Source organism: Panthera onca, chromosome A3 (genome assembly GCF_046562875.1).
Source record: "Panthera onca isolate mPanOnc1 chromosome A3, mPanOnc1 haplotype 2, whole genome shotgun sequence".
Lineage (NCBI taxonomy): Eukaryota > Metazoa > Chordata > Mammalia > Carnivora > Felidae > Panthera > Panthera onca.
This window is the reverse complement of record NC_138341.1, coordinates 8,492,984-8,564,107: the sequence shown is the minus strand read 5'-3', so window position 1 is coordinate 8,564,107 and position 71,124 is coordinate 8,492,984. Positions and strand designations below refer to the sequence as shown.

Genomic DNA, 71,124 nt, shown 5'->3' with positions numbered 1-71,124 from the left:
GGACTGTGCGTGTTCTTGTTTGGCTGGCTACCACGCAGAAGTCGGTGTGGCAATCCAGAGACGTCAGGAAGGATGTGAAGCCAGCCTTCCCTGGGCCACGTGCAGGGCAGAGGGGAGGCCGCCTGTGTGGCAGCTGAAGAGCCGGTAGGGTATGGCTGTGCTAGCAAACGAGCTCCGGGAAACACTCCAGGGTCACACTCCTGTGTCCCAGATGCATGGGGTGGGGAGGGGCGGCTGTGGGGCAAGGCCAGCCCTGGTTGAAAGGACTGAGGTTTCTCCCCAGAAAGAATCAGAAATTCCAGCTGCCGAGGGTCCCTGGAGAAGGAAGATCTAGTGATGGAAAGTGGGCACGAAGAGCCTGGTACGGGGCACTGGGGCCACGGTGGGCACAGGGCTGGAGACCTCCTACACTAGGAAAGTGGGCTAGAAGCTGGCTAGAAGCCTCTGGAAACAATGACATCCACTATGCAGTTTGGTGCCTTCCAGGTTAGAAATGCCTCCAGGGATCGTTTCTTCCACACGTTATTGTAAAGCAACACAACCCAGGTTTAGATGACTTACAGAACTAGGGAGAGACCAGAATCCCCACTTGAAGTAATTCAGGAGAGCACGAAACAGACATTTTCTCCTCCACCCCAAGGCCAGTACGGCAACAGCAGCCACAGTTCCCAAATTCCGTGGTCTGGGGATCCCCGCCTAGTGGAGGGGCAGAACAGGTTTGGTGTGGACCTCGGGGGGCCGCGGGGCGGGGTGTGGGGGAGGGAGGTGGGGGAGGGACTCTGAGAAGCAGGAGGTGCCCCGGGACTCCTGTATCAGCCATAATAATACCCATTTCCCGGAACAGCAAGGTCCGGACGAGTTCTTGGAAACAGTAACAACAGCAAGAAGTGAAACGATGCAGGTTCACTTTAATTGTTTCTTTTTTTTTTTTAATTTTTTTTTTTTTAACGTTTATTTATTTTTGAGACAGAGAGAGACAGAGCATGAACGGGGGAGGGTCAGAGAGAGAGGGAGACACAGAATCCGAAACAGGCTCCAGGCTCCGAGCTGTCAGCACAGAGCCCAATGCGGGGCTCGAACCCATGAACTGTGAGATCATGACCCGAGCCAAAGCTGGATGCCCAACCAACTGAGCCACCCAGGCGCTCCTTCCCTATTTTCTTTTTTCTTTAAATTTTTTTAATATTTATTTATTTTTGAGACAGAGAGAGACAGAGCATGAACGGGGGAGGGTCAGAGAGAGAGGGAGACACAGAATCCGAAACAGGCTCCAGGCTCTGAGCTGTCAGCACAGAGCCCGACGCGGCGCTGGAACTCACGGACCGCAAGATCATGACCTGAGCTGAAGTCGGACGCTTAACCGACCGAGCCACCCAGGCACCCCAATTGTTTCTTGCCTTCAAACGTAATGCACCTGATCTCGTGGCCAGACCAGAGTAGACAGTCCCTGCAGGAACGCTGTCGTCGCTACTATTTATTCTCCCTGTTTCGTTGTTGCTGGTGCGAGAGACCCTCCGCGAAGAAATGTCAGTGCTTCTCCTATTACCTGCTCAGCAAAACTAGTCACGTGGTGTTTTAATTCCTTGGTTACGTGGGTTATTAACTATCGTGTAATTCTATATCAAAATCAGTGTATTTAAACGCAGAAGGCGACATCAATACTTTGTACTTAAGAGGGCGCCTGCTGTGGGCGCAACTCTGATCCTGCAAGTGAGTTCTTGGCCACAGCACAACCATAGTGCGTCCAGAGTGTCGGGAAAGGGCTGCACACCTCGGGGATGGTTGGAGAGGAGGCAGGAGCCCTGGACTCGAACCTGCTGCACATACTCTATTCTGGAGCCAGTTATGTAACCTTCCCCAGGCCTCCACGACCTCATCCGTGAAACAGGGTTGATGAAGTCCCGCCCTTAGGCTTTCTGCCGGAAGTGCAAGCAGCAGGTATAAAGAGCTCAGCGCTGTGCCGGGCACCTGGCAACAACCAGATGCCCAGGAGGCGGCGGTGGCAGCAGCAGCCACAGCAGGGCTGGCCTCATCCTGGTTCCACCTGCTCTGTCTCCATTTGCCCATCGGAGACCCAACAGCTGCCCGAAGGGGACGTGGTCACAGTCACCGACTCTAACCACCTCATTTGTATAGGAGAACGAGACCCCATGCCTGGATGGCTCAGTCGGTTAAGTGTCTGCCTTCGGCTCCGGCCACGATCTCATGGTTCACGGGTTCAGCTCTGCGCTGAACTGCGGAGCCTGCTTCCGATCCTCTCTCCCCTTCTCTCTCTGCCCCTCCCCTGTTCTCTTGCTCTCTCTCTCTTTAAAAAAAAGAAAGAAAGAAAAAAGAAAAGAAAATTGAGACCCCAGAGGACTCCATCATCGTTGACACTAGATAAACTGAAGATACTCAACATTCAATTTTAGAAAAAACAAAACAAAACACCTTGACCTTCAGATGTGTGCTGGTACAACTCCCTCCATCGAGAATGTGTGTTTCTCTTCACCTGTCCCAAGTGCTAACTTAAAGTGCTAACTCAGGGGGCACCCAGGCGTCTCCATCAGTTAAGCATCAGACTTTGGTTCAGGTCATGATCTCAAGTTTCATGGGTTCAAGCACAGAGCCTGCTTGGGATTGGGATCCTCTCTCTCTCTCTCTCTCTCTCTCTCTCTTTCTCTCTCTCCGCCCCTTCCCTGCTCACACTTTATCTCCCTCTCAAAATAAATAAACTTTAAAAAATAAAAACAAAACAAAAAAAAAGTGCTAACTCAGATGACCTTCCTCCATGAAACTCTCCAAGACATTTCCAGCCAAAAGCGCTCCTCACTCCTGCATTCCCACGATACCTTTGTGGTATTTTACCTCCTTCTACTGCAAGACCAGGCCTTATTCTTTTTTTCCTGGCCACCAGGTATCCCAATGCTTAAGCATAACAAGCTTTTAATAAATGAAGGGAGGAGAGAGGAGGGCTTCATCTCCCGTGGACAAAGCCACCCCCAATTCCTAACCACTTGCAAAGGCGTCTGGTCTGGTGAAAACATAATACACCAGCGAAACCCTTAGTGTTGTCCATTTGCCACCGTGGGTTTCCCATCACTCAATTAACAAAATACCATTGATCGGGAAGGGTGTGCGGAAAGGACTGCCCAGGCGGTCAATCATGGGAAGAGAAGCTTTGATTCACAGGCCTGGGCAGCGGCTACCTGCACTGGCCTTACTGATGAGAAAGCGTGGCTGGTGACCCTTGGGCCACTGGCACAGGTTCAACGCCGGAAAAAGCTTCTGCGCACAGCGTGGCCACTCCCCCCCTCTGCTCGCTCTGTGTTAACCACCTGCTTATGTGTCCCGCCCCCATCCCAAACCATGCTTCTCAACGATAGCAAACCCCACCGTCTACACCCAAGCAAGACTGAAGGAGGAATGCACTGGCTGATGCGCTGCAGCAGGAAACACTACCGCTGGGCCAGAGGACGGCATCGCTGAGTGGGACCCCAACCTCCCAGTCTCACCCTCATCTTCCAGGTGACAGAATTCCCACCCAGAGAGGCCCAGGAAGTCGGCGACTAAATCCCACCTAACCCCAAATTCCCAACTGTGCCAAACTAAGGAATCAAATATGGAAAAAAATCCACAGCAACACGTGTTCATGTTACATTTTCAGAAAACATCTTCTTGCATGTACAGGTACCCAGTGCACATGCTCACACCTCCGGGGAACATTTTTATTTACTTCTAAACCCACCCCAGCAAACCCAGGCTTGGGAGACAGTGGGGCCATTACATGTGAGCCCACAAGCCTCTCCTGCTCGGCCTTTTCAGGACGAAATGCATTTAGTCCACCAAGTGACCCCAAAGGTGAGGACACAGGTATGTATCTTGCAATCAGGCATCCACTCGATAGCCTTGAGAAGACATCTGTGCCCAAAGATCAAGCCGCTGTAACTCTTCTGAGAGCAGGACTCAGGACGTGAATGGTGTGTGGCCTCATTTGTCTCTCTCTGCTCGTGCAAGGGAATCCCGGCCTGCCCCTCCTGGGGCGCTGCACAGATGCCTCCCCTCCCCCAACCCCCAGTCCCCCACCCACAACAGAGGGAGGGAAGAGGGGAGGAAACGGGCGTTCTCTCTCACCCGAGGGGCTGGCAGAGTGGATGGAGAGTCAGAAAGTCTGAAGTCAATTCCAGCATCTATGAAAGGCAGGAAGGCAAAGGAAGGAGCAGCCCGTGGCTTTTCTCCGGATGCGTGTGTCACGTATCAGGTGCTTGCCAGCACCTGGGTCACGGAAGTGTGCAGAGCTGGGGAGTGAAAAGCAGACCCTTCCTCCTCGGCCAGCAAGGACTTAGGCTTGCCCGCCTCAGTGCTTTACCTTAATACCCTTTCCCCTGCTTCTGTAGTCTGAACAATAAGCTTCAAACAGAGGAGACAAAAGAGATCAGAGAATGTCTGCAAACACAGGGAGGGTTTCTTAGAAGACTAGGACTCTTGGGAATGCAAGCTGGTGCAGCCACTCTGGAGAACAGGATGGAGGGTCCTCAAAAAACTAAAAATGGAACCGCCCTACGACCCAGCAATTGCACTGCTAGGCATTTATCCAAGGGATACAGGGGTGCCGTTTCGAAGGGACACATGCACCCCCGTGTTTATAGCAGCACGATCCACAATAGCCAAAGTCTGGAAAGAGCCCAAATGTCCCTCATGGATGAATACACACACACACACACACACACACACACACACACACACACACACACACACAAAATGGAGTATTACTCAGCAGTCAAAAAGAATGAAATGCTGCCCTTTGCAACCACGTGGATGGAACTGGAGGGTGTTATGCTAAGTGAAATTAGTCAGAGAAAGACAAAAATCATACGACTTCACTCATGTGAGGACTTTAAGAGACAAAACAGATGAACATAAGGGAAGGGAAACAAAAATAATATAAAAACAGGGAGGGGGACAAAACAGAAGAGACTCGTAAATATGGAGAACAAACGGAGGGTTACTGGAGGGGGTGTGGGAGGGGGGATGGGCTACATGGGGGAGGGGCACTAAGGAATCTAACCCTGAAATCACTGTTGCACAATATGCTAATTCGGATGTAAAATCTTAAAAAGTAAAAAATAAAATTAAAAAAACAAAAGGAGACGAGGACTCTGCCAGACTTCCAAATGGGGAGCGCGTGGATAAGCAAGAGAAGGGAGGTCACCCCATGAACGGTCCTCAGTGCCCCAAATTCCTGCAATGCTACGAATCTGGCATTTGAGGAAAGACACGAAGGAAACACCAGTCATGGCTAAGGCCCAGAAAAGCTTATACTGACTCCTACCAATGTATAAATCTTGACTGGGGGGGGACCCAGGAAGGCCACCTGCCAGCCAGCTTAGAAAACCACCGGCTGGACAGTCAAAGGCCGGGAAGGAAGCTTCACAGGGAGCCTCAGGTTTTCAGAGGCAGCTTGGGAGGCAGACCACTAACCCGACCACCCACCCCACTCCCACCTACCCTCTTCAACCCCGACAGCAGCTTCCCATTGCTTTGCAGTGAGATTCTCTCACCCTTTAACAAACCCTGAGAGGTCCGCCTGGGCAGGCCCCCACCTGGCCGCACCCCTCTGCCTCCTGCAGGCACTTGCCACACGGGCCGTGCCCTTGGATGCTCACAGTTTCCCAGGTCAGGGCAAACCGCCCTCCCCCACAGCCTCACGGTTACTGCCAACTATCTTCGGATCACGTCCCAGTCTAGATCAGGCTGTGCTGCTCTCCTGGAACTTTCTTCCCACCTAAGGACATTCCTCCTTGCCCATTCAGGGGTCATCTGATAGTCTCTGTCCCCCACTCAACGGCACTCCTGTGCACACAGGGGCCATGTGTGTTTGGCTCACCAGTCTGTCCCTGGTACCTGACACACTACGGCTGCTAAACAAATATTTGTCATAACAATAAATAAACGTGATGCCTTCACATTAAAAAGGATGAGATCTTGCCGTCTGTGACAACATGGACGGACCTAGAGGGTCTCTTATGCTAAGTGAAGTAAGTCAGACAGAGAAAGACAATTACCGTTCAATTTCACTCATATGTGGTTCCTAAAACACAGGGGCGCCTGGGTGGCTCAGACAGTTAAGCGTCCAACTTCAGCTCAGGTCACGATCTCACGCACGGTTCGTGAGTTCAAGCCCCACGTCAGGCTCTGTGCCGACAGCTCAGAGCCTGGAGCCTGCTTCGGATTCTGTCTCCTTCTCTCTCTGCCCTCCCCTCTTGTGCTCTCTCTGTCTCCCAAAAATGAATAAATGTTAAACATATTTCTTTTAAAACAAGTGAATTAAATAAACAAAAAAGCAGAATCAGACCTTTAAACACTGAGAACAGACCGATAATTGCCAGGAGCCCAAGATAGCAAAATGAATGCAGGAGACAGTAGGCACAGGCTTCCAGTTACGGAAAAGGAAGTCATGGGGACGAAAGGATATTGGGAACACAGTCAACAGCACTGTAATGGAATCGCACGGTCCTAAAGTAGCTTGTTGGATCACTCTGTTGTACAACCTGAAACTAATGTCCCGTTCCGTGTCAACTGTACTCCAGCAAAAATTAGAAACAAATAAAAGTAAAGAGTGAGGGGCCCCTGGGTGCCTCAGTCGGCTAAGAGTCCTACTTGATTTCTGCTCAGATCATGATCTCACAGCCGTGGGACAGAGCCCCACGTCAGAGCCCCACCGTGGAGCCTGCTTGGGATTCTCTCTCTCCGTCTGTCCCTCCCCCTCCCCCCCCCAAAAAAAAAAACATTTAAAAAAAAGGTTAAGGGGCGCCTGGGTGGCTCAGTCGGTTGAGCGGCCGACTTCGGCTCAGGTCATGATTTCGCGGTCCGTGAGTTCGAGCCCAGTGTCGGGCTCTGTGCTGACAGCTCAGAGCCTGGAGCCTGTTTCCAATTCTGTGTCTCCCTCTCTCTGACCCTCCCCCATTCATGCTCTGTCTCTCTCTGTCTCAAAAATAAATAAACGTTAAAAAAACAATTTTAAAAAAAGGTTAAAAAGTGATCCCTTTAATGCCAGCCTGTCACTTTCTCATTGTAGGACCGTAAGCAAATCACTCTGTCTCCCTGCACCACCCCTGAAGGTCTGCCAACACCGAACGTAATCATCTTCCCTGATTGCATAGCTATTAAGGCATACTTTCCTATTACTTTTCTTCCAGTATCTGTGTGCAAGCAAGTGCGAACATTGTCGCCATTTGTTATCATTTATTGATTTGTTACTACCAGATTTCAAGGACAGGATCAATATTCTGGCGCTTTGTCTATTATTGATCACCCTCTTGATGTGGGTGTACCTTTCTCTAAACGTGTGAAAAATAATAGAGACTTGGAAATGTTTTCGATGAGTCATCTCAAAAATAACACCAAATCAAAATTAAAAGCTAGAAGGAAATGTTATGGTTATTCCGGTGAAATATATCAAGATCCAAAGAGAATTTCCAGATAATGGACAGCAGCAGCTGCTAAACCGACTCACATTTCCTGGCTTTCTGGTGACTCTCTGTTTCCGCCACATCAGGAACCTGCCACCAGCTTTCAGGTGCTCTTTCCCCCAAAGTCACCCGAAATGCCACTATCCTTTTTTTTTTTTTTTTTAAGTTCTGTTTTCCCCACAAAAACTGGCCACTAGAATTTCTAAGGAAACCCATGGAAAGGTAAATGATGTCTTTCAGACATCTTAAAACCATAAGGGTATCTGGACTGGGGAGGTCATCTCTGACCTAGGGCACACGAGGAACCCGTATCCAAAGCAGGGGTGCTAAGGCAGGGAGGGAATCATCTCCTGCGCCCACACGACCATCCTCTGAAAACCGGTCCTCGTCGCCAATCAACGTCTGCCGTAGCCCCTTCTCTTCCGTCACTGGCAATGAAGTAGGACAGCCCGGGGGCACCAACACAGCCTTGACTCCGGACAGGCTTCGGGGTGAACGCCAGCCGCACCCCTCCCCCTGCATGACCCCATCAGCGTGGCTTTCGCAGCCTCCGTCCCTCAACTATGAGACAGAGACGATACAACTTGCCTCACGGGCTTGTTACAATAATTATGCACTCACTCGGCCTCCTATGTGCCTTCACTAGATGAAGATAACAACGTAGGTGGAGGAGAGACGGAGTATCTGGTCCGAGGTGTGTGGTCGGTAAATATTTTCCTAAGTGTAATCGTTGCCTTTATTCAAGGAGCACATAAATGAACTGAGCAAGGCTCCGCGCTGTCCTAGTTCTGTGCACGTAAACAGAAATCCGGGCTCTAACAAGTTAAAAATCAGGTCGGCGCAAACAGAAATAAAAAGGGGACCCTAGGAGTAGGATTCCTGAAGATAAAAAGCAGCGAGGACCTGGCAAGAAGTAGGCACTTACGCGTCTGCACTTGGACACATCTCAAGATTATCTTCCTAAAAAGCGTATTGTAAAATAGAACCTAAAACCACCTTCCATCTAGAGGGAACCGGGTCATAGGAATACAGAGATAAACAGGAAACGTCTTAAAATGCTGGACACCCCATCATGGAAAGAATCCCGCTCCCCAAGAACTGAGATGCCCACCACCCCCCCAAGGCACATCCTTTTGGCCCTCGTCACCCCTGCGGCAATTTACTCAAAGATGCTCAGGACGCAAATGAATAAACGCGAAGTCGGTAGGGCGCACCCCTGATTAAACAGGGTCCCTTCATGAAAAACCTGAACAAGCTCACTGGCCGATTCCAGGAGGCCGGGGCGCCCTGCTCGGTCCGGCAGGTGCCGGGATGAGGGAGCCCTGGTGCCCGCCCTCCAGGAGCTGGGCGAGCAGGGCGCGGAGGCACCCGTGACGTGTGACGGCAACACGGCACAAAGGCAGAGCTCGTCCCCGCAGGATCTGTGCCTCTCAGATGGGACCTCCGGCCCAGCCCAAGTCACATCACAGCTGAAGATGGGGAGTGAACTGGCAGCTTGCCCACTGTTCCTTCTTCTGGCATCTCGGGCTCACACAGAAATCCAACGGCAGCTTGCCAGAACTCTCTACACCTTCTCTTGTTTCTTAGCCAAAAGCCGGCCTAGGGAAATGTGCCGGGGACCTGCCTGCTGTCTCCCTTGGCCAGACTTCTCCCAGAGAGGGGCCCGGTGGGGGGCAGAAGTCTGACCAGCATCCACTCCCTGCCCTGAAGACATCAGGTGCCCTGGAGCGGCTCCACAAAACTCCCCCAAATCTCAGGGTTCCCTTTTCTCTGCGGCCAAAACCACTTTAATAAAGTAACAATATGTTACCTGAATGATACTTTTGAAACATTCCTGTTACCAAAGCAGATCATTTTTAGCTACAGCAAGAATTCTTTACTAACCAGAAAAGGCAACTGTACCATTTTAATTTTTTTAAAGCAATGTTTCTACAATGCAAAGAAATTGTGTAAAAAGGGATTATGATAGCACACAACTATCAAAATTTGTGGGGAAGGATATTTACAGTAATGACCTGCTTAAAGTGTCCTTGTACATCTACAGGAAAATCACATGTATAATATATGCTAGTCTGGGTAATATGTCTATCATATACATATACACTTAAAAAAACAAGAACTTATGGGGCACCTGGGTGGCTCAGTCAGTTAAGCGTCCAACTTCAGCTCAGGTCATTATCTCACGGTCCGTGAGTTCAAGCCCAGTGTTGGGCTCTGTGCTGACATCTCAGAGCCTGGAGCCTGCTTCGCATTCTGTATCTCCCTCTCTCTCTCTGCCCCTCCCCTGCTCACTCTCCCTCTCTCCCTCCCTCTCTCTCTCAAAAATAAATAATCATTTTTTAAAAATAAAAATAAACAGGGGTGCCTGGGTGGTTCGGTCAATTAAGTGACTGACTTCAGCTCAGGTCATGATCTCACGGTTCACGGGTTCGAGTTCCCCATGGGGCTCTGTGCTGACAGCTCAGAGTCTGGAGCCTGCTTCAGAGTCTGTGTCTCCCTCTCTGCCCTTCCCCCTGCTCTCTGTCTCTCTCTGTCTCTGTCTCAAAAATAAACATTAAAAAAATGTATTTTAATATTTTTTTAAAAACAAGAACTTATTTCTAGGTGGAGGAATTAGTTTTCTGTTTTGCACCTGTCTGTGTTTTATACGTTTTTCTGCAGTTAACTCATATAACATTTGAAATGTGAGAGAAAAGGTTTTCTAGTGTTTTCACTGGCTAAGTAGACAAATTTCCCTCAGAACAAAACACAGAGACCGAGGTAAATGGTCAAGGCAAATACGACTGACCAGCTCTTGCCTGGAATTAATAGCATGATGGAGACCCGGCTCTCCGGGGTTCCCTGTGGGGAGACCCGTTAGACACTCGGGGCAAAGGACAGAGGCAGATAGCAGTGTTTAGACACGAGACGTCCTCAGCCGTCATCCTGGACAGCTGAACAGTGGAAACAAAAGATCATTCTCGCAGTCCTGGATGCAGCCGGCCCCCCTGCGCCCACCTTCTGGCAGGGCCGCGTGCTCCCCGCCCCCCGCTGACCACGGCATCCCACATGGGCCACGTGGGCCTTGTGGTCAGCAATGTCACAACTCTCCACTTCCAGCCAATGAGAAAACAATTTTTTTTTCTCCCTCTTTTTCCAAACCAGCTCTGTGTCTTTATGGCCCAGCTGGAGACTGGAGTTTTTGAAAGAAACGAGCAAAAAAAAACAATAACTATTATAATCTTTCTTCCAAAATGAATACTTTTGTGTTTACAGGGATTATCTTGGGGCCTGGGGATTACAGATAAATGCTGTTTAACCGTGCTAGCTACCTCCTCTCCAATGAACACGTTTGTGTAACAGAAAACATTTTTAAACAGTGACAGCATTTTTTTAAATCTGTGCACTCACACTTCCAAAGCCGCACTTGAGTTCTGCTATGTTCTGCACACTGGGTTTCGAACAGCCAGCTGCTGGAAGCCCACAGGGGGAGGCCAGGAGACCTCACAGGAGCTGACAGCTGAAATCAGTCGGAGACCAGGCAGGCCTGCAGCTGACACAGAAGACAAAGTGGGAGCCTAACCCGGTCATGCCCATGCCTACCACAAGGCCAACTCCACCCCCAAGGTCAGCGTGCCCCAGATTGACCCAGGACACCCAGCGTCACCACCCCTCCCTGGAGAGGAAGGCCGCCCAGCTGCCCAAAACTCCCCAGGACATCAGCCTCCCGCCACCCGCCCAGATTCCCTGTGCCATGACTCACGCCCCCACCTAACTGCCAGGAAGTCCGGACCTACAGTGTTCCTGAGCTGAACTGTCCTTAGGGATCTCTTGAAGCCTAAAATTGTATCGGTATCTCAAATTTTTTGTGCAAACTTTAGGCCCTTTTGTGGCCCAAATAATTTGACTTGGTAATAAAAAGCACCAATTCTTGAAATCTTAAAAGAAATCAGTACGAAAGCAATTCAGCCGAAGACAGATAGCCTTCTCAACAAACAGTACTGGAACAATTGCATACCCGCAGGCGAAGAAATGAATCTTGCCCTAAACCTTCACACCTGATACAACTCAACGTGGAGCGCTGACTTACGTGTAAAACATAACGTATAAAACTGAAAGCAAAAGCCACAGCTGAACATCTTCACGATTTAGGGCAAGGCAAGGAGCGTTTAGATTTGACACCATAAGCACAATCCTTAAAATGATATACAGATAGGGGAGCCTGGGTGGCTCAGTCGGTTGAGCGCCCGGCTTCGGCTCAGGTCATGACCTCGCGGTTCATGGGTTTGAGCCCCACGTCGGGCTCTCTGCTGGCAGCTCGGAGCCTGAAACCTGCCACGGATTCTGTGTCTCCCTCTCTCTCTGTCCCTCCCGGCTCATGCTGTCTCTTAAAAAATAAATAAATGTTAAAAAAAAATTGTTTAATGACGTATTGATACACTGGATTTCATCAAAACTTAAAAGTTTGGGGGTGCCTGGGTGGCTCAGTCGGTTGAGTGTCCGACTTCCGTTCAGGTCGTGATCTCACAGTCTGTGAGTTTGAGCCCCGCGTCGGGCTCTGTGCTGACAGCTCGGAGCCTGGAGCCCGCTTCGGATTCTGTGTCTCCCTCTCTCTCTCTGCCCCTCCCCTGCTCATGCTCTGTCTCTCTCTGTCTCAAAAATAAATAAAAACATTAAAAAAATTTTTTTTTTAATTTACAAGTTTGGCTCTGCAAAAGACCCTATTAAGAAGATGAAAAAGGGGTGCCTGGGTGGCTCAGTCGGTTGAGCATCCGACTCTTGATTTCGGCTCGGGTCGTGATCCTGGGATCACCGGATGGAGCCCCACGTGGGGCTCAGAACCGAGCGTGGAGTCTGCTTGGGATTCTCTCTCTCTCTCCCTCTGCCCCTCTCCCCTTCTCCCTTTCTAACATAAAAATAAAGAAAGAAAGAAATTAAATAAAGAAGTTAAAATTCATGTTTACACAAAAATGTTACACTAATGTGCACAAATGTCAACACTGGCTTTAGTCATAACAGCCAAAAACTGGAAACAATTCAGATATCCTTTCACAGGTTAATGTCAAATAAATTGCTGTACATCCCTAGCCTGCAAGGTAACTCAACAATAAAAAGGAACGAACTACTGATACTCAAAACAGCCAAGCGAATTCCCAGGGAATCGTGCTAAGTGGGCACGGGGAGGGAGCCAACCTCAAGAGATCCCGATCTGGGGGCACCTGGGTGGCTCAGTCGGGTGAGCGACCGACTTCAGCTCAGGTCATCTCACGGTTTGTGGGTTTGAGCCCCACGTCGGGGTCTGTGGTAACAGCTCGGAGCCTGGAGCCTGCTTCGGATTCTGTGTCTCCCTCTCTCTCTGACCCTCCCCTGCTTATGCTCTGTCTCAGAAATAAATAAACATTAGAAAAAAATATTTAAGAGATCACGATCTGTATGATGACATTTATAAAACACTTGTGAATCAACAAAATTATAGAACGGGATAACAGACCCATGATTGCATTGTGGGGACCCAGGGATGGGGGGACAAGAGTGGACAGAGCAGGAGCTGTGTCCCTGAAAGAGAAACGTAAGGGCTCCTTGCAGGAATGGAACAATTCCTATCTTGACTGTATCACCACGGTGACAGCCGTACTATAGTTTTGCAAGATGTTACCACTGGGGGACACCTGGGTGGCTTAGTCGGTGAGGCATCTAACTTCAGCTCAGGTCATGATCTCTGCTGTCAGCACAGAGCCCGCTTCGGATCCTCTGTCCCCCTCGCTCTCTTTGTCCCTCCCCTGCTCATGCTCTCAAGCTCGCTCGCTCGCTCTCTTTCAAAAATAAACATTAAAAAAAGAGAGAGAGATTAACATTGGGAAACAATGAGTGGAGGGTACATGAGAGCTCTGTACTACTTCTTCCCACTACATGTGAATCTACAATTATCTCAAAATTACAATGTTAATTCAATCAGCATTTAAAAAACCAGCATTAAAAAATCTATATTCTTCTTGCTAGCAACTTCTACTGGCACCTGAGCTGTAGAGGATGCTTCGTCCAGACTCCTCCCTTTGTCAATCAGATATTCAAGCGCGGCCACAGGGCTGGAGGAGACGCAGGCAGGTGCGGTTCCTGGCCTTTGTCTCTGCGAGAGAGGCCCCTCTGGGAATCTGCAGGCTTCGCGCCACGGCGATTGGAAGGAGCAACCGAGGGCCAAGTCTGAGCCGGTTCCTTTTCAGCCATGCAAACGACCGCAGATAAATATAAACTGAGGGGGTTAAAATCCCCAGCGAGGCATCATCTTTGCTCCCTCCCATGGTGACCACATAATTGAAAGAAGATCCTCCTGGCGACCCCGGCCCCAACCTGAGAGCCGTCCTCCTCCCTGTGAATCGAGAGCACTGCACAGTGTGGCCAGCGCCTGATCTCAACAGAGCGAAAGCGGGAAGCGGACGCTTTCTGGAAGGAAACTGGATCCCTGAGAACAAGGACAAGGATGGACAGGGCTCTGCAGTCACACCCAGCCCCCGGGACGTGTGAAATCTCACCCCATCGCTTTCTGCCTATCACTTCCATCACCTCTCCCGGCCGGGCTTCCCTTGTCTGTGAAACGGGGCGACGCTGAGGACATCAGAGGGCTGCCGTGAGAATTCCGCGACAGGGTGCACAGGGCGCCTAGCACAGACCCCCCGAGGTGCTCCAGAAGGCCCTCCCTTCCCGGCTCGCCCAAATCCCACTGACTCGAGAAAAAAAGCACCTTATCCTACCTGGGACGCAAGAGAACAACGCACATGGGCCTAAGAGCTCAGACCCTGGGCCCAGGCTGCTTGCGTCCAAATTCTGTTTCTGCCACTTCCTGGATGTGGCCTCGCACACGCTACTTACCTTCTCTGTGCCTCACTTTCCCCCTCTGTAGAAGGAGAATGATGCCAATAGCACCTCCCTCCTAAGGCGGTTGTGAAATCTGAATGAACCGTATGGTGAAGTGCTCTGCAAAGTGCACGTATCCCCGATTTTTTAAGTGTCCTTTTGGGTAATATTTGGGTCAGAAGAAATACGATTATTTCCTTGGGACCGTTTTTTTTTTTTTTTTTCTATGTTTGTGAAAAATAATTCTGTGATTAGGTCGAACCATAGAAAGCTGCCAATATATCACACCATTTTTGACCCGCGAGAATAGCAATTCCACGTGGTTCTGCCTCTGCCTAGCAGGTAAATCTCTGGGCCTCAGTCTACCCATGTGTGAAACGCGCTTCCTCGTCCCTACACTCCCAGGCCGTGGCGAGGCCCGTGGACCGTGCGAAATGCTGGCACAAAGCGGGGGCTTAATACACAACAGCAGCCAGTTGCACGAAACCACCCACCTGCTTCCCAGTTGCGATGTTCAAAGAACGCAACGTACAAGCAACATCGCTAAAGAAAAAGAGGCGAGGTGAGCCGATGATGACGTTACCGGCCCGATTCCCATGCAGACCACTCAGTGTCACGCAGGGGGACCCTCTTCCCAAGGAGTCATAGAACGACCCAGTGCAATCACCACAGAAATGAGCGAGAGGTGTGGATGCTGAAAAATGAGCACCCCCCACCCCCCGCCCCCCCAGAAAGCACCTCTAACGCCAGACGCCTAAGACAGGCTGCGGGTGATAACAACGATAACGAGCACTTTCTACATAAGAGACCATGTTCTAAGCATCTGACACCCGGCATGCTGAGCTCTTACAACCAGCCTGTGAGCCATTTATTACCCACCCCGTTTTACAGAGGAGGACACAGACCTAGGGAAGATTAACTGGCTCCCCCAAGTGCAGCTGGGCTCCGGTTTGACACTGGGTCTGCATGACTCCAGATGACCAGCTCTTAACTACGCTCCCATTAACCTTCACCACCCAGATCACCCTCATTCACATAGAAGAAGGATCGTGATCGAAAAGCAAGGCCGACGAAGGAAGCCAGAAGCCAGCAGCTGTGTCCGGAATGGACTCCAGACTTCTGGAGCAAAGATCTCTTCCACTGACCTCTTGCCAGGGCGGTTCAAAAGCAGCCTCTACGGCAGAGCTTCTCGACCATTGGCACGGGTAAGACTCACTTGGAGGGCTTCTCAAAACAGGTTCCCGGGCCCCAGTGTCCGGAATTCTGACTCAGAAAATCTGGGGGGCGGGGAGTTCCCTAAAAACTTACATTTCTAACAATTGCCCAAGTGATGCTGGCGCAGCTGGCCCATGGACCACACTCCAGGATCCAGAAAATAACCCACAACCCCAAAAGTCTCATGGGTCTGTGTGACAGGAGGTCAGGGAAAAGGGTCTTGGTTGGGGGGTACGTGCAGGCCGACTGCCCCCATGAGTCGTCTTCGCAGTCTGGCTCTGTCCAGCCCCCACCCCCACTCTGGAGCCAGACAAAAACGGGTTTTCCGCCATTTGCTGCCCACGTAACCCTGAGTAGGGCCATTGGCTTTTCCAAGCCTCTTTACAATGGGAACAACACTCTTCCTCACCCAGTAAGGATTAAGTGAGGTGGCATATATAAAGTATTTACGCTTAGGACAAAGTCAACAACTGTTCATTTCTTCTCACTTTTTCCCAATCAGATTCGTTTTCCCTAAATCGCCAAACACGTCAGGCCAAATTCTACTTTTTTAGAATTTTCTATCATGTGTGTAGCCATCAGTAAGGAGAGCAACAATATTTCATATCTCTATAGTTTGCAAACTCCTCAGGGGGCAGGGCCCGCGGCTTACACATTGTGTGTCCCACACCACACCTAATATAATTACTTGGCATAGAGTAAGCATTCAGTATGGGTTTACAGATCAAGCAAACAGGTCGAATTTGCTGTCCAACTAACATTTTGAGAAGACAGTTTAACCTTCAGACATGTGAGCCTACAGGACTTCTGGCTTTCTGCTCAACCAAGGACCTCTCCTCTCTGCTAACTTCCAAGGGATGCTGTAAACAGTCAAGATTCAACACGAGAAGGCTTGTGATTTGAAGGTGAAGGTAAAATCGAGCCAGCCGCCTTGATACAGTCCAGCAGAGGTCCTCTCCTCGAGCTACAAAAGTCACAAGGTCTAATTCTGCAGGCAAAATCAACAAATATGTCTTAGTAAAAGAGGACCAAGGAAGTTTCTGGAATAATCCCCCACAACTGCCAGTGAGAAAATGCAGGTTCTCAGGAAGAAACGGGGGAGACGATAGAAAGGAAAGGGGCAGAACGTTTATCCTGAGATACAGGTGCTACTCCAGGGGCTCCTGGGTGGCTCAGTCAGTTAAGCGACCAACTCTTGACTTGGGCTCAGACCGTCATCTCACAAGTTGTAAGATCAAGCCCCGCGTTGGGCTCCATGCTGACAGTGCAGAGCCTGCCTGGGGGTCGGTCTCTCTCTCTCTCTCTCTCTCTCTCTCTCTCTCTCTCTCCCCCTCCCTCTCCACATAAATAGACTTTTAAAAAAAGTGCTACTCTAACCAGCCCAGGGGCCAAAAGAAGGGGGAATCGAATGGCAGACAAATGAGAAGTCCACGTAGAAATTAACCTGAAAGGGAGATGAAAACTTGGAAAGTTAACAAAATGGACACGCAGATTGTTTCTCCTGAGGCCAAGATTTGGCTTGTCTGTTGCACAGCTTTATAGTCAGACGGACGTGCGTTCAAACCCTGATACGGCATCTTCCTGCTACACGACCTTGTACAAGTCACTAAACCTCCCTGGACTTTGGCTTTCCTGCACACGAGGCGGGAATGTTAGCGCCTAGTCCGCACAGAGCGGTTGTGAGGGCTGAACGACCTAACAGCTACACGGCCCGACCTGGATCCTGGGCCCCGGCGGTCACGGAAGTGTTGTTTCCCGCGGACTTCGCCCCACTGGTAACCACGGAGAGGAACCGCCCCATCTGACAGCCTAGAATTCTGCAGGGACTACCGATCACTGCCCTGTGTCCAGCTAAGTAACTACCAGGTTCCAAGTTGCACTGCTGTCTCAGAGGAGCCAATTCCTACTACTTAAAATGAAAACTCTGCAATGCCTGCCACTTGGTAATGCAGCCAAACTCAGCGGGGCCCACAACCAACTTCGCAGGACTCTATTCCGTTATTGAAGTGCTTTCAACAGTCAGTGGCATTGTAACCATACTGCAAGGTGACGGAGGGCAGTGACACTTGTGGTGAACCCAGCGTGATATACAGAGACGCTGGATCACCAGGTTGTTCACCTGAAGCCAATGTAACATTACGTATCAACCACACTCAAGAGGAAAAAAAAAATTTAAGTTTTTATTTATTTATTTTGAGAGAGCCAGGGACAGCGCCAGCGGGGGGGAGCGGGGGGGGGGGGGGGCAGAGAGAGAGAGGGAGAGGATCCTAAGAAGGCTCCACGCTGTCAGCGCAGAGCCCGATGCAGGGCTCGAACCCATGAACGTGAGATCACGACCTGAGCTGAAATCAAGACTTGGACGCTCAACCCGCTGAGCCACCCAGGCGCCCCTCAGAAGAAAGTTTTTAAGGCTTTCAAGCAATTCAATGGGGTTTCGTTTTTAAAAATTTTTTTTTAATGTTTATTTTTGACAGAGAGAGAGAGAGAGAGAGAGACAGAGCATGAGTGGGGGAGGGGCAGAGGGCGAGGGAGACACAGAATCTGAAGCAGGCTCCAGGCTCCGGGCTGTCAGCACAGAGCCCGACGCGGGGCTCGAACTCACAGACCGCGAGATCATGACCTGAGCTGAGGTCGGATGCTGAACTGACTGAGCCACCCAGGCGCCCCAATGGGGTTTCGTTTTTAAATCTCTCTAGAGATGCCAGAATCGGTGGTCACCTATGTGTGCCCCAGCCTCACCCACCCTGAAGAGCACCCTTCCTCCTCGGGGTCCCCCAAACCAGTACCGGGTGCTCCCGTGTGGTCTTGCGAACCCATCTCCCAACTCCAGATCCAAAACTGAGCATGCTCACCTCAGGGGTAATCTCGGGGGGGTGTTACGGACTGAAGGGTCAGGTGCCCCCACCTTCACCACCAAAATGTACACGCTGAAGCCCTAACCTCCAGAGAACCAAAAGGAGCTAATTTAGGTTAAGTGGGGTCATAAGGGGATGTGGGTGGGTGGGGAGGCATCCGATCCTATTGGGTTAGTATCTTGATTAGAAGAGACATCAGAGGGCCCCCCTCCCCCTCCCATGTGCCCACAGCAGAACGGCCATGTGAGGACACAGCAAAAAAGGGGCCTTCTTACGATGAGCATGGGGTGTTACACGCAAGCGATGAATCACTAAACTCTACTCCTGAAACAACAACAAGAAAAGGAGGTAGCCTTCTGGCAGGCCGGAAAGAGAACTGTCACCTCTCCAAACCAGGCCGGTCAGAACCCTGATCTTGGAAGCTCAGCCTCCAGACCTGAGAAATAAATTTGTATTGTCGTTTAAGCCACTCGGTCTACAGTATTTTCCTGTGGCAGCCTGAGCGAATACAGTAGGGTACATGCAAGGAGGCAACACCAGATCTTTGTTATTATGTATTCCTTACTTTAAAAATTATAAGTACAGGGGCGCCTGGGTGGCTCAGTCGCTGAAGCGGCCGACTTCGGCTCAGGTCACGATCTCACGGTCCGTGGGTTCAAGCCCCGCGTCGGGCTCTGTGCTGACAGCTCAGAGCCTGGAGCCTGTTTCAGATTCTGTGTCTCCCTCTTTCTCTGACCCGCCCCTGTTCATGCTCTCTCTCTCTCTGTCTCAAAAATAAATAAATGTTAAAAAAAAAAAATTATAAATACATTGGGGGCACCTAGGTGGCTCAGTCCCTTAAGCGTCCGACGGCAGCTCAGGTCGTGATCTCACAGCTGGCGAGTTCGAGCCCCACATCGGACTCTGTGCTGTCAGCACGGAGCCTGCTTGGGGATCCTCTGTCTCCCTCTCTCTCTCTCTCTCTCTCTCTCTCTGCCCCTCCCCCACTTGTGCATTCGTGCGCGCTGTCTCTCACTCTCTCCAAAGTGAAAATAAGATTTTTTTTTTAAAGTTGTACACATAACTTTTTTTAAAAAATTACAAACACGTTACACCCTGGTAACAGGTTGACGCTGTCAGCCCCATGGGTGCGGGTGTCACATATGGCCGGAGAGGTACCCCCCAGCTCCGGGGAGTTGTCAGAACACCTGCACCTGTCCACCTGCTCTCCACTGACTGCAACACGTTACAGTTTATGTGTGGCCAGACTGCGGTCTTAGATAATAAAATCATTGCCATATTTTCCTTTTTTTTTTTTTTTAGGTTCATTTATTTATTTTAAGACAGACAGAGAGAGAGAGAGAGAGAGAGAGAGGGCACAGTGTGCACGTGTATGTGTGAGCAGAGGAGGAGCAGAGAGAGAGACAGAGTGAGAATCCCAAGCAGGCTCTGCTCGCCCAGCGTAGGGCCCGATGTGGAGCTTCATCTCGTGAAGCGTGAGATCACGACCTGAGCCGAGATCAAGAGTCGGGTGCTTAACCCAGTGAGCCGCCCAGGGGCCCCAAGAATCATGACCATATTTTCTATGGAGACAAAGAATGATAGTGACAACCACAGCACTGGGCTCACTGGCAATCTTACTGCTAGAATGTCAGCCCCGTGAGAGCAGGACTGTCTGTTTTGCTCACTGATGTACCTCCAGCACTCACAATGGGCTAGCAATGGGCACATAGTACATACTCAATAAATACGTACATATTAAATAAATGATGGCATTACGTTGCTAAAACATGCCTTACCTTTCCAGACCATCATGTCTGCGGATTTTTCAATTGTGGAAACAACTCTCTAAGCCTCTTTTAAATTTTTACAAATGAAGATTTGTACAGATTTGAACATTTACCCAATTTGCGTATAATACTTTTACATGGTCGATAGTACTAATTATTATTCAGCTAACTCTGGTGTCTGAGAGCAATCGAAAGAAAGGTAGTCATGAATCAATGGGATGCTCTCATATGCGTGAGTTCCTTTTGTCTTATTCTCTTGTATGGCCCTTCATACTTCTCCCCAGAGTCTGAAGACGTAGCTAAGCGTGTAAGAGACGCTTTTATTTGACAAATCCGAAACTGACCCTTTGGCTCAAACTCTCCTACATTTGGAGTCAAAACCTCAAAGCAGAACCCTTAATTGTTCCTGAATTGTTTCTATCGGTATTGGGCTTGGCTCTCTAACCAGAGTTCAGTAAGTTCCCTAAAGAACAAAAGCTCATTCGTTCATCAAATATTTACTGAGCACCTACTATGGGCCGTCCATTGTGCTGGGCACTGGGGCACAACAGTGAGCAAAGGAGACCTGATTCTGCACAGCACTTATCAAGAACCATGGGGAGATAATTACACACAAGTATGTGTGTAATTATAAATGTGGTGCCTCACACTAAGTGGTTTTCAACATTTTTTTTTTTTAAGTAGGCTCCACGCCCAACATGGGGCTTGAACTCACAACCGTGATATCAAGAGTCATATGGTCTACAGTCTGAGCCAGCCAGGCACCCCTCAACCATGTGTTTAATGCAAATTGCCTACACACACCCCAGTTCAGAAACACTTTATAATAATTCGTCTCCCAAATCTTTTTGAGTCAAGAACACGTAACCACCTGGGACGCCCGTGGCGGGGGGGGGGGGGGGGGGGGGGGGGGAGCTCAGTCTGTTGAGTATCGGACTTCAGCTCAGGTCATGATCTCACAGTCCTTGAGTTCAAGCCCCACATCGGGCTCTGTGCTGACAGATCAGAGCTTGGAGCCTGCTTCTGATTCTGTGTCCCCCTCTCTCTCTCTGCCCCTCCCCAACTCATTCTCTCTCTATCTCAAGAATAAACAAAAAAAAAAAAGATTCCTTCTCCCCCTCTCCCTCTGCCCCTCCCCTGCTTGTGTGTGCACTGTCTCTGGGGGTGGGGGGGGAGGGGGGAAAGGCACATGTAACTACCAATCAGATTTCCTGATCAGCAAAAGATTCTGCAGTCACTCCACAGTTAACAGCAGCCTGCACAAAGGGAAGAAGTCTGACATCGGATTGACTTACAGAGCCAGATGATAGGTAAATGCACAATTTCCAGCAGGTTTTTGTCTCTGTCTTTTTAAAAGAGCTTATAGACTCTCAGCTGACCTTCACAGATTCGCGGTTCATCAAAATCACCCAGAGGGTTTATTAAACCAGGTTGCTGGCCACCCCCCCCCCCCCCCCCAGGGTTTCTGAGTCCATCTAGGCAGGGGCCTGAGAGTCTGCACGTTGTACAAGTTCCCTGGCGACAGCGAAACTGCTGGTCCTGGGACTAACAATTTGAGAACTACCCCCTTAGACTAAAAGACAGACCTTATCGTGAACAAAGTTAAAGTTCAAGGACAAGATCTTCCACATTACCCAGGTCAGGCTGCTCAGGTGACAGACTAGAGCAGGAGCCCAGGGAGAACCGACCCTCTCAAGGTCAAAAACGAGCAAGTCAGACAGTTTCTCTAACTCTCGAGTCACCGGCCTTTGTGTCACACAGTCTCCTGGAAACACCCCCCCCCACCCCACCCCCCCCCACCCCCCCCACCCCCGCCTTCTGCTGAGCCCCCGAGGACATGCTCTTCTCATTGGAAAAACTCCTCATCAAAAACACAGGGGTATGATGGGCCATTATGTCTTAGACCTCAAAGACATCCAGCAGCCTTGCAGTGGGGGGAGTGGGGGGAGTGAAAACAACCACAACTGACCAAATGTTGACAACTGTCGAAGCTGGATGATGATCACAGAGAATGTTGTACTGGCCCCCCGCTTCCGTACATGTTCAAAGTTTTCCTATTAAACTAGGTGACGGATACCAGTTGGATCAAGACTTGTCACGGCACATCTCTGAGAGGCCTGGGGTCTCTCACGTGGCCCCTGAGACATACTTCCCTCCTCCCAAAATATTTTGACATGCCAAGCCTTGGCTGAGCACTAGAGTGATTCACACAAAATTAAGATGCACATTTCTGTCTTCCAGAAGCCCATCGTTCGGTGGAGTAAATAAAATGCATATTATTGGGGCGCCTGGGTGGCTCAGTCGGTTAAGCGGCCGACTTCGGCTCAGGTCATGATCTCGCGGTCCATGAGTTCGAGCCCCGCGTCGGGCTCTGTGCTGACAGCTCAGAGCCTGGAGCCTGTTCCAGATTCTGTGTCTCCCTCTCTCTGACCCTCCCCGTTCATGCTCTGTCTCTCTCTGTCTCAAAAATAAACATTAAAAAAAATTTTAAAAAAAAAACACATATTATTGTGTTACAGGTACTGATGAACGGCAGAGACAAGTAAGAGTGAACTAAGAGATTAACTGAACTGAGCAAGACTGCATCCTTTTCCAGAAAGGGAAAGGATATCCCAGAAATTACACTTTTTTTTTTTTGCCTAAGAGCAGTCGCATTTTGGAAATGTGTATGACCATCATCATATGTGTTCTATCAAAATGAAAAGACATCAAGTGGAAATAACAGGGAAAAACCAAGAATCTGTTAGACAAATAAATTAGAATTTTTTATACAATATAAAATTATTCAAAATGACAATATGAAAGAAATGATAGGCAATATCAACTTTTATTTTTATTTTTTTATGTTTATTTATTTTTGAGAGAGAGAGAGAGAGAAGAAGAAGAGAGAACGAGCAGGGGAGGGGCAGAGAGAGAGGGAGTCACAGAATTTGAAGCAGGCTCCAGGCTCCGAGCTGTCAGCACAGAGCCCGATGTGGGGCTCGAACCCACAAACCGTGAGATCATGACCTGAGCCGAAGTCGGATGCTTAACCGACTGAGTCACCCAGGGGCCCCAATACCCAGAACTTTTAAATGAAAAAAGATACAAGGTAACGTAACACATATACCATATAACATGTAATGTTGAGCAATGTTTAGAAACATATAAAATTTAGTTTTAATACCAGAAAAAATACACCAAAATGTTAACAGTAATTATATCTGAATCACAGATTTCTGCTTTTTTAACTCTTCTGTATATTCTTAAATTATATATCACAAATATACATTACTTCTATAATAGCCTTCCCCCTCCTGTATTTTTTTTTCCTCCTGTATTTTTTTTAATTAGCTTCAAAGTACAGCAATCTATCTGTATATCCAGAAACAGACCCAAAAAGCCAAGAGGGCCCATTAAGCAGTGGATGAGCTGAGAAGATTAACTGCCTGGAATCTTTTTGAAGAGATTAGAGGTCCATGAGCCCTCTGAAATGGCCAGGCCAGAGTTCCATGAGCTGCCCTTAGCCAGCTGTCATGGCCAGTTGCCCCCACGAAAGCCCTAGAAGCTTCCTTTCCCAGAATGAACCAGAACCCAGGAATCACGGCGGGGGGAGGGGGGGGGCTGGGAAAGCGTGATTATTAAAAGCAGGCTCCCTTTCCCCACTTGGTGCATGAACGGTCCGTGCCACAGTCTTTGTTGCAAGTCCTGGTCCCTCTAGATTCTGATAACCGCCTGGGCACGGTGCAGGGGGGTGGCACAGCGGGGCAGGGGAGCAGGGGCCCTGCCCTCTCTCTTTAAGCTGCAGTCTGTCTTCTCATTCTGATTGTTTAAACTTTTACTAGCCCTACTTTGAGATGGCCTCGGAACACTCTGAAATTGCTAAATACTTCAAATGCTGAATCCACAAAATGGACACAATGTTCTTAAAAAGGGGATTTCTAATGTCAAGCATAATAGTAGCTCCAGAATAAATACCTACAACACGATAGGGCGTTAATAAGTTGCTCACTAAATGAAAGACAGAGTGGTCACCTTCACGTTAAGCACAGAAACCTTTAGACAGGCTCTAAGAGATTATAAACTCCCCTGTTAACAATTCCAAGACAGGGGCACCTGGGTGACTCAGTCGGTTAAGCGTCCGACTTCGGCTCAGGTCATGATCTCACAGTCCATGGGTTCGCCCCGTGCTGACAGCTCAGAGCCTGGAGCCTGCTTCGGATTCTGTGTCTCCCTCTCTCTCTGCCCCTCCTCTCTTTCTCTCTCTCTCTCTCTCCCTCTCTCTCTCTCTTTCTCTCTCCCTCAAAAATAAATAAACATTGAAAACAATTTTTTTCAATTCCAAGACAAAAATATGCATATTTAAAGCATGGCTTCAAATTACCCACCCAGTAAGATTAAAGGTATTGGCCCAACTGCCTATTTTCACTAATTAAAAACACTTAAACCACAAACCAACCATTTAAACCATCTGCAATAATGAGAAAGTCCAGGATGGAAATTCAGCTTCCACCTGAGCTTCCTTCTTAAGCCATAAAGAACGCTTGTTCTAGAATGAACAGCAGCACCCCTCATCCACTCCTGTGGGGAATCAACACTGTCACAGACCACACTGCAAATTTTAAATGCACCAGATTTCAGCGTGCAAAGACTGGCAGAAATATTTCCTCACCTGGGTTTCACTTCACTGTTTCGCATTTTAAATTTGGTTTTCATTTCCTAAAAACAAACTTTTTGAAGCCAGTCAAAAACCTGTGCTCTGGAAGCAATGGGTTGGTTACAAGGAATTCGTCAAATCTGCCCGGAGATTGAAGACATTCTAAGAAAAGTAGTTAAAGGTGGGGCTCTGATTGGCCTTTAAAACTTCCAATAACATTTTCCTACAAAGTGCTGCAAACCGGGCGACTTTAACACAACATTTAAGTAAGACAAAGCTCAGAACCTCTCCAGATCTCCTAACACCTCGTGTTAAGCACAGAGATTAAAATGCTCTCCCTGGGAATCGACGTTTTCAAGTGAAATTTACACATTTACCGTTTCAAAGATACCCTAAGAACACCCCTCAAGCCCATAGCGACACTTACCTCTATAGCGAGAGTCTAGTCAAGAAAAGTTTCAGTTTACAAATTCACTAGTCCCTCCTTCCTGCTGGTCCTCACGACCGGGGATCAAAAAAGGGTTGACAGCAAAATGGCCCAGCATCCTTCCCAGTGAATGGCGGGTCGCCCTGGCCTCCACACCGGCCTGGCGCCCCGGCGGCCACACACACACACACACACACACACACACACACACACGCACACACGCACTTTCTCTGACTTCAGGAAACCAGCCTTTGTTCCCAAGACGCAAAAACCTGGGCTCCAGCGACTAGGCCCCCGCCTCCCCGCAACCGGCCTCTCCGAGCGTCCCAGGCCGGTCTGGGAACAAGCCCCATTTTCTCCCGTGTCCCAAGGGCTGGGGACACGTGGCTGCCACCTGGGGCTCCAGCTTTCTAAACACACACACGCCGACACCCACGCCCGCACGCCCCGAAAGGAGGGATCGCCGCCGTCATTGTCATCCGGCCGAGCTGTGCCCCGCGGAGCGCGCTCTCCAACTTCCACGATCTCACACGGGCGCACGCGCGCGCGCGCACACCAGGCGAGGGCGCCCAGGGCCCACGTGCCCTCGAGGGCGCCCCGCGACCCTCCCGCGACCCCCCACCACCCCACGCGGGCGCAGGCCGGGAAAGCGCCCGCGTCCGCCCGCGCCCTGCGCTCCCCGCCCCCGCGGCCCCGCTCCGGAGCCCGGCGCCCGGCCGGCGGGACGGCTCTCACCTCGGCCTTTGTCCTCCCGCCGACGCAGCCCCGCTCCGGTGCGACCGCCGCCGTCGGAGGGCCGGCCCAGCCTCCCCGCCGCGGTCCCACCCACAGCTGCCGGGCTCGGGGCCGGGCGGGGGGCGCTCGGCAAAGCCCGGAGCGGCGGAGCGCGGCCCGCGCCGGGGACGCGACCCCTGACCCCGGCCGCCGCCCCCCGCCCCCCCGCCCGAGTCCACTTCTCCGGGTCTTCGGGCCGACCGCGCGGCAGGGACGCGCGGTGGGCACGGCCGCCCCGGGACCCGGGCTGGGGAAGGGTCGCGCGCGGTGTGGGCGGCGTCCGGCGAGGGGTGTGGGCCACGCGGCAGGAGCCAGCCCCCGCGCCGGGAGTTCGGGCCCCCGCGGCACCCCGGCCCCCTCGTTCCCCACCCCCGCGCCCGGATCCCCGCGCCCAGCGAGGCCGGTGGGAGGGTCAGCCAACGGCTCTGCCCGGCGCCGGCGTCCACCTCGAGGAAATAAGCAGGTCCCCACCTGAAGCGCCCGGCACCCGGCCGGCCCCGCGCCCTGGAAAGGTCGCTTTCTTCTCGGTCCTCCCCGCGGGCCCCCTCCCCGCATTCCCGCGTGACCCAGACCTGGAGCCCCTCCGGCCACCGCGGACATCGCGGGGCGGGTGGGGGGATCTGGACACAAGTGGGAAGAACCCGCCGAGAACAGAGGTCATTTTGTCGCTTGGGACCCAGGCGCCCGGAGGAGACAAGGCAAGTGTGGGAGGCAGGGAGAGAGGAGTCTAGACCTCCAGGGACACCCCCCTCCCCCCACGTCGGCGCCTGGACTGAGCCCTGCAGAGGGTCCTGTCGACTGGGTCTCCCAGCAGGTACCATGCCCCCCCCTCCCCACCCGACTGCGCCCGTCTCCCGCAGCGCTGCCTGCCCGCTCTAACAGCCTGACTGGTGGACCCTGGTCCCCAGAAGCCCGAGTCAGCGAGAGGCCCACGAGGGGCTCCGCCTGAGGCCCGCAGAGCAAGAGGAAGATTCTGGACGTACAGGCTCCTGTAGGTGGCACCCAGGCACCTTTGCCCTGGCCCCCTCCCCACGCCCGGTCAGAAGAATGAGGGAATAAAGGAGGGAATGAGAAAGAAGGAACCTCAAATAAGACTTTGTAGATGTCGCTGGCGGCTGGTGCAGAGGCAGCCTGAGGGATGAGCACAGGGCTGGAGGTTTCTTTCCTCTTTTCAGCAAATGTCGTCGCCCCTGTGATTTCAGGAACCTGTGAGGTGCTGCACAGGAGCCGGAGGACCTGTCCTGGACCCTCCCTGCCCCTCACCTCCACGCGTCGCCAGCGAGGCCTTGGGCCTATGAGTCACTGTCCTCTAGGACTGGACAGTCACAGCCACCCAGCTGGGCAGTTAAGTGAGGAAATGACAGAATGAGGGGACAGCTCCCAGCAAATGCCAGCACACAAGCAGGGCCTCAGTAAAGACGCTGACTGAATCAATCGTGGCAGATCTGTAATCTGAATGGCAACACCATCATTTTCCTCATTGTGAAAAATTTCAAACACACGCTGGAGGGGCGACGTCATGAGCCCTCCCTGTGTGCCCAAGAACCAGCCAATCCTAACATCTTGCCATACTTGCTTCGGATGTTCGCGTACAAAATAAATAATATCACAATACAGTTAAAGCCCCTGGGCAGCCCTCCGTGATCCCAGTTCCTTCCTCCCCAGCCCCCTCTCCCAGTACTCTTCTACAACATGCCATCCACGTTTCTATACTATTAACTCCATATGCACGCGTTCGTGAACTATATGTAACACGTTTACCGGTTCTACAAACTTTCTGGGTATTATCGCACCCTATGTTTTGTTCCGTAATCCGGTGGGTTGATTTTATAATGTTTTGCTCAATGTTATGGTTGTAAGAGCCACCTGGTCATTCACGGAGCCCTACCTGATTCCTCTTAACTGCTAAATGGTATTCCATTGTATGGCTATGGCACAATTTATATACACGTTCTTCTGTTGATAGATATCAGCGCTGATTATGATATGGTTATAAACAAGACTGTAATGGGGCGCCTGGGTGGCTCAGTCAGTTAAGCGTCCAGCCTCGGCTCGGGTCATGATCTCACGGTTTGTGGGTTCGAGCCCCACATCGGGCTCTGTGCTGACAGCCTGGAGCCTGGAGCCTGCTTCGGATTCTGGGTCTCCCTCTCTCTCTGTGCCTCCCCCATTCATGCTCTGTCTCTGTCTCTCAAAAATAAACATTAAAAAATAAATAAAATAAATAAAGACTAAAAAACAAGACTGTAGTGAACATTCTTGGAATTGTATTTGTGTTTCTAGAGTATAGTCCATTTTCAACCCAGTAAAAACATGTACAGAATAACTGTGTTGAATTAACAGTAACCAATATGTTTGCTCTGTGGTTTAGGTACTGCAATTGCTAAACCAGCAATCACTGTAAGAAATGCCCTTACTTTTTTTTCCCCTTCCATTTTGACAGCTTACAGTTTATCAAGCAAATAAAATCCTACAGAACCGAGGTCAGCACACTTTTTTCTTAAAGGACCAGAAGTAAATATTTTATGCTTTGCCAGCCAAAAGGCAAAATCTGTGCTGTCTTTTATATAAGTACTTTAAAATATAACCTTTTAAAAATGTAAAAGAAAAATTATCTCACGGGCCATTAAAAATTTTTTAGGACCAGGGGCATCTGGGTGGTTCAGTCGGTTAAGCGTCCAACTTCAGCTCAGGTCATGATCTCGCAGTTCGTGAGTTGGAGCCCCGCGTCGGGCTCGGTGCTGACAACTCAGAGCCTGGAGCCTGCTTCAAATTCTGTGTCTCCCTCTCTCTCTGCCCCTCCCCAGCTTGCACTCTGTCTCTCTCTTTCTCTCTCTCTCTCAAAACTAAATAAACGTTAAATTTTTTTTTTTTCTAGGACCAAAACAAAAACAGGCAGCTGAGTGCATTTGGCCCATGGGCCATAGTTAGTTTGCCTATCTCTTGTTATAATAACATCATTCCTTTCTTTGAAATCCAACATTAAAAAGGAAGTCACTTTTAATAAAGACAAAAATAGGGGTGCCTGGGTGGCTCAGTCAGTTAAGTATCCGACTTCGGCTCAGGTCATGATCTCACAGTTTGTGAGTTCGAGCCTCACATCGGGCTGTGCTGACAGCTCAGAACCTGGAGCCTGCTTCGGATTCTGTGTCTCCCTCTCTCTCTCTCTCTCTCTCTCTCTCTCTCTCTCTGCCCCTCCCCCGCTCGTGCTCTATCTCTGTCTCTCAAAAATAAATAAATGCTAAAAAAAAAAATTTTTAATAAAGACAAAAACATAATTTGGCTCACCAGAAGGATCAAAGCGAATATGAGATCACTAGCTGGGAAAAATTCTTAGAAACATGTCCCATACCTTAGCTGAATGAATACAACGACTTTGGAGAAACCATTTAATCCTATCCTTAAAATCTACAACAAATTTTAGAAATGCATAGGCTCCTCCCAACTAAGAATTAATTAGACAAGACATGAGATCCGACGAAAAAGTTGAGTGTTGTTTTGCTGCTTAATGAATCATCTCTCCGTTCCTAGTTTATTGATTTAAACACTAGCACACAAATCCAAACGATTAGATTTGTTGCCTGAACCGAACCTGACCCACTTACTTTATGTGTCTTTATCGAACTTGAACAGAAAGTAATTTCAAGATATTTTCTCAAATGAGGAGAATCAACCTCATTTACCATGGGGTTGAGAAGAATGAGAGCAAACTAAAAATCTGTGGTGGCCAGCCTGAAACTCACAAAGGGGCTGTTAATCCCCAAGCCCATTCAGTAAGCAAGGTTCTCGCAGAGGCCATGGGGTCGGGAAGGCAATTAGACACGGCTTCTGGGCACATTTGTTTCCCTGCCCAGCATTGTCCTGAGGAATCATACGCATCCACTTCTCGCACACCTACACACACACACACACACACACACACACATTCTTCTATCCTTCGCACATACGCATCGTCCCACACGCAAGTGCGTGAGTCTATGCATGTGCTAACACGTGTACCCCTTACCCACACTGCTTTCTGAAATGCACACAGCACACGTGCTTCAGACATACCTATGGCTCTTTTTCACATACATTCACATCTCTCATACCTGTGCTCCTTCCCACAGACCACCAAATACTTCTCTCCCTTTCACACACACAGGCCCACCCACCCGCCTTGTCACACAGACAGTTCTCCCCTCGGGACACGCATTCTCCCCGTGCCCATATTCCTCCCGCTTCTAGCACAGGCAACTCTTTGCCCGCCTCGTGCTTTCCAGCTTACACCCATTTTCCCACAACTTCCCCCCCGATGCGTGTGTACTCTCTCACATGTTTTCATATCTACGTGTATTTGCTCATCTGGCCGCACGTACAGATGTATACACAGTCCCCTTCCTTTCCTGCTTTGGTACAAGTGGCATCGGCTTGCGATCACATTTAGCCCAACCGCCCAAGGGAAATGCCTCAGAGTGGAATTGGGATGGAGCCTTTGGAAGCCCCCATCTGTGCCTGTCAAGCCGCTTAGAATCATTTGTTAGCAGCCTGCCACGTGTTTCTACATAAAGAGCGCTTCTAAATTACTTAAAGTTTCGTCTCTGACAATAAATATTTCTGTAACCCGGTCTGTGTTCACTATCGCTTTCTGTGGAGAAAATGTTCCTCTGGCATAGTAACTGCTTTCAACTTGCTTAAATCCCCCCAATATGTGTGTGGCTAGGTGCATTGGTTCGTTTGCGTCGCCGTGAGAAAGTCCCACAGACCGGGTGGCTTCAACCACGGAAATGTATCATGTCACAGTTCCGGAGGCTAGCAGCCCACAGTTGAGGGGTCAGTCCGGGTGGCTTCGGCTGAAGACTGTGAAGGGGTATCTGTCCCCGTCCCACCATCTCTGGTTTGTGGATAGCTGTCTTCCCACCATGTGTCTGTCCAAATTTCCTTTCTCCTAAGGACACCAGTCATTGAATTAGGACCCACTGTAGGGACCTCATTTTAGTTTGATTACCTCTGTAAAGACCCTTTCTCCAAATAAGGAGGGTTGGGGGTTAAGACTTCAACTTACGAATATGGAAAGAAGCAGGAATAAGAAACGCAAGTCAACCATTAATGGTTCAAACCAGAGATGCCAAACTCTTCCTTGATCAGTCGTCCATCGGAACCCTAGATGTGGCCAGGGCTTCGTTTGGAACCTTAAACTCGGATCCAACTGCACCCACTCTCTTCTCCACTTCCATTTATTTATTTCTTTAATATTTATTTATTTTTGAGAGACACAGAGACAGAGCTGTAGTGGGGGCGGGGCAGAGAGAGAGAGAGGGAGACACAGAATCGGAAGCGGGCTCCAGGCTCCGAGTTGTCAGCACAGAGCCCGATGCGGGGCTCGAACTCACAGACTGTGAGATCATGAGCTGAGCCGAGGTCAGAAGCTTAACTGACTGAGCCACCCAGGTGCCCCCCTCACCTCCATTTTAGCGGGGATATCGAGCACCCAAAATTCAGATGCCCTTTTCGACGGACTCCCTGAGGTGAAACTGCTCCACCTGGTGGAGAGTCGAGACGCTACACTTCGGCAAATGACAGACCAGCTTGTAAGGTGACCGCTAGCAGGTTGCTATCAAATGCGTGGTGGATAAAGGAAAGAGTCAGATGAGCAAAACAAAGTTGGTGCAACTGATACATTTCACGCGGGCAGTGCATGGAAGGTGAACATTTAAGTAGAGCACATCTAACAATAAGACACTAGTAAGCAAACTAGATGGCGCTTACATAGAATTCAGGTGAAATGGAATGCAATAACTCAACTTGGATGAGACTTTCTTTTAAAACCCGGTTGCAACATAGGCACAGACTAAGAGTTTCACGCTGGACCTTCATAATCAGGAAATATGAAATTATATAAAAGTTTGCGATGCCCTGCTCCCATGTATGTATAGAAAGAAATCACTCTGTATAGAAATATCACTATGTATAGAAATGAATCACTCTGCCAATTGTGCAGCAAGGTTTAATAAGCCACCATCGTCATCGCTAATGGCATTTCCAGAACACAATTACATAGAGCTGAAGACAATATAAATGATACAAATAGTATCACTTGTAGATATTGGGACCCATCACACTTCTTCCTTCTCTTTTTCTCCAAAAAATACCTCTGGGCGTCTGGGTGCCTCAGGGGGTTGAGCATCCAACTTCGGCTTAAGTCATGATCTCGCAGTTTGTGGGTTCGAGCCCCACGCGGAGCTTTGCACCGATAGCACAGCGCCGGCTTCGGATTCTCTCTCCTCTCTCTGCCCCTCCCCCACTCATTCCCCACCCCCCAAGAATTTAAACCTTAAACATTAAACATTTTTTAAAAAAATAGAATACCTCTTGGGAGTTTATTCCTCTAAGAATGTAATGGTATAATGTACACCATGCACATTACAAATATGTATAAAACACCTGGATTGTTGTCATGTATCCCCAAATCCTATGTATAACTCATGCAACTGACATGTCAGACTTTTAGCCCCAATGATTTAGCATCAGCAAAGAAAAATTACTATTCTGGTGGTTGGTAGCTTCTTGATGTATAACTTCTTTCTATTCAGAAGAACAAGGAAGCCTTTGTTGAGAAATGTATGAATACAAAGTGAACAGTGCTATTTCTTAAGGGCCAAGTGAAAATTTTATCTGCTTTATCTTACTTTGCGTGCCCTTAGCTCTTGCTAGAGGGAGTGTAAATTGATTCAACTTCTTTGAAAGACCATTTGACAATAGGTAACAAAATCACCAGGGCGCCTGGGTGGCGTGGCGCAGGCAGTCGGTTAAGCATCCAGCTTCAGCTCAGGTCATGATCTTGCAGTTCATGAGTTCGAACCCCGCATCAGGCTCTGTGCTGACAGCTCAGAGCCTGGAGCCTGCTTCAGATTCTGTGTCTCCCTCTCTCTCTGCCCCTCTCCTGTTTGCACTCTGGTCCTCTCCCTCCCTCTCCCTCTCAAAAATAAACATTTAAAACAATCACCAATGCAACAATCACAATCACAATCACCAATCTCTGAGAGCCTAGTGGTTCACTCCTAGCCACTTACCTTTTGGATATACTCACACCTTGTGTGAAAGGAAGTATGCACAAGATTAACCCATACCGAGTGTTGTCCCTGGTAGGAAAATATTAGAAGTAGCCTAAGTGTCCAGCCTTGGGGAACAGCATGGGGGATTTATGGTACATACACAAAAAAGAGTGAGAAAAACTTTTATTACATTGAACAATCTGCAAGATATTTTTCTAGGTTGAAAAAGTTAATGGTATGATTATTAGTGTGCAAACAAGGGTCAGGGGAAAAAACATAGATAAAATATGTGTGCATAAAACATCCCTGCACGAATGCATAAAAAGCTGGTAGAAAGGCCTTTGCTGCTAAAGGACAGAGTGGGAGAAAGACTTTTTTCACTGTTTACTCTTTTGTACCTTTTCACTTTGGGGCCCTATAAATGTATCGCTTCAAAAAACTAATGTTTGGGGGGATGCTCAGTCGGTTAAGGGTCTGACTTGGGTTTAGGTCATGATCTCACAATTTGTGGGTTTGAACCCCACATCGGACTCTATGCTGACAGCTCAGAGCCTGGAACTACTTCAGATTCTGTGTCTCCTCTCTCTCCTTGCCCCCCCCCCCCCGCCCGCCCCGCTCATGGCTCTGTCTCTCTCTCTCTCTCTCTCTCTCAAAAATAAAAATAAACATTAAAAAAATAAAATTAAAAAAATTTTTTTTAATTAAAAATTTTTTTAAACTAATTTTTTAAGTTTATTTATTTTGAGGGGGAGGAAGGGCAGAGAGAGAGGGAGAGGGAGAGAGAGAGAGAGAGAGAGAGAGAGAGAGAGAGAACCCCAAGGAGGCTCCACACTGTCAGTGCAGAGCCCTACTCAGGGCTTGATCTCACAAACCATGAGAACATGACCTGAGCCAAAATCAAGAGTTGAATACTTAACTGACTGAGCCACCCAGGTGCCCCCAAAAAGAGTATGTTTTGAAAATTTTTTAATGTTTTTATTTATTTTTGAGAGAGAGAGAGACAGAACATGAGCTGGGGAGGGGCAGAGAGAGAAAGAGGGAGACACAGAATCCCAAGCAGGCTCCAGGCTTTGAGCTGTCAACACAGAGCTCAATGCAGGGCTCGAACTTGCGAACCACGAGATTATGACCTGAGCTGAAGTTGGATGCTTAACCGACTGAGCCACCCAGAGGCCCCTAAAATGAATATTTTTAATTTAATTTGCCTTGACCAAAATATCTCAAAAACTTAAAACTATTTTTTCAATTTTGGTATCATAAGTCTGAAACCAATGTGATTAGTCTCTGACATTTAGCAACTTTCTCTTCTTTTAGGGCAGGTATGGTCTACCTTTTGTATTATATAAATGATATGTAAATACCTAAAAAGATTCCAAGTTAGATAATTGTATTTCTTTTTTCCACACAATTAATTCAAATGGACATTTATGATACATATCCCTACATGCAGAAAATGCAAAAGAAAAATTCAAATAATGCATCTGAATTATTACCAGTGAAACTTTGCTATGATAAGACCTTTAACAAATTGGAATGCCACAGATTTGTGCAAGATGAATTATCAAAAATATGACAGCCTAAGAACAGGCTTTCCTGAAGTGTATTCCTTATTAATCAAATTTATGAGAATTCCCAATCCTGACGATATAGCATTCTTTCTCCAAAATAAAACTAATTTGGGGCGCCTGGGTGGCTCAGTCGACTGGTTAAGCATCCGACTTTGACCCAGGTCATGATCTCGCCATTCATGGGTTTGAGCCCCACTCTGGGCTCCACACTCTCTCTCCCTATATCTCTCCCTCTCTGCCCCTCACTCACTCGTGCTCTCTTTCTCTCAAAAATAGATAGATAGATAGATAGATAGACAGATAAACAAATAAATAAAATTTTAAAAAACTAATTTTAAATCTACAATATTTAAGAAATGCTAAGAAAATTAGTATTCATACAAAAATCAGGCAGGAAGAAAAATAGAAGTTGCTAAACTTATCAATAACCTGATAATTCTGAATCAAAACCAATCCATTGTCAAAAGTATGCTTGGAAGTCTCATGGCAACATGGTATTATATTTCGGGGTGCTATGCTTTGCTGGACTTCACGTTTCAAGGCAAGCATAGTAAAGGTGTTATTTCTCCCAAGTGCTATTTGGTTGTTGATAATGTAATGTACCTATTGATAGTGAAATATTATGAAGGCATCAGTCCAGGTTTCAGGGCTCATCAGACGACACAGGGGGAGGAGACTGGGGTGCTAGCCTCATCTGGGGGTTCGGGGAAGGCTGTCTGAGGGAGCATCAAAGGGAAATGTTCTAGCAAAGAAAACAAGGTGTGAGAGGGCTCAGCAGGGACGGAAGAAAGCTTTTGAGGGAAGGAATAAAGATCTCTGTGGCTGTGGCCAGAGACAGCAGTGCCCCCCAAAGGGCCCATGATGGGGACAGGGCGTGGGACCTGCCCTCCCCAAGGGCGGTGGAGGAGACAGCCAGGCAGGCAAGTGACCAGCGTGCAGGGGAAATATACTAACCTCGAGTGACGCACGAGCAAGCCCACCGGCAGATTCAAGCAGAGGAGGGATGAGATCAGATCTGTGCCTTAGAAAGATTTCTCCAGCGATGTGAGGTCAAGTCAACCCCCCCCAGCCCCCCCCCCCGCCAAAAAAAGGCGATTGTTAATTTGACAGTGATAGTGTGGCGTCCCTTGTAGGTGGGGGGATGGAAGACGGGGAAATGAATTAGGAAGCAGTGATAAAGGCCCTGGAACAATGAGGAGGAGGGCAGCAGCGGGGCAGTGGGAGTCGGGAGGGGGGAGAAACCAAAGCTCCTGGCCTTTGTTGCTCCTCATTGGAGCCCACTGAGGCGCGAGCCCATGGATCATCTCTCCCACAGCAACTTTTTGACGAGCCTTCATGGGGATTTGCCCTTGTGGGTGGATTTGACTGCGCTTGCTTTTTTGTTTCCTTTCGGAGGCGGGAGACAAATGCGGTTGCTAAGCGGAGGGACCGAACCCGTGAGGCTGGGCCAAGGCTCTCATGGGCTCGTGTCTTCTTGGGAGCTCTCGGGGAAAGCTCGTCCAATTCTGAGCAAAAACCTCCAAGAGTTCACTGCGCCTCTCTTGGTTCCGTGGGATGTCATCGTAGAGCCATTTGCAATCGCTGGAGAGGGAGCTTGGAGGCTGGATTGGAAGAGACCCTGCGGAAAAGGGAAGTTCGTGCAGGTGCTGAAGGTCGTGCGTCGAGGCTTGCTGTCCCTTACCCCTCATGCAACCGAATTGCAGGGACGCTCGCCCCCAGCTTACCAACGCACAGACTGACGGTCCTAGAAGTGAAGTCACCTGCCAGTGAGGGCTAGTCAAGGTTGTTGTGGGACCCACATGGGCCTGGGGCTGCCTGCCCCTTCCTCCAGGCCACCTTCTCCTCTTCCGGCGTCTGTCCATCTGTCCATCTCATCGGTGCTCCTCTCCTGCCAAGTGTGTTTTCTGGCACATCATCTCACCTCCTTTTTTTTTTTTTTTTTTTAATGTTTATTTATTTTCAAGAGAGAGTGCGTGCACACACAGGGGAGGGGCAGAGAGAGACGGGGACAGGGGATCTGAAACAGTCTGTGCTGACAGCTGTGAACCCGATGGGGGGCTCGAACTCACCAATCTCATCCTGACCTGAGCCAAAGCCACACGCTTAACCGACTGAGCCACCCAGGCTCCCCTCATCTCACCTTCCGAAGAGGGTGCTGATCTGGAGAGGAAAAGGCCAGCATTGGAGTTGCAGTTCTGCACCTTTTTGATCTTAGGCAAGTCACTCGACCTCTCAGTTCTGTTCGCTCTCCTGTGAAAGGAGAGGGTTTTGCTACGTGATCGCCAGGACCGCTTCCTGCTCTGACTCAGACCATATGACACACAGAAAACTAACGGGGAACAGTCCTTGCTGGCATCATTTCTCCTCTGCCATCTTGTACACAGGCCCCTTCTTCCTCCACCTGTCATAGGAGGGGATGCACGCAGAGAAACTGCAAGCCAGCCGTGGACCAGAGCAGAGGTCTACAGTGTCATCCACAACCTCACCTTGTTTCCCAAGTCACTGTCCTCCAGGGTGCCTCACCCACCCCATCCGTCTATAGCATATGGCTGAGCACATGCACTGTCTCTAAAATCTGCAATTCTGCCATCTTCCCTTAGCCCCAGCAGGTGACCTAGGCTTCGCAGACCATGGACTCCCTCCACTTTCTGCCAAAACTACCTTCCAGGCTTGTCTGCCTCTGTCCTGACACTGTCCTCCTGTCCCTGCGAGAGTGGGGTCCCTCCTCTGGCCTCTGCTTCCCTCCTTCCTTCTGTATCGCACCCCCAGGAGCGCCCTCAGACTTGTCTCCTCCGTTGGGTTTTCAGTACTTCCCTTCCTCCTATCAACTTCCCTTCGTTGTTATCAACATTGAGAAACTTGGGTCTCTTCCACCTTAAAAAAAAAAAAAAGAGAGAGAAAGGAAAGAAAGGAAGGGAAGAAAGAAAGAAGGAAGGAAGGAGGGAAGGAAGGGAGGGAGGGAGGGAGGGAGGGAGGGAGGGAGGGAGGGAGGAAGGAAGGAAGGAAGGAGGGAAGGAAGGAAGGAGGGGAGGAAGGAGGGGAGGGAGGGAGGGAGGGAGGAAGGAAGGAGGGAAGGGAGGGAGGAAGGAAGGAAGGAAGGAAGGAAGGAAGGGAGGGAGGAAGGAAAGGGGAAGGGAGGGAAAAAACCCTATCCCTTCTTTTAATCTCTAAAGCACTCATAGCCCAGATTCATCTTCCATCTCCCTGGCTACTCTCTTAATTAGTGTTGTTGTTTAATTTAAAAACAAAAGCAACACGTGCTTAAACAGTTGTGATAGTGGGGCACCTGGGTGACTCAGTTGGTTAAGCTTCTGACTTTGGCTCAGGTCAGGATCTCCCCAGTCATGATTTCAAGCCCCGCGTCAGGCTCTCTGCTGTCAGGGCAGACTCTGCTTCAAATCCTCTGTCCCCCTCTCTCAACCTGCCCCTCTGCCGCACACTCTTTCTTTCTCTCTCTCTCTCTCAAAAGAATAAACATTAAAAAAAAAAAAAAAACAGTTGTGATAGTATTTTCCAGTGCTTTCACCCCTGGCTGTTCTCTGGTTCCACCCTCTGGCTCTGCCCCACCTTCCTGCTCCCTGAATAAATCTTGTCTATTCCCGGACTTCAAGTACCCAGATCACCTCCTTCAGCCCAAGCCTTCCCTTAAACCCGATCAACCCCCAAGCTCTCTGTCCCTTCTACCTCTCGAATCTATCCTTCCCTCCATTTGACTATTGCCGGCACCTTTGGGGCCATCACCAGCCGCCCTTTCAGTGACGGTGACAACCTCTCGTCCATTCTCCTTCCCTCCGATTTGACTCTTTCTGTTTAAGATCTAAAAATGCCTATGCTGGCGTGACAGGTATATGCAGAAAGTTGTAACATCTGGCAAATAATTGGATTACAATGGCAACCTTTGGATTTGATCCTCATTCCCAAAAGGCTGCATTAGAACGATTAAATTGGCTTCAATTTAGCTGGGGTATCACGCACTTGAAAAGGGGCTGGGGATCAGTTGCTTCATCCGAAAAATAAGGGTTTGGGCTAGACCAGTGCCTCGCAGAGTATGCCCAAATCCTCAGAGTTTCTGATTCTGTAGGTCTGGGGTAGGGCCAAAAACTTTGCATTCCTAACAAGCTCCCATGTGATGGCGATGTTGCGGTCCACAGACCACACTTAGAAGAGCAGTGGACTAGACGATACCTGCGTATTTTCATTTCTTCACCTGCGCTATCCAATATGGTAGCCACCAGATACGTGGCTATTTAAATTAATAGTGTAATTAAATTAAACATTAAATTAAAATTCAGTTCCTCAGACATACTAGCCACGTTGGAAGGGCTCAATAGCCACGTGTGTCTGGACACCATTGTGGGGCATGGTTGATAAAGGGAAGGACATGGTGACTGAAGTCCTGCGAGTCCCCACAGGGCCCCCTCTCTGAGCCTCTGTATCTAATCTGCAACGTAGCCTAGAAATATCTACCTCACAGGGAGATGTGTGAAAAAAAAAAACACCTGTAATTTCCACGAAATTCCGGTTCCTTTTTTCTTCCTCCTCTGTGCTCCCATAGCATGTGATGCACATTCCAATGGTACTTCTGTGTTCTAGTGATGTGTCTCCCCAGGCTGGGGACAGCTGCAGCACGAAGTAAGGTCCCTGGCAGACTGGACTCCCCTGCAGCACCTCCTCCGTGCCAGGCTCTTGCTCCAACAACGTGTGAATGATTAAGTCTCTCGCTGAAGCCAAGTGTCGTTGCCTGGCTCTCCACAACCGTTCTCGTGCTGTCTTCAGCCCGGAGTCCCTGCCACCCCCATCCTGACCCACACTCCACCTTTACTCACCCAACAGCATCTCTAGCTGGACACAATCTAGGCGGTCTCCAATTATCTTCTCAAGGATCGGCATACCAAATGAACTAATCAGCTATGGAGTCAAATCCTGCCTCGAACCGCCGCCTTCCCCGGGACCCTGGGTGACGTTTGCAATCTCGCTAGTCTTCATTTTCCTAATCTATACATTGAGCGGGAAAACAACTTTCAGTTTTGATATAAGCTTTACATGCGAAAATGCATGCAGAACATTTAGCAGAACGCCGAACATATAGCAAATGCTGGCTTATGTCTTTTTATGAAAAACATTTATTTCTGGTCTCCAGGACTTGCCTTCTCAGGGACTCTGGTGGGTATAAAGGCATGTTTTAACCACTCTGGGAAATTCTCCATTCTGCAACAAAATCCAATCTTTTAGACACTTAGCCCTTATGTTATTCTTTATTTCAAGCCATTCATTTAGCAAACATTTACTGAGCTCTTACTATTTATTTGCCACACATTGTGCTAGATGCTGGTCATACAAAGATTATAGAATGCCTCTGCCTGGAGGAGTTTATAATCTAGTGGGGAGCCAACTTCCTCTGGAAGCCTGCCTTGCCCTCCCCCCCCCCCCCCCAAGGCTGGGTAGAAACCCCCGGGGGTCTAACTACCATGAGGCTCAGGGGCTGCCCTCTACCCTGTGCTGAACCACATTGCCTTGCCTTTTTATCCCAAATATGTGTTTGTCCTTGTTCTAAGTAAGTTAATCCATTTCACAACAAATTTACTGTCATTATTCCCATTTAACAAATGAGGAAACTGAGGCACGTTTTAGGATCTTGTAAACTGAATAAGGAGAGAAGCCGGTATTCGAAAACACGTTTTCTGACTCCAGCTTTACACTTTAAATGTTTTTTTTGTTTTTTTTTTTTTTTTTACACTTTAAATGTTTTAAATGTTCCGTTTATCTGGTTCCTCCATCGGAAGACGAGATTGAGTCTGTGCCAAACTCCGATGGATATCTCCTGTGCCCACCACGATGTCTGACACGACAGATAATCATTTATTTATTCATCAGATGAAAGAAAGGAAACAATAAAAAAGAAAAGAAAGAAAGAGAAAGAAAGAAAGAAAGAAAGAAAGAAAGAAAAAGAAAGAAGAAAGAAAGAAAGAAAGAAAGAAAGAAAGAAAGAAAGAAAGAAAAAGAAAGACGCTCGTAAGTAGACAATTGCACCACGGTCTGGTTACCATTTACTAAGCATCAACACGGGGCAAGTGCCCGGGGTGTGCAGAGGAAGCTCAAGATTAAATGAACATCCGTGCGCTCAGAAGCTTCAACAATGTGTCCACAACTGCGTTTCCCCCCGCCCCCAAACACACACACCCGCGGCCTCTCTTCTCTGGCCCCGTTCCCTTCTTCTGAAATTCCCGCTCCACCTCTTCCTCCCCCTTGCCATCCTCTCCGTGGATTTCGCGTCCGGGCTTTCCCGAGCTCCGGCCGCGGGAGAGGGTTAGGGCCTGGGAGCGCTCCGGCCGCGGCAGGCATGCGCACTGGGGGCGGCGCACTGCGCATGCGGGAAGATGGCGGGCCTGGAGTCCTGAGAACCGTGGGTCGCCCTGCTCTCCTCCGGCCTGCTCCGTAGCTCCCCAGGTCGTGGGGCAGTGGCGCGTTCGTTCGCGGGCCGGCGTAGGCAGCGGCGCCTCCGAGCAAGCTGCAGGCCCGGTTCGTGCTCGGCCTCCGGGAACCGGCGCGTTGGGGGCGGCGCCCGGCCGGAGCGGGAGAAGGCGGGAGAGCTCGCGGGGTGCGAGGCGAGGGGCGGCCGGCTGGGCAGCATGAGTCAGCAGCGGCCGGCGCGGAAACTGCCCAGCCTGCTGGTGGACCCGGCGGAGGAGACGGTGCGCCGCCGGTGCCGCGACCCCATCAACGTGGAGGGCCTGCTGGTAAGCCCCCGGGGGTGGCTCGTGCCCGGAGCGCCGGGGGCCCTGGCGCGGCGCGGGGTGGGGCGGGGGCGGGTCCCAGGCCCGGCCGCCTGCTCTCGTTTCGCGGGGAAGCCGGACCCACAGTCGTCTGGGTCGTGAGTTCCCTCTGGGCCGGGTTCCTGGCTGCTCGTCGGTCTCCCCGGCTCTCCCGCAGGCTGGTCGGTCATTCACGTGAACTCTCTCGCCTTCCTATTCAACACTTGCTCCCAAACGTGTCGTCAGTCTTTACTGGCTGTTACCTCGGGGCTGCGCAGCGCTGTTGGAGAATATTGCCCAGCATCGCGTTGTAAAGCCCTGTTTTTCTACCAGCACTGGATCCTTGCTATATTTCTGCAACGTGTTTGGTTTTTTTTCTTCCTTCTCCTCTCCCAGTCTCTTAACTGCGGCCATTTAAAACCTTGTGCACACTACGTTTCCCACCCCGCAGCTGCCCATTCAGCAAATTAAGGAAGCTTGTGCTCCCTCCCTGCGTAAGGTTAATTTCCTCTGTTCTTGCTCTAGGCTACAAGCAGTATATTATCCTTGGTTCTCAGAGGCGTTGATGAATTCATCATTTTCTGTTTCTCCCCGTGTTTTCAACTTCTCTGCTTGTTTCTTCCCGTAATGGCTAAATGTTTGCTGAAGTTAATACTAAGCCCAATCCCCATGGTGACTCAGTCCTCAAAAATAGTTTGTGAGCATAGTCTCATTTAATTCTTCACAGCAGTCCCGAGACATTACTATTCTTGTTCTCCGTTTGTCAAAATAGACTTGGAGATGTTAAGCGACTTGCCAGTGATTAGATCGTGCCTGGGAAAGCCTGGATTTAACCTTACCATGTCCGACCCGTGATGATGAATTCTTGACTACGTACTTAAACTGCGTCCTAAATATTTCCCCATCTCAAAAGAGACTTCCTTTCATTGTAGTTGCCCTTTCACCTACTGTATCTTCCCTCCAAACTTTTCCAAAAAACTGTTTGGATTCCCTGTGTCCACTGCTCACTGTTATTACCACCGGGGAGGGGGTGCTCTGCCCTGAGCACAGCTCTAAGACTGTTCTAACCAAGGTTGCCAACAACCTTGTCAGTTCCAGCAGATGTCTGACTCCTTATCTCTGTAGTTTTGACACGACCAACGGATGTCTTGCTTTTGTTGGAAACTCTCTTTGAGTCGCTTCTTTGATGCAACCTGCTCGCGGTGCTCCAGATGTAGTCATCTGGTCTCTCCTGTGCTCCCCTGCAAACTCCTCTTCTTCTCCACGTTCCTTACATGCCCGTGTTATTTGGGGTTTTCTTCTACCCTCCCTACGCATTCATTCTTCGTGTGGGACGTCATTCACCCCTCCTAGGATTTCTGGTCCATTCTTTATTACCATCTCTATTGGCGGGTCTTCCCCTTTGAGAATTTGATACAACTCTCCCCATCGAAAGACCACTTAATTTCGTATTTAATAGCAGAAGATACACACATCCCTTGAAGTCTTAGATATTCTTATCTACTTTGGTAGTTTCGGTTGCCGCATCCTAATGACTCCCAAATCTATCAATTCAGCTCAGAGTTTTCCAACTGTCTACTCGACGGCTCTACTTAGATTTCAAACTCCTATCCAGCGTTGAATTCGTGATCATCTTGGCCTAAGCAGGCAACAACGTTGCTGTGTCGCATCTTCATAAATGGTGCCACACCCACCATATTGTCCAAACTAGCATCTTTTAGGCATCATCCTTGCCTTTTCCCTTTTCCAAACTGACCCCCTCTCCCCTCCCGATCTAATGAAACGAATCAGCAATAGTTGCCGCCTGTACCCATCTATCTTTAAGATTGTTGCAATGTTTTCCTGCTTCTGGTCTAGCCCCCCAGACTTTTCTATATGTTCTCCACACGGTAACCGTCTATAATGGTCTTTAAAGCATGCTTCTGATCATGTTGTTTGGCCTAATCAATCATGGTTCCCTAGTGCTCTCAGAATAGAGTAGAAACTTCTTAATATAATAAAGTTCCTGGTGTTACCTTCTTTGAACTGCTTGTAGTTACTAGATTTCCAAATTTCCATATTCTTTTGGATTCCCACATGTACATACTCCCCCTTCCAAAACTTACTTTTTCTTGTTACCTGCCCTGGTTTTCAGGTCTAGATGTAGAGGTCCCTCGTCTGAAGCCTTTCCTGATGTCTCAAGACTAGGTTAGGCACTCCTTTTGTGCTCCTAAAGCACCCTGTGCCTACCCTGTCTTTGCAAAGTATGGCTCTTAGGTCCCTGAGTTCAGTGACTCTGTCCATTTCATACACAGCGGTGTGGTGCCTCTCACAAAAGGATTTGGTAAATAGTTCTTGGATGGATGAAGTAGGTACTTAAATGTTTGAATGTGTGTTTATTTTTCTGATTGTAAACAACTACCTCATTGTTTTTTAACTGCCTAGTGACTGGAAGTATTTAACAAACTATATAGCTGTGCAAAAATTAGTTATTATGTATCTGAGTGATGTTCCTCAGGTAAATGGCTTGAAAAACTGTTGGAATTTAGAGAAGGGAGAAGGTAGGGTTGGTTGGAGGTGGAACTTAGTCTGCACATTGAAAAGTAAGGGAAAATCGAATGAGTGAGGTGAATGCAAACCCCTTGTTTAATGGTCTGTTTCCCAAGAGCTCTTAAAGTAGTAGGACTCCCCCAAATAGGCGATCGGTACAAAGAAGCATCTGTATAGAGAAATTCTTAACCAATTTAGAGGCAATGCTTAAGATTTTAGTCCCTAAAATGACCTTTTCTCTTTTCTTTGTCCTTTGCGATCTCAAATTATAATTTCCTGCGTAGTCTTCAGATGTGGGACTTGAAGTACTGGTAAAACAGCCTCGGATGTTCTGACTTGCCTGTCAGGAGCTCCCGGTTCCTAGAGAGCTGTGTGCACCCAGATCGGTCGTGCTGATCTTTCAAGTTTGGCGGCCTCTGCCTTCTCCATTCGCTTCCCAGGCTGGGTATTCAGTCAACAAATGGGGCACAGAAACTGTGTGAGGATTGAAAGGGAAAGTTCTTGGCATGTGACTACCACTGAGCTGTCCCCAGTCATCCCTCAGGGAGATTACCCGAGAGTGAGCTCTCAGAGAGACTTCCTTAGAGGAACGGAGACGTGGTTCAGCCCACGGTGGGGCAGAACCGGAAGCCGCGGTCTGTGCTGTGGCCTGGGCAGCTTCGCCCCGCAGGGATGGGAGGACTGCCGCCGTAAGGACGCTGGAAAGGTCCGGAGTAAGTGCCCTGCACAGGAACCACTTTGCAAAGGCTCCCGCTGGCCTAATCTGGGACACTCTGAGCCTTACAAGAACAGGTTTTCTGCTCACAGAATAAAAGAAGAATCCAGTTCCTGAAACCCAGCTCAGTCCTGCTTCTCCGGGTCTCCAGGCCAGGGAAACTAAAAAGACCGTCGTCCGACCCTCCTCCCTCCACACCCAGCCCACACTGCTGGGACAGACCAGGTAGCTGCCGCAGACCTTCCTGTTCCCAGGGGAGGAGACGGGAGTCACAGGGGAAGGTAACTGGTCCGGAGCAATTCTGAAAGTCAGCTTGGGAAACGTTAGGAATTTCTTGGTTAGGTTCCAGGGCCTGGGAGCAATTCTCTCTGCTCCCAGCTCGACTCTCTGGGCTGTTGGTTCCACTGTGTGTGTCTTCCTTTCTTCCTCATGAAAGGAAATGCCTATTTGTAACAGAGTGACTTTTTCGGCCTGCTTCCTGGCAGTAGAATTTGGGGTGTTGAGTCACCTCTTTTCGATTTAAACATTCTGTGTCCCTTTTAGTCCAAGCTGACGGTGTTTTCGCTGATACGGTTCTCTCAGACACGGCGTGGACCTCCTGTGAATCCTGTTGCGGCTCACCCAGCGGACACAAGTCCCACCTTTCTTCAGGATAAACCCTCCTCTAGCTCGAGCTCCTGCTCGAATGGCTGATGGACGGTGCCCCAGGCCTTCCGAGAGGCCCCGGCTTCGATCTGGAGGATGTGTGGGGCTCGTCCTTCATCTCCGTCAAGGCCTTTTGTGTGACTGTGCAGTGCTGTGAGGCGCCCGCTTTGATCTACTGGGCGTCTTACCCCCAAGCTGTGCAGTCACACCCTCACCTTCTTCTTTATGCCTTTGATTTGGTCTTTCTCAGAAGTCGTTTCTTACTCTGAGCTTCTGGAGAAGCTGAGAATTTTTAAAGGCTTTAAGTCCTGGCTCCTTTTCGTTTAACAGTCCTTTCCTCGATTTCTCTCTCTCTCATTCTGTGCGCTGCAGGGAGAGACAGGTGCCAGATTTGCCTCCGTTGTAGGGAAGTCTCAGATTACCCGCATCCGTTAGCATCTGCTTCCCGCGGAAGTGCGGTGGACGGTGAGCGTCCCGTCTTCGCGTAACAACCAAGGTCTCCCTTCCGGCGTCTGACGGCGCAGTCCTCGCCTCCTTTGGAACCTTCACCGCGGCGCCCAGCGTTCTGCCGACAGTTTCTTTCAAAACTGTTCAGTTTGAACAGACTTCGGTGACTGTATGGTGGCCGTGTAAGAGAATATCCTTGAGATACACACGGGGTTGTCTAAGGGTCTGCACTTTGGTCCCGGTTGATTCAAGGAAAAATGTCGTGTGTCCACAGAGGAAAAAGCGGTGAAGCGAATGTAGTAAAACGTGAACACCTGGGGGATTTGGATGAAGGGGATGTAGCAATTCTTCCGCATCTTGTACGAAGGCTGAGATTATTTCAACAGAAAAAGAAAACGGGTGTCCCTGAGAGGAGCTTGGACAGTCCCCCGTTGAGAGGGGCTCCGTTGTTCCTGACCTTGAGGGGGAGCCCCCTCCACTCCAGCCCTGTTTCCGTTCCCGGGTCCGCACTTGGGTCCGCACAAGAGAGTAGAGCGTCGCCGGTCTCCGCCCGGGGCCGAGGCGCACTGCTCTGCACCGAGGGACTCCAGTAACGCGGGGTCAAGTGCAGGGGTGGCATTTCAGTTCCTTTTTTTTTTTTTTTTTTAAAATAGCTCACCAACTTTTCTGTGAGGAAACGTTCATGCTGATTTTAAAGCCACTTCAAAAGGAGTCCTATCAAGTCCCTTCTACTCCCAGAAAAGCTCCTGGCCTCCTTACTGAAAACCGTTGACCAAAGTTGGAGTAGCTGCTGGGGTAGCCAGGTGACACATGTTGTATTAGGAAACAGCAAAGGGCACCCCAGCATCTCTCGGGGATCTGTATTACTGGGGTGCGGAAGAGCGTGTCTTCACCCTGTGTCCCGTGTCTTACATACTCATGTCTCAGGGCTCTGAGTTACTTACCAGTTGAAGTCCTCTGTGACGAGGTACCCTTTCAACTTCAGATGTTAGCAAACATTTGCCAAGTGCTCACATGTGCCAGGCACTGTTCCGCTTCAAAACGCAGAAGGGTAATAGTGTCTTAGGCTCGCCGAGGATTTCACAGTTTACGGGATTTCCTTTAATCTTCACAGCAGCTTGGAAAATGGACAATAAAATTCCATCACCACGCTGCGTTTCGGATAAAGACTGGCATCTCTCAGTGTCTACGAAGTCATGTGACTGGTAGTCCTGAAGCCAGTCTTAAGCCAAGAACTATTTTGAATGTGAAGGAGATGAACGTGTCGTCACTGTGGACGCTTTGGAAGTCTCCGAAATTGTACACCTGTCGGGTCTATACGTCTAGGATGTCTCCCCCAAGGGGCTATGATACTGTTGTGATTCCTCCAAGGTAAAGAGATCGTGTTTTCATAGTCAAAAGGAAGAAACAATGGCTGCCGTTGGAGTCTGCTCTCCTGCAGGTCTCGGCGTAGACCAGGTGGTGCCGCTGCACGTGTGGTGAGGAGAGCTGTCCTTGCTCCCGCTGCTGTGCCCGATTGAGGCATTATCCCTGTGCCAGCCTGGGAACGGCAGCCGTCTCGACAAGAGGACGAGAGAGAAGGGAGCAGAGAAGAGGCCCTTCTGAAATCTGTGGCAAGCAGATACCGAGAGAGCCAATTAGGATGCCGTCAAGTACTCGTACGTAGGCCTTGGCCTTGCTACTCTCAATTAAGAGCAGCAGTCTATTTGTGGCACGGCACCCGCGAGCGCAGTGGCGTTAACCCTTTCTGTGTTTCCTGCGTACTCTCTTAGGAATGTAGAAGAGTTTAGGGTATTTGTTTATATGTTGCAAAGCAGTGTGATGAAGACGGGTTATTTGTCGTTTAAGAATCTTGCCACGTACACTTTTAGCAGAAGGGTTAAATGTAAAAATAGCAATGACTGTGGGTCACATTCATCTGTGTCCTTTACTAGGACTGCCCGTCAGCGTTTCAGCGGTGGGCACCGTGTTTGCAAATCACTGCTGTTGTTTAGCGGGGCTCGTCAGGCCCAGGCCCGCCCCCGAGACGGGCCTTCCCAACTCTGGTTTTGCACAGCCCAGCAGGTCTGCGTTTTCCCTGAAATCCTAACAGCTGAGTTCATCTTCTAGCAGAATTCTCTGTCAGTAGAGTTAGTCCATACGAGGTTCACTTGCTGGTAGATGCTATAATCTTGTCCTAAATGGCGGGGAGATCGTCGTGGCAAAGATTGGTCCTTAATGCTGAGGCAGACAAAGAGCTTCTGAGCCGTCCGTCCACCTTGCCTTTAGGCTTCCTCACCCCCCAGTCTTTTTGCTGTGTTGCCACCGTGCTTCCATCCCTACACCGTGAGCTGGGGTATGTCACGTTCTCATTCAGAAATCTGCCGGGCGTCCTCACTGCCGTGACTCCTTAGCGCACACTCCTTAGCGTGACTTCCGTGTCTGTGTCGAGGGTGGTTCCGCCTGCCCTTCCGACTTCCGTGTCAAGTCAGTCTTGCACCAGCCACACGGGTCGGTGTGCAAAAGGTGCCATGCGATTTGTATTTTCGTACTTTGGGTTCATTTCATTTCTTGCACTAGGAATCAATCCTATCTTTTCCCTCCTTCGGGAAGCTCCCGTTCAGGCAGAATCTGGCTTGTCCTTCAAGGCCCAGCTGGGGATCCCCTTCCTTGTGAATGCTTCTCTGATATCCCTCTCCGGGTGCATCCACAGTATTCCTGTTGATTCTTCTCTTATCCAGTTTTGCTACAGCCAGTTTGGGGGCAAGTTTTTTCACTTGACAAGAGCCGAACCTGATCACGGCCTGTCTGGAGGCTCCTCTCGTCATTGTACTTTGTTGTAAGCATGAGGCTAATACAGGTTTTTGTTTACATGGCTTTATCTAAATGTTTTATTTTTTTGCAAAAACAGTTTGTAAGCGCGTGGCAGATGTTTTACTAGCAGTTTACGTAAACTTTCGTAGCTTCTAGACACCTGATAAGATGATAGTCATTGGTAGCAGAACTAGTACTCATTTCCTGGTTGTTTGAAGAATTTAAAAGAAGCGGTTTTTTTAATTAGTCTAACACCAAGGTTTCTAGTTATGTGGCATACGTTGTTTTCCATTATTAGAAACGCTGCTGGGGGCGCCTGGGTGACTCATTTGGTTGAGCGTTCAACTCTTAATTTTGGCTTGGGTCATGATCCCAGGGCCATGGGATTGAGCCCCCAAGTTGGGCTCCAAGCTAGGCATGGAGCCTGCTTGGGATTCTGTCTGTCTCCCTCTCTCTCTGCCCCTCCCATGCGTGTGTGCTCACTCTCTCTCAAAATAAATAAACTAAAAAAAAAAAAAAGAATAAATAATTTTTAATTAAAGAAATAAATGCTGTTTTTACATTAATTATAGTGGAAATGCATGGCACCTGTGAAAGCTTGTGAGCAAATTTTTTAGAGCCGCTTACAGTTAGATAGCAAGGGGCGAGCATTGCCTGGTTTAGACCTATTCTGCACCTCTGCTGAGCTTTCCAGCATCAGAGACAGTGTCCTAATCATCTTTGTATTCCTTTTTATTCTCAGTACCTGATACAGATGCTAGAGTAATGCCTATTCAGTAATAATTTCTCATTCGTATTTCTCCTCCACCCATTCTGTAACTACTTAATGTCCATACTTACCGAAGCCCGTGCAGCGTCAGAAGCTTAACTCCATGAACCCTGCCAGTCACGAGTACAGTTAGGGTGGTGACAGCTTAGAAGGAAGAGTGCTTTTCTCGCATCCAAGTCATCACCCCAGGGAGAATAAAAACCTCTATATTTTCCAGTGAATGCTGTTCATTTGCATTTTTTTCATTCGCATCATTTTTAAATTACTAATTTACATTTCTGTGTTTTCCTTTTTCCAGCCATCAAAAATAAGGATTAACTTAGAAGATAATGTACAGTATGTGTCCATGAGAAGTAAGTTGATTCCTAAATAGGTTTTAGGTTTTGTAGTTTGAACTTCATATGGTTTAAATGATTTATTTTAAATGTACATAAGTTGATTCAAAACTGAAAATGTATTTGTACATTGATTTTCAGCAAACACTTGTGAGGTTGTGGGCTGAGTAGTGTAAACAAATGTGAGTTTATTCTTTGCTGCTTAGGGAAATGCATTTTAAAAATGGAATGGTCTGGGGTGCCTGGGTGGCTCAGTGGGTTGAGCGTCCAACTCTTGATTTCAGCTCAGGTCATGATCTCACAGTTCATAAGATCGAACCCAGCATCGGGCTCTGTGCTGACAGCGTGGATCCTGCTTGGGATTCTCTGTCTCTTGTCTCTCTCTGTGCCTCCCCTGCATACATATGCTCTGAATGAATGAATGGTCTATGTTTAAGGGTGTTTTCGCGAAGTTCTGTGAGAGCGATTACATGTCGCTGTCAGCAGAATTGAAGGCCATTGACCACAGTCAGGAGAACCAGTCTTTTGCCCTCCAGATTCCTGGGACTCCCTTTGCTGTCTCCCACCTCTGCCACGGACCAGGGCGCGGAGTCAGTTAAAGGAGGCGAAGTGCCCATTGCTCTAGTTCCCTATCCTTCTGGAAATTATAACCGTAGAACGCCCCACCCCTGATTTTCTCTTAATTTTGGTCCTAACTGCGATGGATGGACAGTGCATAGATCCCAGATAAATCTTAATATCAGCCCTAATTTCTCCTCGGCCCCTGCCACAATCTCACCTGTAGTTGGTCCGTTTTACCTGTGAAGCCTGTCCTCCGTCCGGCCCACAGCACCACCTCACGGTGACATCTAACACATGTCGAGCTCGTACGGTACGAGCTGTGTTAAGCTCTTTGCATGGATTATCACTAGAACCCTTTAAAATGTAAGCGTGGATTGTTTTTCATTTTTTATAGTTGAGTAAACTGAGGCCCACAGAGGTCAAAGGACTTGCTCAGTTGGGATTCAATTCCCCACCTCTCTGACTTCGCCTCTAGTTGTAAGCACGGGGCTAGACCCCTGCTTCTAGTGTAGACTCTCCGTCTCTCCCTGCCTGATGTGGTGGGATAGCGTCCTGAGTAGGTTGTCTGCCCATAGGCTCTTCCACGCTGCTGCCGGTGTGATTTTCCTAACACAGAAATGGGATCGGGACCTCCCTCAACCGGAATTCTTCCACGATGTTCTGTTACATACAGAGAAAACTCCGACTCCTCGTGTATTTCATTTTACTTATTTGTGTTAAATTTATAAGCCACCTCAAATCCTTAAGAGGAACGAGGCCGTGGAGAGCGGCCAGGTGGAAAGACGGGGCCCTTGCACGTTGTCTCTTGCCCCACGGGCGGCCTGGGCCTCCAGCTGCCGCCCTCACCCATCGCTGAAGCTCTGCCTGCTGGGGGTTCCCTACATACACCTGTCCTCAGACACAGCTCTGTCTTTCGACGTGCTGTTTCCTCTGTCTCATTAAGCCCCTTGCCCTCTGTCAAGAGGGGAGACACCCTCCTCTTCACGTTCGTGTCCTCTGCCCACACATCCCCTTCGTGAGGACTTCCTTCCTTCCCGTGCCGGTTAGGTTTCGTCTCGTCTTCTCAGGCAGCTTGGACACCTCTCTTAGCACGGACCTCAGGAAGTTGTGATTGAGTTCCTTAATAGACTAGGGAACATCTTCAGTTTGAAGACCTTTTTAAGTCATGTTTATGTTCTTTCAGCAACTATCATATTCTAGGTTTTCAGTTAACATCTGTTCTTTCTAAAGTGACTAACATGGTGGCAGTGTACTTATCCTGAGTTTGTAAGACCATGTTTTGTTAGTAATGAGGGTGATTAGATTTATGCTTTCTGAAGTTAGAATTTCTCGAGTGCCTGTGTGGCTCAGTTAGCCAAGCAGCCGACTCTTGATTTGGGCTCAGGTCACGATCTCACAGTCGTGGGATCGAGCCCCGTATTGGGCTTTGCACTGAACATGGAGCCTCCTTGGGATTCTCTCTCTCCCTCTCTCCACCTCTCCCCAACTCGTGCTTGTTCGCTGCCTCTCAGAACAAATAAATCAACATTAAAAAAAAACCCTCATAAAGTTAGAATTTCTCTTTTGTAGTCTTCAATGGGTTTTGGTAGAATTATGACTTCTAATTTAAATGAAATTTTCATTCCTCCCTAATCCCATTTAATCCGAAGTGTAGGAGTGGTCTCCACAGAGAAGACATGTGTATTATAAAATACATACTTCTGTTCTTGGAGTAACCACCAACAGCCTTTAAACTGAATGTGACATTGTAGAGATTCTGAACACGGGAATTTCCGATTGAAGATAGCATGAATATTTCTTCTGAAGCGTACTGGTCATTGTATGCTGTGAAAGTAGCAGAAAGGAGAGATCATACTCTCCACCCCAAAAGGGCAGCTCCGTGATTCCTGAAACTATTTACTCTGCACACCAAACTATTAAGAACTTGTTTTGTAGTATCAAATTAGGGAAAGATGAAAGGAACGTAATGCTCAGTGCTGAGGCCCTCATGCACTGTGTGAAATCGGTAGGCTAGCAGGTGTAACAGCACGTGTTCACACGCCTCAAAGTACCCTTTTACCCATCAGTTCCAAACCGCAGAACTTACCGGAAGGAGACAAAGATGCAGACAGAAATTTAGCTGCAGGGAGATTTATTGAAGTATTGGGCAAAACAGCAAGTTGGAGACAGTTGGAATTTCCAGTATCGGAGTAAGCGTAGCAAATACTCCATGAAGTGAACTATCACGCAGCCCTTCAGAATAACGTTGAAATATATTTGTTGACAAGCGACAATGTTCACGATGTTGAGTTAAAACAACATGCTAGAGGATAGTCTGTTCTTTTGTTTTTAAAAGTCACATATACATATTGACAGATAGGTGTATGTCTGTGTGTGGAGGGGGCCGGGCATGTATGAAAAACCAAAATCACGGTAGGTGAGGGATGGAGGGAATTAAAGACATTTTTCCCCCTTTATTTGCTTACCTGTTAACATAGGCTAGTGAATATTTAAAAATGGAATAATAGTCAGTTTGAAGACTTTTGCTTTTCCTCAAGATATGTCTTAATTGTTCTAATGGAAGACCAGTTTGAGCTCTTACAGAAACTTCCATCAGGGTTACACTGTGACACGTACAGGAACATTTTAAGTATTAAAGAGAAAAAGCCAAGCCTCTGCCTTTGCTTTTATAAAGAACGTCTTGGGGCGCCTGGGTGGCTTAGTCGGTTAAGCTTCCATCTCTTAATCTCGGCTCGGCTCACGATCTCACAGTTTGAGTTCGAGCCCCGTGTTGGGCTCTGCGCTCACAGTGCAGAGCCTGCTTGGGATTTTCTCTCTCTCTCATCCCTCCGCCATACCGCTCCCCTGCTCGTGCCCTCTCTCTCTCTCAAAATAAACTTAAAAAAATTCTAATCCTGTTCCTGAGAGTGGTGTAGGTACAAATGCAAACTCTCCGCTTTATGTTTGAGAAGAGGCCGCAGACCCCTACAGATTCCCGTGTCCAGAGGACCTGGCTCCATATTTCAGATACTCTGTTAAGTCTAAAGCATTTGCTTACTTGGCATAGGCTGATACATTTTGATCTGGTGTGAGAAATCTAGTTCATAAAAATCAGCTATGATGTGTTCAGTGTGTAGAATTTCGATGGGTGTCTATGCTTACTGAGGAGATAAATTATTTTTTTTTTAATGAGCTGAGAAAGAAATGCTATAGAGAATTTTACAAATTTGTTTGTTTTGTTTCCCAGAAGCTCTAAAAGTGAAGAGACCTCGTTTTGATGTATCTCTGGTTTATTTAACTCGAAAATTTATGGATCTTGTCAGATCGGCTCCTGGGGGGATTCTCGACTTAAACAAGGTCGCCACGAAACTGGGGGTGCGGAAACGAAGAGTATATGACATCACCAATGTCTTAGATGGAATCGATCTGGTTGAAAAAAAGTCTAAGAACCATATTCGATGGATGTGAGTTGGTTTTGAACTTTTCATGCTTTTTTTTTTTTTTTCCTTCTCCTTAAGTGACAATACCCAGGTTTGAAACAAACTAGTATTTGTAGTGTTTTGACAGGACAAAACAAAGTAAGATATGGCTTCTTGCTAGAAAAAGATTCTGTAAAAATTTTGTTCATTTGTTGTCGCACAAGGTACAGAAGTATTTTTTTTCCTACTTAGGACTGAATAAAAGCCATAGATCTAGGATATCATTCTGGTGTTATGGAAAAGTTAAATGGAATAATAATCGGTTTTAAGACTTGCTTTTCAAGATCATAAGAAGGTCTTAAACATCTGATTGTTTAGGAAATTTTTTTCCAATTGGTTATTGCTATCAGGAAGAAATTCACTAAGGTCATCGTAAGACAATGTAATGTAATAAACGCTTAGAGGCTTCCCACTCTAAGAGTTGTAATTCATTTGTTCTGGGGGAAGGTGGGAATCTCGTCTTCCTTCTTAATTACCCCAGGTGGTTATGAGTCTGATAGACTATGGATCCACACTGTCCTGAATGTAAAAATAAAAATCAGTGGACCATGTCTAAAAGGCAATTGCTAAAGACTTTATTTTTGATGAGGAAGATCCCATGGAGAAAAAGCCTATGGCATAGACGTAGATACACACATGGGTGTGTATGTGCATACGTGCATGAGAAGAAAGCTGTAATACACACGTGGATGTGTGCGTGCATACGTGCACAAGAAGAAAGCTGTTAATACACATGTGAATGTGGATGTGTGTGTGCATGAGAAGAAAGCTGTTAATACTTCTGACAGGCAAATATTTTGGAAGAGTAAGAAACAGTTCCAGCTTCGAAGTGCACATAAATACATTTCATTTCAGGCAATGACAGATGTCCCAACAAAGATCATGAAATGGTTTTAAATAATGAACTTTGCTGATAGAGGAAAGGGGTTCATAAAGGAAGTTATTTTTTTCAGCAGTACAGAAATGCAGATTGAATTCTAATCTGAACGTGTTTGCTAAATAACATTAATAACACCTTAGGGGTTAATATCAGATTGCATTCCGAATCGCTAATTGCAATCAGATTTGAAAAGTAGCAAGCGAAAGGTAAAGTAGTAACAGCCTTTTTCCTCATTATTTTTCATGAAGAAGAAAAACAATGAGTATCAGTTGCTCGGGTCAGATCATAACCACTGCGATAAGGTAGACAGTAATAACTAAAGAAAATACATCTTTTAAGAATAATGCATACAATCTTATATTCAGCTCGAACCAGATAGAAGATGCACATTAGGGAGAATCCTCAATTTTATCAGAGGAGCTGTCATTTTAGTCAGAACCCCTTGTTTGTCATCAGGGGACTAAAAGATTACAACTTCTCAAAAGTCCTGCTGTCAGTGCTAGAGCTGGGACCTAACCTGGGTCTCGTTGACTCTCGGGCGGTGCTCGGTGTGCTTCGTCCGCTTTGCTCGCCACTCAGTCTCCGTAGAGTTCTGCCGGTCCCTTGGGTCTCCTCAGATCCCTGTGTAAGAGACCAGAACGGGGACAGAAAGCAGTGTAGCTCCACGAAGAATAATGGTTGTCTGGAATACAGGGAGGTCAGGAGTGAAGCGAAGTAGCTAGTTTTGTCTGTCGCTTTGGGAAATGCCTGATGTCAACATCGGGAGAAGTTCCAATAACCTAACTTGTGTCTTCATCTCCTGGAGGTGACTCACAGGGAGTTTTTTGTTTGTTTTTGTCTTGTCATTATTATTATTTTTTTAAATACCTTTCTCTTAAAGAGGGTCTGACCTTAGCAATTTTGGGGCGGTGCCTCAACAGAAGAAGCTGCAGGAGGAGCTTTCTGACTTATCAGCAATGGAAGATGCTTTGGACGAGCTGATTAAGGACTGTGCCCAGCAGTTGTTCGAGTTAACAGATGACAAAGAAAACGAAAGATATCCTTTAACTCTGTCCTTTAAAAAAAAAAAAAAAAAATTCCCCTTCCAAGGCAGAGGTTACTTTAAATAGTAGGGTCAGCCTGGGAATTTAATTCATATACTCAGGATACAAAATGAGACCTTTAGAAATTTGGAAGTAACCAAAGAGTTAGGAATATAGCCTCAAACATACACAGAATATTGCCTTTTCCTCTTTCGTGTGGCATTTGTTCAGGTCAAATGCTACATTGAGACCGTGTACCAAGGTTCATGTTTGCATATCAAATTAAAATAGTGACACATTCTTGCTTCGTTTTTTAGTCAGAATGCTGTAAAGATAGCAAACTCTCTTTTGTGAAATTGGCTTTTGTGAAATTCAGGTTTTCCCTAATTTGTTAACCGAGGTTTCTTTTTCTTTTTTTTAATTAATATGTATTCATTTTTGAGAGACGGAGCGCAAGTGGGGGTGGGACAGAGGGAGGGAGACACAGAATCCGAAAGAGGCTCCAGGCTCTGAGCTGTCAGCACAGAGCCCGACGCGGGGCTCTCCCGAACTGTGAGATCATGACCTGAGCCGAAGTCGGACGAGTTCTGTCTGACTGAGCCATCCAGGCACCCCACTGAAGTTTATTTCTGAAACGGTGACATTGCCATTGAAATGGCAGTGGAAACGGCAGCTGCCATTCTGGTCCACAGAGCCCAGTGTAGCTACGTGGGACCAGCGGGGCCGACTTGTCTTTGGTGGCGGTCTTCTCGTGGGTCTCCTAGGCCCACCTACTGCTCTGTTTTCACTGCACCTTTGTGAGGCGCCACTGGTTCCCAGCTGCTTCATGCTTTGAGTTTACTCACACTCTGCATCAGTTAAAACCTATTTTCACAGTACAGTTATCACAAGGGAAATAAATGCTGTTCCTCTACCTAATCAGAAAGTCTGTGAAGTAAGCAAAAAAAAAAAAAAAAAGTTGGGGAAATGCAGTAAGTCACTTAATCGGTAACATTTCAACAACCCAGTAAAACAAGAAGAAAACCATTCACATAGTGAGATGGAAGATGATTTGGGATGTGGGAAATCCCATGAGTACATGGTAGTCCCGGAACACATATTCCCCAGATTGATGCCACTTTTTTTTTTTTTTTTTTTCTTTTTTACAGATTTTTTTCCACCTTGCATTTTTGGAGAGTCTCATCAAAATTGAGTATTTTTTCCCCAAACGTTCTCATAGTTAGATCTAGCATCGAAGAGGGAATTGGGGGCAGGGAGCAGTTAAATACCTTCACCTGAGGTTTTTGTGTGTGTGTGTGTTACGTGTATGTGGACAGTTTGTCCAGAAATTGTCACCGTAGTCACGACGGCAGGCTTTAAAGGAATTCTTTGAGCTATACATATTGTAAAACATTTTGTAAAGTCTGAAGAATTGTTTATGAAGTAGTAAGAGTTATATATGAAATGATTTTCTACTAATTGCTTTCCTTAATTGTGAGTTTGTATCCCATAAAAACTACAGAGATTCTAACATGACACTTATATTCGTGTATTATCAGAGATCAGTTATCTCCTCCGTAAGTAGCATTCTGCTTAGAGACCCTTGACTGACGTTTACACTAGCGTACGTGACGTATCAAGATATTCACAGCATCCAAGCCTTCCACGAACAGATTGTTATCGCAGTGAAAGCTCCGGCAGAAACCAGATTGGATGTCCCCGCTCCCAGAGAAGTAGGTATCCCTGCATGTTTAAGAAGACCTTGTAAAGAATGGGGGCAGGTCAACTGTTCAGGCTGCTGTGTTGCAGTCGTAATATCTTCCCAAGCATCATGTGCGCGGTAGTTGCACATCTGACGTCGCTTGAGGCACTTTGCACGTTTTAGCTTGTTTTGCATAACGCAACAAAGGCAGCAGTCGTGATCACGATCCTCTGACAGGGGAGGAATCTGAAGCGCAGAAAGATTAACTTTCTCATGGTCACACAGTAAGCGACAGGGCCGGCATTCAAACCCAGATGGTTTGTCTCCAGAGTGTGTTCTTGACCATTGTTCTGTCCGTGTGCTCTTCCTATACCATAACGCGCTGTAGTGCCCCTACTGTGCCACAGTATGCTATAACCTATTGTAATGCCTGCTAGAGGAATCTCCAAGAATTGGCCCCGTTGCTGAAGTGCCAGATTGGGTGTCGGTCAAGGCTCTAGAAGTTCACTCTGACCAAGCTCATGAAAGACTAAAGAAAGAATAAACAGGAACGCTAAGTGGTACATTTAATTTTGTTAAAATTGTTTTTCACTGTTTATTTTTGAGAGAGAAAGACAGAGCATGAGCAGGGGAGGGGCAGAGAGAGAGGGAGACGCAGAATCCGAAGCAGGCTCCGGGCTCCGAGCCGTCAGCACAGAGCCCGACGCGGGGCTCGAACCCACGAACCGAGAGATCATGACCCGAGCCGAAGTTGGACATTTGACTGAGCCCCCAAGGCGCCCCCTAAGTGGCACATTTAATATGAAATGTCATATTGCCGTATAAATGAAAAGATGCTTATCAGCCGCCAGCTGCTTAGCACACTCTTTCCCTTGCAGGAAAGTTTATATTGAAAGATAATTGTCATCAGAAGGTTGCTTGGTAAGGATGGAATCAGGACCAAGGAAGGTGGCCATTCTTGGGACCGATCATCAAGGTCTGACAGCCTGTAGGCCCATCGGTGCTCATAGTGACCGCTCTGCGTTGCTATAGGGGCTTCCCTCCCTCACAGTGAAGAATGTTCTTACCACTCATCTGTCCTTTCATCCCCACCAACCACTGTCCGAGTGAGCGCCATGTTGTTACTTGACAGTGTATTATAAGTCAGTCAGGGGACAGCCTTTAACCTAGTCACACTCAAATTGTGACTCCTTGGTGACGCCTCCTCATTATTTTATCTAGATCTGGATATAATCCAAGTCTCCTAAGCAACATTTGTGTTTAATAGGAGTCGTTTGAGAGATGTTCAAACTTTTTTTAAATAACCACTAATCTTTCAACACATCCTTACCCGGGGACATGATAGTCCATTCGGCAGTGACTGACAGGGTTTTGGTTCCCCCCCCCCCCCCCCCCCCCCCCCCGCACTACGAGCTGCCTCAGGCCGTATTTGCCGGATTTTGCTGGGTTTTTTGATCCCGCCCAAGACTGAGAGTCCAGTTTGAAGGCTGAGGAGCGTGGGCCCTCTGGGCAGCCCTGCTCCGCGGTCGGACAAGAGCGGGAGCAGTAGACAGGAGCACACTGCGTGCAGGGGAGCCCGCCGCCCGCAGAGATCCAGGGCGAGAGCTGGGGAGCTGGTGCCAGGGTGGTTGGGCTTCAGGTCAGATCTGGCTCGCTGGCTTTGAGGCAGAGTCTTATTGGGACACAGCCACCTGCCCGTTTGTTTAGATACCTTGTCTCTGGCCGCTTTCAGTCTGTGATGGCAGAGTTGTGTAGTTGTGACACAGGGATCGTATGGCCCACAAGCCCCTTCGCGGAAAACGTTTGTCAGCTCTGATTTGGTGGAGTAGGAAGTCCTCGGCTGGCTGTCAGTTCTGAGCAACGTCACAGTTTCTTTTGTTTAGAGATATTTTTTGAGTTGTGTGAAATAATACCGTTCAAACCAGACCTGGCCTGGCGATCTAGAGCCTGAGCATACGTGTACTTTCTCTGGCCTACATGTCTGGTACCAAGAAGCCCCTCTGATAGACCGCATCTCACCGAGCCCTATTAGGAGATCACAGTGAGGTTTGTGGGGCAGGAGGGGGCCCCGGTGTCTGTGCCAAGCCCGGGCCTCCCCGCGTGAAAGGGGAAGAGAACGGACTCTGTCACAGTTGAACCCTCTTCCAGTCAAAACAGCAAAGGAATCATGTATAACTGGAACCGTTCCTTAAGATTTTGGCATAAATTGGTTCATTTCGGGGTCCTGGCACACACACAAAGATGATGATTTAGCATAACTCTCAGTAGAAGCCCCTATTTCCTGATACCTTACAGAAAAACTAACTAATCCTGAGTAAATTGAAAAATCCAAAGCCAAAAGATGTGAATAATCATAATTAATAGTCCTTTATAGGCAGTACTTTTTAAACATTTTTTAAGTCACTAAGGTACGTTTTGTCAGGATCTCATTTTTTTCACATGGACGAAAGAACGGCCCTTTCAGTTAACTCAGTACCTCTCAGGGGTCAAAAAATCTGAACACACCCTTCTGATTTGAGACTACAGGGTATTTTAGATTTCTCTGTTATCCAGACACTGATCGTGGGCCCTCAGGGACCGACTCCTAGAAGGGGTCAAGTCCTTGAGTGGAGAAAAATGGGCTGTTGAGGGCTGAAGTAGTCACATCATGACTCCCATCGAGTCGCTGTTTCAGCTCCGTGAGCTGGCCGGTGGCTTATTGGCCAACACTGAAGTGACTAAAGCCACGTACGTGGTTTTCTCAAATATACGATAGAAAGGAAACCACCCGCGTTTAAATTTTCAGCAATATCCCTTGAATTGGCCACGTCCGTGGTTTTCTCAAATACACGATAGAAAGAAAACCACCGCAGTTAAATTTTCAGCAACATCCCTTGAATTGAAACTTTCGCAGTTCTAGTGAGTGAAAAAATACAATCAGTGAGCAGACATCCTGACATGTCTTCTCTATGGTGTTTTATTTATATTTTACCAGGACTCTATCACAGTACACATAAGAAGCACCAAAGGACCCATCGATGTTTATTTATGTGAGGTGGAACACGATCATTCGGGTAATAAAGTGTCTGAAGGAGCGGGCACCTCTTCATCTAAACACAAACATCCAGAACACCCCGATAAAGGTAAGTATACCAAGCGCGTGATGAGGAAAATTGAAGATTCTGATGGCTTTTTACAAAACCATACAAAACAAATTTGTATATTTGTATATACAAATATATATATGTGTATGTAAAAAATCCTTAGAATCTTAACTTCATGTATATACATATGATTTTTAGTATATTGTTACAAATGCATATTATGGCCTTACGGATATTTTTACTCTTTCTAGCCACGAAAACACGAGTTAAAGAATTACAAGGTAATTCAGACTGTTAAACGACAAGGTAGTTTAGCCTGTTTCTAACAAAAACAGAGTTATGCTGTGCAGTTTTGATCTCGAAAACTTAGAATCTGGTCGGTCCCGTGGTGGTGCCTCCCGGCGCGGCCTCTGGGTAGAGAAGCCGTCTCCGTCCTGACAGGTGCTGGCGGGTGCACGTGCGCCCTCGCTCGACTCTGGGGAGACTTACAACAGGAGCCTCTGCCATTGACAGAACGGTGTGGCTGTTGGCCAGGGCTCTTCAGGGTTCTTTTAAGCGCTTGAAGTGCGTGTTCGCTTACCTGTCCGCCTTTCAGACCCTCACTCAGGAGAATTTCTTCCGTGTTTGTTACTTTTCAGAAGAAAAGCCTCCACAACAAAGTGAAGCATTACTTGAAGTGAGCAACTGACAGCATTTGCAGATGCGTGTATGGAGTTTTGGGGAGCATCCTGTGTGGATGAATCATGCATCGGATTCGATTCTCAGAGCAATAAATCATCCACGAAGTTCTCTGCTTCTCCGAGACAGCATCAAGGCCAGTGGTGGCTTTGAGGGGTTCACTACTTAGGTTTACTGGTAATTCCGGTTTCTGCATTTGAAAACAACTCTTTTTATAATTATTCACTGCTTTTTGTCAGTGAAATAGACACCCTGCCTACTGAAATAATACTCTGAATAATACTCTTCCGTCACGGAGAGTATCCCTGAGAAAGGCGGTCGGGCCTGAAGCAGACCGTGCTTTGTGGACTCTGCCCTTCCCTTCAAGGATCGTGTGTCATTATCACGCAGGAAATTGCCTTACGCGGGTTCATGTCTGCAATTAGCTCTTGGATGAGTATACACAGGCGTCTAACCGTGATGTCTCTGTATATATCTGTATAATGTTTAGATGACTTATGTAATATGTCTGAGTAAAACTTTCCACCCTTGTACAGCCAAAATAATGTATATATGGAAAGTAACAGACAAATTCTCTAATTTCTGTGGTATCGATAACTTATTAGAATCCTCAGAATGGGGGTTAGAGGAAAGTTTTTTCCAAACTTCTACATGTAGAAGTATCATAAATATGCTAGACATTTGAACATCATGGATTTAATTAAAGTGTTTCCATATGGTTCCCAGTGCTGAAATGGAAATCTGATACTTCTTGATTTCAAGCTTCCTCCAGGGTTAGTGTGTGTGAGCCGGTTAATGCGGGCCCTGAGGCTTTAGGGGCAAGTATAGAAATACTATCAGGTAATGGCTTAATTCTTTGCAAGACATGAATTTAATCATGATGAAAATTGGAAACTATTTTAACCTTTTTGCAAGCAGATTTTGTAACGTTTCTGTCTGCAGCCTCGCTTTTCAATCAAAGGGGTTTACTTTTGATGAGTTGGTTGTACCCTGCCCTCTCTCCAGCTCTAGTCCCACGTGTCCAAGAACCTAGCTATTTCTACCTCATTGGGTAAATCATTTACCACTCTGTGCCTCAGTTTACTCAGTAGTTTACCATTAGACTGTGAGCTCCTTGAGGGACTTTGTCTTAATCATTGTTATACCCAGCGCCTTGCACCATGCCTGGCACATAAAAAGTGCTCAATAAATGTTTGAACAAATCACTGAGTGAGTGAGTGAGTGGTAAAATTCGTCTGAAAACACTCGTCTGTCGTACAGGATTCTTGTCGGCGTCATGCAGAGTCCTATTTTAAACTTCTCTCGCTTTCAGAGAGAGATTTGAAGCAAGTTGAAGTTAAAACCGTGTGAAAAAAAAAAAAAAGATAATTCAAGAGGAGTCACAAATCAGAATACTGAAAAATGATGCCGAGGGCTGGGATCGAGTTACCTCCGAGCTCTGCGGTGCGATTCGGCAGACGTCAGGTCGTGTGCGAAGACGGGTACCGAGTGGCTGGACGAGCCCATCTAACGAGGGGGTGAGCCCGAGCAGAGGAGCGACCCGCCAACGCCTCTTCTTAAGAGGAGCTGCAGAATAAAAAGCCTCTCCTGAGCAGGAACGAAGGGCCGGGGAGAAGGTGGTGGCCCGGGAAGCCTTGCCGAAAGTCCGCCGTTCGTAACCAGCGGTTCGTTCCTTCCGTGTGAAGCGTGACAACTCTTGTGCTTTACAAACTATTCTGAGATCACGTAAGCAAAAGTCCTTTGTCCGCCAGAGGCGTGATCTAGAAATGAATCTCTCTTTGTCACTTTGTCTTCGGGTGTTTGGTCTCTAATCTTTACAACCGCCAAAGCGGGCATCCTCAGGACTGGTCCCGCGGCCCTGCCACCCGCTCCCGGGCTCAGCGTCGCCGCCCGCCTGTCTGTGAGGACACCGCCACTTACTTTCGTGTCGCTCCCCCAGCTCAGGGCTAAAGAACCCCCTGAGTGTTCCCCTACTTCCTTCGGACTGAAGTCCACACTCGTGATGCAGAAGGCCTCCCAGCCGGCCCCAGCCTACTGTCCAAAGCTTGTTACTTGTTGGACAAGCCCCCAGCCCGGACCAAATCGATCTGGTTGCTGTGCCTTTCGCCTGGGATTGTCCTCTTATCTTTCCAGAATTAGGTCTTCGTTCTGGACCTGGCTTAAACCCCTCCTTCTGCTTCCTGCCCTCGCGCCTCCAGTCACTACAGAGCATTTGGTAGCCAACCTCTTCGGTGGCTGTTAGGTTTTCCCAGCGCGTGTTATGTGCTCTCAGAGTGGAGGGCCCACACCTGACGTGTTCGTAGTTCTCGTATTTAGGTACGTTTCCGTATGTTTTGGCTGGTTGGAAAGAAAAGTGACCTGATTTCGTTCAACCTGACTCCCAGGAGTTTAAAAACAAACTCTGATTTTGCAAAAACACTGACCAACGAACTGAATTTTCGCTGGAAGAAAAAAAATTACCACTCTGTACTAATTTTGCATTTGCGTTTTGTGAACTCACAGCACATCTGCCTGATTGTCCCTCCACCTCGGCAGAGGAAGACCTTTGTGGTGTGAGCACGCCGTTTTCGAGAGGGAGGCTTTAAACTTGAGTCAGTAAGGACCCCTTTTGTCCCTCCCTTTGGACCCGGGGTTTGGCACCAGGGACGCATGTCACAGCTGCTGTCGAGTTGGACGCTGAAGGTCACACGAGTGAATGGTCGCGCCTCTAGAGGCTTGAGGGCCTTAAGACAAAAACAGGATTTCTCTTGGGACTATGAGTGAGAAGTCATGGCTCAAAATCTAAGAAATCTGGAGCGCCTGGGTGGCTCAGTCGGTTAAGCATCTGACTTTGGCGCAGGGCATGATCTCATGGCTGTGAGCTCGAGCCCCGTGTCAGGCGAGCACGAGAGCCCTGCTTCAGGTGAGCCCTGCTTCTCTCTCTCTCTCTTTCTCTCTCTCTCTCTCTCTCTCTCCCTCTCTCTCTGCCTCACGCTCACTCCCTCTCTTTCTCAAAAAAAAAAAAAAAAAATCTCAGGAATCTGCTTCTTGATTATCTACTAAAATTAAAACTCGAAATCAGAATAAAGTCACATAAGTCTCTAAAAGCAAGTTGCTGGGGCGCCAGGATGGCTCAATCGGTTGAGCATCTGACTTCGGCTCAGGTCATGATCTCGAGTCCGTGAGTTCGAGCCCCACATCAGGCCCTGTGTTGACAGCTCGGAGCCTGGAGCCTGCTTCGGATTCTGTGTCTCCCTCTCTCTCTGCCCCTCCCCACTCATGCTCTGTCTCACTCTCAAAAATGAATAAATGTCTAAAAAAAATTTTTTTTAAAGCAAGTTGCCCTATTCCGGTGTTCCTGAGTTGGCTCATCCCGCTCTTGTGGGCCACGCAGCCACCAGGCCTCAGTGCTGAGGGTTAAGCCGTGGCTTCTGTCCCTCGCTCTGACAGCTTCCCTGACCACTGAGGACAGACCGGCAGCTTGTTCTTCTCAGGCCCCGTTGTCCTCATAGGTGGACGGGACTGTTTGGGTGGCCCTGCAGAGGACAGGAGGTGGGGCTCAGCAGAGGAAGAAGAGTCATGCTGAGAGAAGGTGGAGAGAGTGAACAATGAAAGGAGGCGGGAAAGAAGGAAGGCTTTTCGGGAGCACTGAGCCAGCCTCAGCATGGACTCTGATTGGAACCCACCACTCCTGGCCTCTGCCGCCCCCTCAGTCTCCTCTTGAGAAGAAAAGGGAGCCTTTTCTGCCAGTGAGTCTGGAAAACGGAACTGGGCGTGCAAGGCTCAGGCCCTCCTGGGTTTCCTCTTTTCCTGCCTGTGGAAGGGGCTCCTTGACTCGCCCGGATGGGGCCCTGCAGGTGTTCAGTGAGGCCGGGGAACCCCCAGCGGGGGGAGATGTCATTCCCCGGGGGACATCGGGCAGAGTATGGGAACACCTTTTTTGGTCTAGATTCAAAGTTTATGTTTCTGAAAAGTTTCAAGACTAGTGTGCAGTGGAGAGGGACATTTAAGAAAGATAAACGGCTGGTTTATTGCCATTGTTTAACCTGGTGGTTGGTTCGTGACGTTCAAGTTGTGTCTGGGTTTGAGAGGGATTGGTGGTGATAAAAGTTACCCAAAATAATGAGTCATGACGTACTTGGGCTTTGAAAGGATGCCCCAGTCCTGAAAATGCCAACTTCACTCAAGTGCAAATACATGGTTTGCATTATATGTCTCAGTCTATCCAGTTTATATCCCACGGTAGGTTTTGAGAACTGTCCCCACGACAGGCTTCAGTTCACAGAGGGACTTGCATAGTGAACCATACCAGGCATCAAGCGCCATAAACGTAAGACAGTCGCCAGCGCTCTTCACGCACCTCCTCTCTGTCGCCCTGTCTGATGGCCACTCTCCACCCTCGAGGAAATTGTCATTTTCCTAACCAGTCCCCAGACTCTGGGGCCCATCAAACATGAGCACTCCTCTTGCTCAAGTCTGTTGCTCCCCCGACCACACACACACACACACACACACACACACACACACACGCACACATTATAAATTGGGACTTGCGTTAAGCCACGTTAAGGAATTTAAGATCTGTCATTTTGATATCAAGGGGCACCCTAAAAACTTCCGTAAGCACGAAGTCCCATGGAGGGCTTGTTCAATGCAGATTTCCACACCGGCCATCGGAGTTTCAATTCTATAGTTCTAGGTCAGGAATTGCCACCATGTTTCTCCCTCATCTCTGACACGATCAAGGGCCATGGTGTGGACCTCCTTGGTTTCTTGCGTGGAACTCCGTGTCTCCTGAGCCTGGACGTCTGTGTCTTTCCCCAGGTTAGGGAAGTTTTCACCTATTATTTCCTCAAACGAGTTTTCTGCCCCCTTCTCTTCTTCTGGGACCCCCCTGTAATGCGAATGTTTGCTCACTTAATGACGACTGAGACACCCCTTAACCCATCCTCATTTCTAAAAATGCTTCATTTCTGCTGTTCAGCTTGGGCGCTTTCTGTGACCCTGTCTTCCAGATCACTGATCTGTGCTGCTCCCGCTAATCTGCTGACTCCCTCTAGTGTATTTTAAGTTAAGCTCTATGCCCAGTGTGGGGCTTGAACTCACGACCCTGAGATCAAGAGTCACACGCTTTTCCGACGGAACCAGCCAGGTGCCCTTCTAGTGTATTTTTCATTTCAGTTATTGTATTCCTCAGCTCTGATTGGTTCCTCTCGATATGTGCTATCTTAATTGATGTTCTCGCTGAGTTCCTCCACCCCTCTCCAGTCTGGTGGCATCTTTATGAATAACCATTACCTTGAACTCTATCAGGTAGATGGCTTATCTCCATCTCGTAGGTCTTTTCTGAGGTTTTGTCATGTTCTTTTGTTTGGAGCATAATCCTCTGTCCCATTTTGCTTGACCTTCTGTGTTTGCTTTAGTGAATTAGGCAGAACGACTACTTGAACTTGAAGGAATGCTCTTGTGTCTGGTCATGCACGGTGTGGACTCTGCCGGGTGACTCTGGCTGGAGCTGTGGCTGGTGTGAGTTGGGGGTCCCCGGGCGCTTTGCTCTGGGCTGCTCTGGTGGGACAGCAGGAGCTGAAGCCGGTGCAGGCTGGGATGTCCAGGGATGCTCTGTGCAGGGGGCACGCTGCTGGGGTAGCTGGGGCTGAGGCAGGCAGTGCTGGGGGATTCCGTCAGTTAATTCTGAAAATAGAAGGGGAGGAGGGATGTTACTGGGAAAAGAACCCATAACAGACTTTGCATTGGAGTACCGTATTGGGATTAAATGCAGCAGCAAGTAACAGAAAAAGCCCCAAATAACAGTAACTTTAAGAAGATACAGTTTATTTCTCTCATGTGGGAAGTCTGTAGCTAGTTCAGAGCTGGTATCACTGTTGAGGGGGTCATGGACTGAGGCTCCTTCCAGGTAGTTTTCTTCATGCTTGACAACTTAACCATTTAGACTGAGAAAACGTAGTCGTTACTGGGGCACAGACGGTCGCGTACCCAGCGAGCGCCCTGGAGCTTGGTCGCTGTTGAAGAAGGGAAGAAAGGACGTGGGGTGTGGTAGGCAGCGCTGGTGTTTGTGGAGATCTGACTGTCGGGCACCTCCTGGTGAGACCACGGGCCTAATTCCAGCCAGGTGGCTATGAGGAGTGACACGCGGCGAGAAGACCATGCACGGATTCTCCAGCAGCTCTCCCCCCCCCCCCACCCCCCTCCACAGCAACCACGAAAGCCACAGGGGACACACGACACCGTTCCCAGATACTGGTGCCTCTGTCCGCCGGGGTCCCCGAGAGGCCGTGTGGCATAAGCCCTGGCAGCCTGCTGGCACGAAGAAATGCATCAAACCATTGGGATTTATTTGGCGGGGATTTGCTGCTTCAACAGAAGCGAGATCATCCAATCTAGTAGGTTTGGGGACCTCTAGCCACAGGTCAGGGGGTGGAAGGAGGATGCCGTCAAAACAGCCTCAAGTCAAACCCGTGTCCTGTACCTTTGGCCCACTCCCAACGGGCATCGGTCAACTGACTCTGAATCCGTTTGTGGCGGGAGTCTAACTCAAATGTACGTCATGATTGCCACCTAGTGGGGAATCGACAGTTGTTCAGATTTCAATTGGCTTTCAATCAAGCAGGTGTTGCTACAGAATTGCTTTACCTTTTTCTTTTTAATGTTTATTTTTGAGAGAGAGAGAGAGAGAGAGAGAGAATGAGAGGGGGAGGGGCAGAGAGAGAGGGAGACACAGAATTGGAAGCAGACTTCAGGCTCTAAGTTCTGAGCACAGAGCGTGGTGTGGAGCTCGAACCCACGAACCATGAGATCGTGACCTGAGCCGAAGTCAGACGCTTCACCGAAGGAGCCACCCAGGCGCCCCAAGAATCGCTTTAACTTTGAGAGGAAATGTTCAGACCCCATTCTGGTTGATGAAGTGAACTGATACTAATTTTCATGTGTTACTATTTAAATAGGATAACTTGGAAAGAAGGAATGGACAGCTGCCAACTTAAGAATTCAGCGTAATATCCAGGCTATGTCAGTTTTTCTGTTCTGGTTGTAACCTCGACTACAGAGATCTCGATTTCCTTGATGCTGTTCAGAACGTCACAGTGGTCCATGACATTGACCTGTTGGTCTGGCAGCCGCAAGTAACTCAGGTGTAAGACATAAGTGTGCCAAAGGGACTAGACAAGCCAACTCTTCATATCAGGTGCTGGATCAGTCAGGGTCCAGTAAGAAAACCATCGTAGATTTTGTTGTAAACTATTAACAACAGAGGTGAGTTCATACAAGAAAGCTGGGGGCACCTGGGGGGCTCAGTCTGTTAAATGTCCGACTCTTGATTTCAGCTCAGGTCATGAGCTCACGGTTTGTGAGATTGAGCCCCGGTCAGGCTCTGTGCTGACAGCACGGAGCCTGCTTGGGATTCTCTCTCTCCCTCTCTCCCTGCCCCTCCCCAACTCGCTCTCTCTCTCTCTCTTAAAATAAATAAACATTTTCCATGGGGCGCCCGGGTGGCTCAGTTGGTTGAGCGTCCAACTTTCGCTCAGGTCATGATCTCACAGTCCGTGAGTTCGAGCCCTGCATCGGGCTCTGTGCTGATGGCTCAGAGCCTGGAGCCTGCTTCGGATTCTGTGTCTCCCTCTCCCTGCCCCTCCCCCACTCATGTTCTGTCTCTCTCTGTCTCAGAAATAAATAAACATTAAAAAAAATTAAAAAAATTTTTTTTCCAAAAACACAAAGAGGTTGGACTAGCACAGAGGGGACACTGATGTCGCAAATATGAATAATTCAGGAAGTAGCTAACCACCCCCGGGATAAAGCAGGGTCGCCACAACGTAGGAGCTCAGAGGATAGGACGCACATCTCCGAAAGAGATGCCACACTGGTGCTTGGGCGTCCGGTGGGGACAGAGACGCCCAGCAGGTGGTTGGTACTCAAACCTCCAGTTGGGGTGTGACCTAGCAGGTGTACACACCCCTGAGGGGGTTACAGCCGCTAGTGCCGAGACCTTTGGGGGGGACACACCACGGCTGCTGCTAGGGCTACCCGCAGCATCAGGAAACTGGGGCCACTGCTGTCCCCTGTTGCTCAAGGGACACTGGCAGAAGCTAGAATGAGGAAGTAAGCCCCTTCCCTCCTCCTCCTGCCTGCCGTCCTCTTCCCATCGCTTCCTTCTCAGAACCCCACCAGCCGGCAGGGGACCATGTCCGGCAGGACATGGAATCTGCAGACCCCGCCCCCCGCGACCGAACAGAATGGACAGGCGGGCCTGGATCTGAGAGAGAGCGAACACCCAGCGGAACACGTAATGACAGCGGCCCCAGGGTGGGGCAGCCCCAGCTTTGACCTTGGCCAACTCTAACATTAGGCAGATGGCCCTGTTTGCTCCCCCGCAGCCTCATCGTAAAAGCCCTTTGTAGTTCTCAGATTCTGTGAGGCTAGGTTGATCCCTGACTCCAAGATCACACGCAGCCCAAGTCGATGCCTGGGAGAGGAGGTGTTTCTTAGATTGGCATTCCGACGGTGTGCTTTGTAACATGGTTTGCCCCGCGTGGACGCAAGCTGACCTCGCTGGGGGCTCTCACCTTCGCCCATCCCCACTGTACTTTACCGTGATCAGGACAACGGGGTGCCTGGGGGGCTCAGTCGGTTCTGCGTCCAACTCTGACTCAGGTCGTGATCTCGCAGTTCGTGGGTTCGAGTCCCACGTCGGGCTCTGTGCTGACAGCTCGGAGCCTGGAACCCGCTTCGGATTCTGTGTCTCCCTCTCTCTCTGCCCCTCCCCTGCTCGCACTCTGTCTCTCTCTCTCTAATAAGTAAACATTGGGGCGCCTGGGTGGCTCAGTCGGTTGAGCGTCCGACTTCAGCTCGGGTCACGATCTCGCGGTCCGTGAGTTCGAGCCCCGCGTCGGGCTCTGGGCTGACGGCTCAGAGCCTGGAGCCTGCTTCCCATTCTGTGTCTCCCTCTCTCTGCCCCTCCCCCGTTCATGCTCTGTCTCTCTCTCTGTCTCAAAAATAAATAAACGTTAAAAAAAAAAAACACTAATAAGTCAACATTAAAATAATAATAAAAGCTGAAAATGGAATTTTCAGTAATTGGAAATGATAAGACCTATCATGTGATGGATTTATATCCCATAAACATTAACTGCAGGCAGGGGGTCTCTAAAAGAGCGAACGTCGGAGTCCTTTCCGCAGACCAAGTTCTGTCTCAGACATCTAAAAGACAAATACGACATATTCCCTGCTGTATTTAGCTCTCTCGGACGCCAGCCAACAACCCGCATGCAATGGTTCCAAGCACAGAAGGTGTGCAAAGATAACCACAGTCCACCCTCAGAAAGGTGGGCCAATTCGGGTTCAATCCTGGATCTTCCACTTACGCGTAGGCCGATAATCCTTTACTTAACCTCTCTGAGCTCAGGTTTAACACCCATGGAAGTGTTGTTCCTGTGAGGGGGGAAGATAGCTCCCGGCTTAAAATAAACGTTCGGTAAATATCTGTTTTCTCCCTCCACGTAGGAGGGACTTAAAAGAGGGAAGCAAGTGGCAAGGAAATAAGATTATTTTTAATTTCCGCGTCGGTCATTTTGGATAATGTATAGATTATATTGAAGTTACTGACTAGGACATTTTGCTTCTAAAAACTTTAAATTTCAGGGGCGCCTGGGGGTTGCAGTCGGTTGAGTCGGTTGAGCTTGATCTCCGCTCAGGTCATGATCTTGTGGTTCCTGGGTTTGAGCCCCGCGTCAGGCTGCGCGCTGGTGGCACAGAGCCTGCTTTGGGATTCTGTCTCTCTTTCTCTCTGCCCCTCCCCTGCCTGTCCGTGTGTGTGCACGCGCTCTCTCTCTTCCTCTCAAAATAAATAAATAAACTTAAAAATAATTTAAAAACCTTAAATTTTGAGAAGTGGTTTGACATGCTTTAGAACACATACATGGCGTGTTTTAGTTTGATATCTTATACTGGACTGGAAAGGAGTTGTTATCTACTCTGTGTCCAAAAAAATGATCAAACGCATGAGTCCTTATATGAGGATTAAATGCATTTAATATTTTTGAGGCGCCTGGGTGGTTCAGTCGGTTAAGCATCTGACTTCGGCTCAGGTCATGATCTTGCGGTTCACGAGTTCAAGCCCCGCCTCGGGCTCTGTGCTGATGGCTTGGACCCCAGAGCCTGCTTCCGATTCTGTGTCTCCCTCTCTCTCTGTCCCTCCCCTGCTTGTGCTCTTTCTTTCTCTCTC

The 71,124-nt window shown here is 48.5% G+C and overlaps 1 protein-coding gene across 2 annotated transcripts; it reads left to right on the top strand.

Moving 5' to 3' along the window:
* Window positions 1-40,573: 40,573 nt before the first annotated feature.
* E2F6 (E2F transcription factor 6) lies at window positions 40,574-62,111 on the top strand. Of its 2 annotated transcripts, XM_081795158.1 has the most exons (7): window positions 40,584-41,297; window positions 49,509-49,563; window positions 53,333-53,549; window positions 55,325-55,481; window positions 57,065-57,178; window positions 60,122-60,269; window positions 60,869-62,111. In XM_081795158.1, the coding sequence occupies exons 1-7, from the start codon at window positions 41,190-41,192 to the stop codon at window positions 60,916-60,918; spliced, it is 849 nt and encodes a 282-aa protein (XP_081651284.1). In that variant the 5' UTR covers window positions 40,584-41,189; the 3' UTR covers window positions 60,919-62,111. The 2 variants fall into 2 exon arrangements, with proteins under 2 accessions (XP_081651285.1, XP_081651284.1); XM_081795159.1 differs by lacking the exon at window positions 60,869-62,111 and having other exon boundaries at window positions 40,574-41,297; window positions 55,325-55,480; window positions 57,066-57,178.
* Window positions 62,112-71,124: the final 9,013 nt, after the last annotated feature.

Excerpts from the sequence above, each read along its gene's own strand:
- E2F6 (XM_081795158.1), top strand. The coding sequence starts at position 41,190 with ATGAGTCAGCAGCGGCCGGCGCGGAAACTGCCCAGCCTGCTGGTGGAC. Across the intron at positions 41,298-49,508 it reads TCAACGTGGAGGGCCTGCTG|CCATCAAAAATAAGGATTAA; the intron begins GTAAGCCCCCGG and ends TCCTTTTTCCAG. Across the intron at positions 60,270-60,868 it reads TCCAGAACACCCCGATAAAG|AAGAAAAGCCTCCACAACAA; the intron begins GTAAGTATACCA and ends GTTACTTTTCAG.